The sequence below is a fragment of the Oratosquilla oratoria genome, chromosome 29 (assembly GCF_046742065.1).
Source record: "Oratosquilla oratoria isolate Oo_2021 chromosome 29, ASM4674206v1, whole genome shotgun sequence".
Classification (NCBI taxonomy): domain Eukaryota; kingdom Metazoa; phylum Arthropoda; class Malacostraca; order Stomatopoda; family Squillidae; genus Oratosquilla; species Oratosquilla oratoria.
In genome coordinates, this window is record NC_134805.1 from 39,025,285 (window position 1) to 39,092,364 (window position 67,080).

At 39.5% G+C, this 67,080-nt stretch overlaps 3 protein-coding genes across 7 annotated transcripts in view; 2 read left to right on the forward strand and 1 right to left on the reverse strand.

The window, feature by feature from the left end:
• The window catches only part of LOC143040726 (acyl-CoA-binding domain-containing protein 5-like), a 17,623-nt gene extending 16,581 nt beyond the window's left edge, over positions 1-1,042 (forward strand). The window contains exon 9 of the mRNA XM_076212094.1: positions 72-1,042. Within this exon, the coding sequence (XP_076068209.1) occupies positions 72-230 (159 nt within the window). The 3' untranslated portion in view covers positions 231-1,042. The remainder of the gene's footprint in view (positions 1-71) is intronic.
• Positions 1,043-15,038: 13,996 nt separating this feature from the next.
• LOC143040727 (uncharacterized) lies at positions 15,039-42,035 on the reverse strand. 4 transcript variants are annotated; one of them, XM_076212096.1, is made up of 14 exons: positions 41,954-42,035; positions 40,014-40,116; positions 38,445-38,633; positions 35,801-36,008; positions 35,425-35,596; positions 35,131-35,294; positions 34,857-35,020; positions 30,645-30,778; positions 25,840-25,952; positions 21,848-22,002; positions 21,005-21,197; positions 20,762-20,884; positions 19,462-19,605; positions 15,039-15,363 (listed from the first exon to the last, which is right to left on the reverse strand). In XM_076212096.1, exons 2-14 carry the CDS (start codon positions 40,100-40,102, stop codon positions 15,211-15,213), a joined length of 2,001 nt encoding a protein of 666 aa, XP_076068211.1. In that variant the 5' UTR covers positions 40,103-40,116; positions 41,954-42,035; the 3' UTR covers positions 15,039-15,210. The 4 variants fall into 4 exon arrangements, with proteins under 4 accessions (XP_076068211.1, XP_076068210.1, XP_076068213.1 ...); XM_076212095.1 differs by lacking the exon at positions 41,954-42,035 and adding an exon at positions 41,764-41,937; XM_076212098.1 differs by lacking the exon at positions 41,954-42,035 and adding an exon at positions 41,760-41,905.
• Positions 42,036-43,160: 1,125 nt separating this feature from the next.
• Positions 43,161-52,394, forward strand: LOC143040728 (protein FAM136A-like). 2 transcript variants are annotated; one of them, XM_076212099.1, is made up of 5 exons: positions 43,161-43,309; positions 47,443-47,583; positions 48,317-48,394; positions 50,731-50,814; positions 51,578-52,394. In XM_076212099.1, the coding sequence occupies exons 1-5, from the start codon at positions 43,223-43,225 to the stop codon at positions 51,698-51,700; spliced, it is 513 nt and encodes a 170-aa protein (XP_076068214.1). In that variant the 5' UTR covers positions 43,161-43,222; the 3' UTR covers positions 51,701-52,394. The 2 variants fall into 2 exon arrangements, with proteins under 2 accessions (XP_076068214.1, XP_076068215.1); XM_076212100.1 differs by lacking the exon at positions 50,731-50,814.
• Positions 52,395-67,080: the final 14,686 nt, after the last annotated feature.

Below are 67,080 nucleotides of genomic sequence, written 5' to 3' on the forward strand. Positions count from 1 at the left end.
GCCAGTGTGACATTTTTTAATGTACAATAATACCAGTTATCATCAGAGATTCAACCCAAGTTAATTTGCAGAGTCCAACTGTAGGCGGGACAAGTAGCGGAGGAAATTCATGGTGGCCGTTCCCAGAGTTATCGCCACGAACTACATTTATCCTGATGGTGTGGCCTCTCATCCTTCACGGAGGAATCAAACTTTTGCTACTGTTGAGGTCAAGGAGACGTAGACCTTAGGGGAGGTATTGGTTGTAGTGAATTGGAGGCCTGGGGCTTCTCGTTGGTGTGTAGTCTCAAACGTTTATCAAAGTTGCCCTATTTGGACTTCTGCTCTCGTGCTACTTCAGGTTACAAGTCTGTACATGGAAGAACTTGTTTTTTACGCTACTTTCATGTATAGGTGGAGTACCTTTAAGATGACAAGTCAGTAGGTGCAGGTAAATCTTCAGAACAGAATAAGCAACTCATGATGCTGCAGATCATGGTCTTTGGAGACCATATTTGCTAAGTTGTCATAATGTTAAATAGGTTGAGCTGAAGTTATGAATATATATATATATATATATATATATATATTGTCTCTTGTTTTTTTCAAGAGCAGAAGTTTTAGTAGTGCTACAGTTGTTTAGCATAATACTAAGTGCATTCTGATGTAGTGACTTGAGAACAGCAGATTCTTTATTCAATTTTTAAAGAACAAATACCATAATACAGTGCTAGACAAGGTTTGACAATGTTAAACCATCAAAATGATTTTTATCAATATTTCTGTATCACCTTGCAACAGTTTCTGAAAAGGGATGGATATGAAGTGTAAATATGATGTAATATGGTCCTACTCTTGAATCGGTGGAGTGGAGTTTGTTATTGTGTGCAGATTAAAAGTTTTCATCCAGCATTTGAGTTCGCATTCGCAGTGATTATAATGATTCCACAAAACTACAGTTGTTGAAAGATTTATCTTTGTAGTTAATGATAGGGTGATAAGATATCCGTGATTTAAATTTTAAAAAATACTGTTGCGCAACTAATGGAGATTATCTGCATTGTATGTACTGTGTCTTGCGACACTGCTTCTGACCCAGGGCGGTGGGCAGGGTGCAGGGATGACCCGTCATCCAGGAGGTGCTCAGATGAGAGGAAGGGTGGGAGGGGTGTGGAGTGTATTTAGGGATGAAATGGGTGGGAGTGTTTTTATGCCTTTCCCTTTTTGGCTACCTCCCTTGGAAGGGGGAAAAAGCCTTGGTATATGTATGTATGTATGTATGTAGATTGCTCAAGTGTTACAGAAAATATGTTTTATGTACATAGTAGCAGATATACTGACATTCGGGCATTATAAAGAAAGATTGATAATTGTCAGAAGTTATTTCATGTCATCATCATGATACTTTTTGTGTGAGTTCCACTGGCTGAAAATCTCGACCCCCACAGTGGCTGACAAAAGTCCTCAGGCCCTTGTATGGATCTCTCTGGTAAGGAACTTTGGACTGTTATCTTCTGTGTTAGTATTGGAGAAGGTGGTGAGGGACAGTTACCAGTTGTCAGCTCTCCTTGTGTGAAAAAGAGGAAATACAGTCAAAGTTGACTGAGAGAGTTCTTGGGTCTGGTCTGGGGACCAAGTGTCAGCTCCTTGGGGTTGCATCTCCAGGGGTTTTGGATATTGCTGGGTTTTGAAGATGGACATCAGGGAGATGGTTCTCATTGATGTCCGTCATGCAGGACCACCACAAGCAGGTATCCATCATTAGTTTCTTGTGCCATTATAGTCTTGGAGGCCACAGATCATTTGCAAGAGAGACCATGGGCAGTGGATTGATTAATTGATTATACTTCTGGTCATGTATAGGAAAGATGAATGATTTATTCCTTTCAAGTTTACTGCATGATACAGATTTTGTCAAGACAAATGCCAGAAGTATATTTATTTAGCTAAAGGACTGCATTGTATTGTGACCCTATTCAGGCTGTAGGCACCTTCAGCTCTTTAGCAGAATTAAATTGCTTGGTATCTGCTTGAACAAAATGTATACATTGTGCCACATTTGTGAAGGAGTGATGCAGAGTTTTTGGAAATATAATGATAAGGAAATGTAGGCGAGCACAAATGAAGTGGGGTACCAAATCATGTTTAGATTTCCAGTATTGTTGATAAGATTATGTCTCTGAAGTGTCTTAAAATTATTGAACAGTGGGAAATAGATTAAGAGAAATGAATAGGATTTAAGATTATCATTATTTTTTATGATTGCCATGTTCTTTATTTTACCATTGTTTGTCATATAACAGAATATTTCTTTCTCTCCTGATTTCTTATATGCAAGGGTTAGATGTAATGCACATGTATCATAGACATTTCAAGGTTGTCAGGAAGGAAAACTTCGAAGAGAGTTTGATAAGATTTGAATCTGACGTTTCGGGCTCAACTCTTCAGAGATGGGACAGAAGACTTGAACTAATATCTCTGAAGAAGGAATATGTCTGAAACAGTAGGTTACAAACTTGTCAAGCTCTTTCTTGTGTTCTTTCATTCTATTTCTACCTTCTGTGTTAAGGTGAGTAGAACCTAAGTCACCAATCATCAGGTCCCACAAAAGCACTTACTCTTAGTTCCTTGCAGGAGTGATAGGTTGTATTGGTATCCTTACAACCAGGTCATTCAGTGAACTGGTTTAAGTCATCCAGTCACAGGGCTGATCATTCTAGCAGTCGCCAGAATGTAATCACTGAAGTAGGGAGAAACTTGGACTCATGTGTATTGTGATTTAAGAAGCGGTTGTTTACAAGGGTTGCATACACTTGGAGAAGGCCTATGATAGAGCTGACAGGGAATCTTTCGTGAATCTTGCTACAAATATATGAAATAGAAATCTGTTGAAGATGGTCAAAAGTTTTTAGATGAGTAGTTGTGTTAAAAGTTTTACACGAGTAATAGTAGTAGTAGTAATAGTAGTGGAGGTCCAATAGCTCAGTTGATAAAGCAGTGGGGTTACTGAGCAGATCATCATTTCAAAGCCCACTTGGCTCAACTCTGTTTCCAAATGTCACTTGCATAGAATTACCCACATGTTGCTCATATACTGCAACTTAACTTTTGGCTGCATGCCAGTAGACATTAGTTAATCACTGAAGTAGACAGAAAGTCCAATTCACATATACTGTGGTTGAAAAGCCATCTATTTACAGGGTTTTCTTGGACTTTGAGAAGTTGTGTGATAGGATTGACAGAGAAGATTTGTGGAGTGTACTACAGTTATATGGAACGGGCATGTCAGTGGTCGTAAGTTTTTACGTGAGAAGTAGTAGTAGTAGTTGTAGTAGGGGAAGTGCAATAGCTCAGTTGGGAAAGCAGCAGGCTGCTTAACAGAAGATAGCTTGTTTGAAGCCTGCTTGGCTCAACTGAGTTTGAAGGTGCTGGTCACTTGGTTACCCACGTCTTGTTTGTACATCGTAATTTCCCTTGTAGCTGTGTGCCTGTAGAAGTGCAGTGGATTTCACAGTCCCTACAGGGTGTGAATGTAAACAAATGTACCTCACTCGACTTAAGTACCAGAATCCTACTCCATCAGTGATTCCAAGAGTGACTTGTCTTGCGAGTAGAATGAATGTGTAGGAATAGGATTATATAGTCCCACAAACTAATCCTACAACCACCATTATAACTATGATGTTCTTACAGACACCATCCCTATAAGGCTAACTATTCCCAAAGCCATTTGTTGTGTATAGTGTTAGCATTGATTGACTACATGCTTCCCCATACAATCTGATTATAGGACTTGTCTGACAGCCTTACTACCTGGTTAGAGGAGTAACTAAGTGCACATCCAAATGTAAATGAAGTAATTGAGTCATCTTCCCAGTATCCACCTGTACAAGCTGGGGACAAGGCATACAAATCCTGTGGCTACTCTTGATACGTGCTTCATGTAAGTGTCAGTTCTTCACCCATCTATCCTGGTGAGAGAACAACATCATTATGTATTCTGCCTCCCTGGTTATGAAGATTAAATATTTGTGTTTTTAGTCCATGAAGGTCTACTTGGGTGTTATGGAGCCACAGTATTTTAGTATTTGTCCTGAGAATGAAGTACTTTTTACGTGGAGATAACTAGTGGGATTCAAATTGATGTTAGTGTAATAACAGTTTCCTAAGGATCTTCCTTAGGGATAGTAAAGCAGTTCTACACATTTAGCCAAGGGCGCTTGGCCGTCAATCCAAAAATTTCATAAATCAAATCAATCATTTAGCCAAGGGCCAACTCCCAGCTGAATGAAATTACCCAGTATTAATGAAGACAAAATATTGAAAGCATCTTTGAGTCAAGATAATTGTAGGGAGTGTGTGGGGAGGGGGAGGATTTAAATGTCATGAGAAGCTCATATTACAATTACAAAACTCGTATGAGAGTGGAAAATGAGGGGAAATTAGTACCTAGTGCCACAGTTCATCATCCTGATCTAGTCATTATATACCTGTAATTAATTACGTCAAGAAACCCCCCCCCACCATCTTTTTCTTTGCTTTTCTTTCTTTTTGAAATTAAGTGTTGTGTGTACAATATGCTCTACATTTTCCCCCCTATTTGTGAAGTCTGCCAAAGAATGGTTATTTAGTCCCTTAAGCTCCCACCCTTTCTGTACTACAATGGAATTCCAAGTGTATCACATCTGTGGTTATCAAACACTTTGTGTCCAACTCTTCATTAATTTGACAGCACATCTATCTTGGTTTTCACTAACACATCCACTCTGTCTTCCATGGATGAAAGCACAGGTGCTGTATGTCCAGAATTAATCATCACTTCATAATCACACTTGGCTCATCTGTTGAAAGTACATCTGTTAGAACTTGTTCAAACTCTGTTACTCTCTCATCTTTTCCTCATAATGTTGCCTCATTTATGTATTTTGTCAAGCACTTCCCTATACCCTAGATCCAATTTTTTTTACACAACTCACATATTTACTGTGCTCCATACTCTTTTTGCAAACTGTAACCAAAATTCTGTAAGCCACATCTATCCTTTACAAATTCACCTTATAACTTTCATACATCTGGACACATCTCTACATATTCCATATTCATGGACATTTCATCTCTACAAGTTACTATCCCTCTCCTCAGCTGTTCTTATTGTCTATTACGAGTGTCTGAATCAGTGCTTTCAAACATCACCACTTTAGTGTAACCTTGTTATGCAATTTGAGATACCTACTTTAATTTTTTTTTTTTTTTTTTTTTTTTTTTTTTTTTTTTTTTTTTTTCCCAACACTTCTTCTGACCCAGGGCAGTGGGAGAGATGCAGGGATGAACCATCATCCAGGAGGAGCCAAGATAAGAGGGAGGTAGTGGGAGCGGAGTATGTGGGGATGGAATGGGTGGGTCTGGACTTTATGCTTTTGTTTTTTGTCTACCTCCTTTGTAAGGGGGAAAGCCTTTGGTGTAAATATGTATTATTTTTTTAATACCTTGTTTAGGTTCCTATGATTCTACATGCCTCTGCAGTTCGACTGCTGATTCTTTCCTGTTTTCTGTTATTTGTTGCTATATCTACCACTGAGGCACTCTGCCTATCCAATAGCTCCCCACATTTTTTCATAATTCTTTCTTTCTTAGAAAAAACAGCTGTTACCCAGAAAATAGAGAAATTAGGCATCCAACTTCATGTGAATAACAGCTGTTTTGTACTACATGACACCAGCACAACCAACTGAATAAAAAAAGAACATAATAATCAAACATCAACTACAGCCTGCCACATGCACCACACAACACGTACAAAAATATCTTCATGCTCGCATTACAAAACAAGCACTCCCAAGACCAACCACCTAACACCCTTCTCCATCAAATCCCTCCAGACATTAGCCCCCACAGAAAAAATATCGCACAAGAATTATACAGTACTAATGTAACTGCATTCAGGACATCATCCAGCACTAAGACAATAGAGGCACAGAATAGGACTAACAACAGAAGCAAACTGCTCCTTTTCCTCCTTGTAATGGGAGAGGGGATAATTCACCAAGTCAAAGCATACACCTACTCTACACCAAACCAAAACCCAGATACAGAACATCCACAGCAGGGCCCAACAGCTTGAGCTGGTTTATCCCATTGCTTCATTATATGGCAGCCACACCTTCCTTCTCATCACAAAAAAATATACAGGGCAGACAAGAACATCCCTTCAAGCCATGTCATTTCCTTATCCATTTACAACCACCCTCCATTCACTCCTATCTTTTGCACTCTCTCTGCCTTGCTCAACAGGCATTCCTCATGCCCTGCCTATCCACCCTATTCTTGATCTTCCCCTCAGGTTCTCTCCATTGCTGCTTTCTACATACTGTAAACCAACACCATGACTCTTAAGATACATCTTGGCAATGGTGTGATATTGTCTGTCAGAATAGAAGTTCTGCTAAATTCTCAGTGACAGTCTTATCTTTCCTCTTTCGTATCCAGTAAGTCTCTTCACTTAAAGTTTTTCATCAGTGGGTACTAAATATTTACTTTCATGCATACCTGTACAAGGTAAATAAAAAAAGCTTGTGTTTTTTTTTTTTTTTCTCCAAAAATTGTGTATTTAACTGAAGTGAGAAAACACAAAGCACTTATTTTTCAACATAGTTACCATCCTCCTTAATACATTTCTGAAGACAATGTTTCCTCCCATTTTTTAGCCTTCTCTGAAGAACTCGGCAGTCCTCTTTTTTAACCACATGTTTAAAGCATTTTTAGCTTCTTTCAAGCTTTCAAAGCAGGCTCTTTTAAATGATTCTTTGAGCTTTGGAAAGAGGAAAAACTAATGAGGTGATATCTGGACTGTAAGATGGGTGAGGTAACGCTTCCCATTGTAACTCTCAAATCACATCCTGCACAACTCTTGCAGAACGTGCTGGTGCATTATCATGGTGAAAGAGGGTTCAACCATGCAGCTTTCCTCACCACTTTTTGACCAGTGCCATCCTCAGTTTCTTTAAAACTCTTGGATAATAAGGTCCATTACTGTTCTTTTTTCGTTAAGGAAGTCTACAAGTATCTCTCCTTCTGAATCCCAGAAGATGGTGGCCATCACTTTCTGAACTAACCTTTCAGATTCTAACTTGATTGGTCCAGATGATCCATGTGGAAGCCATTGTTTGGACTGCAGTTTAGTTTTAGGATCATACTGGTAGATCCAGGTCTCATCACTCATAATAATTCAACTCGTAAACTGTTCTTCATCAGCCTCAATTTTGCACAGAATTGTCCAATGAAAGATCAGTTCGAAGAATTAGCTGGTTTGGGCACAACGCTTATGGGACTCATTGTGTAGAAACCTTGCTGAGTCTTAGATAGTTATGCAAAATTGAATTTGCTGAGCCATATGAAATATCCAGGGCCAAGGCTATTTCATTAACTGCTATTCTTCTGTCCTTTTCAATTAGATTTCTAGTATCAATCATTTCATAATTTTTCGATGTTCTTGGTCTCCCAGTTGGAGAATCATCTTCCAGGTATTCCCTGCCTTGTAGGAGAGGAGCCAAATGCAAAGTATGGGATCCAGTATAGATAACATTTCACCCAGAAGGGTTTTTTCGCATCCGCCTTTGAAATGAGGAGGTGAGGAGGAGAGCGGGGGTGGAAAGAGAGTTGGGAGATATGGTTAATGAAAGAGTATTGGGATGGTTTGGACACATGGAAAGAATGAGTGAAGAACAATTAGTAAAAGAGGTTTAGAAGGCAGATGTGGAGGGAGTGAACATGAGGGGGTGACAAAGGATGAGATGGGTGGATGGGGTAAAAGGGGCATTCGGAAAGAAGGGAATTTCTGTTGAGAAAGGAATGGAGAAGATAGGAGTGGAGAATGGCAGTGTATGGATGATGGTGTAATGCATGGAAGAGAGGGGATGGGGTGGGGGTGAGGGAGTATGTGTGAATGATATTTTGAGACAGCCCAAAGGGATTTCTCCCCATCTCTTTTCCTGCATGAGGGGATGGAGAGGGGGTCACCAATTAAATAAAGCAGCCTTGCTGTGGATGTACTGTGTCTTGCTGCATTGCTTCTGACCCAGGGCAGTGGGGGAGATGCAGGGATGACCCATCATCCAGGAGGAGCATGTGGGATGAAATGGGTGAAAGTGGATTTATGTCTTTGACTTTGGCTACCTCCCTTGTAAAGAGGAAAAAGCCATTGGTTACAAGGTAACAAGCAAGTTGCACAAATTTTGTTTACACTATTTTTATGTTCAATTCTCCCCTCAAAATCGGGTTGTATAAGGAGTAAAATATTTGTTCACTCTTATTTTTGAAGAAATCCTGATGGTCAAAACATTAAATATACTGGATCCCATACTCTGCTTTTGGCCTCTCTCCTATAATACTATTGCAGTTATTGCTGCTTTTTACTCTTCTCTGCCTTCTTGGAATCGCTAAATCAACTTTTTTTTTTTTTTAGCCTCATCACTATAAATTCTCTGCAAAACCTCAATAATCGGCATCCCCTTCCATTTGAATTTCCCCAAGATTTTAATGTTCTTATCTTAAAACTGCTCATTTCCATGGTTCAAGAAAGCAAGTTTAAGAGAATCGTCACTGTAGCAGTCACTGCATAACTGATTACAAGTAACTAACAGTGATCTAAGGCTTCAGTGACTTGTGTTAACATGTTTTGTACTGTCCTCACCTGTTCGCATTCAAGCAGTGGCAGTATTCTGCGAACTTTCTTATCACCCCTCGTACTTCTGCACCCACATCATCGTTATTAGCACCTACCATTTACTTCTCATTAACTTCATTCAAATATAATATCAAACAGCCATGAAGATGCTACACATTTTCGATACACCATGCCCTTCAGTAACCCCATAGCTGTACGGTGTTAATGTTGCTTGATTCCTTGTACACCAAATGCCTTCCCCTCTGGCTTTCTTGGACATTTTATACAATAGTTTTTGGTGTATATAAGATGTCATTTTGTGGTATCCTCAAGGATGCATACATTGGTGAGTTATTGGTGATGAAATATAAATCTTCTCGTATCTTGACACCATCTTGGCATAGCCTTACCCATCAGATTAATCTTTTATGCTGATCTTCCCTATACTACTGCTATAACTGATTGCCCATGTCATAAATTCCACAGAGTACATCTCTATGATTATCTTCATCCATTATGTTACACGTAGTTGTCATATTTCACATATACAACAGTTGATTCGGTAGCCAGTATTTTCAAATGTCTCACCTTTAATGTACCTTAGTATTTGTACCATTCCACAAATTTTCCAAGTTCTTACTCATTTTTAAGACCTTTTTAATTTTTCATTTATTTATTTTAAATTTTATTTTATTTTATTTATTTATTCTTTTTTTGTCATTAGCTGCATCATCCATTTTAGGTCACTACTAATAACACTCTTCTAGTCTTCTTTTTTATGGAATAATCTTCATATTTACTATTACCTGTTCTCTATTCCAGATAGCCTCTTCTTGTTTGTTTTATCAACTGCCTCTTCTCCATCCTTTTCTACATACAGTTAATTATCACTGTAAGCAACTACTAGTTGAGTTCCATTTCATAGGTGTTTCCTCTCTTTAATTGTAGATTTATTCCTTGTACTCTCACTGGTACTTCTTAACATCATTTAGATATAAAATAAAAATAATTTATGCTCACTGGCTGAGTGGGTTAGGGCGTTGCTACTTGCGATGGAGATCAAGGTCATGGTGGTTTGAATCCTCCCACTGGTGAGTTGGACCAAGAGCATGGTTCATTATATTCCACTCTACAAAGTCCTATGTAAGGGGCACCATCTCAGCTTCCTCATATGGGAAGTTTTGCAATGTTGAACCAAATCATAAAGGTATAACCCACTCCCATGATGCACTACTTTCTTTTCATTATACACTACTCATAACTAGTTTTGCAACACGGGTATACCTTTATGATTTGGTTTGACATTGCAAAACTTCCCATATGAGGAAGCTGAGATGGTGCCCCTTACATAGGACTTTGTAGAGTGGAATATAATGAACCATGCTCTTGGTCCAACTCACCAGTGGCAGGGTTCAAACCACCATAACCTTGATCTCCATCACAAGTGGCAATGCCCTAACCCACTCAGCCAGTGAGCATACATTATTTTCATTTTACATCTAAATGATGTTAAGTAGTACCAGTGTTGTGTTTTTGGAGTAATGCATATTTACAAGAGTGCCACAAGGCCATGAAGAAATAACTTGTGGTAAAATTTCAGACCTGTTAATCCTGCCAACAAGGTGCAGCATGTCATTGTCCATGACACACCTACCTCCACTTGTATCACCTTCCCATTCTCCACCCACTCCAGCCATGTACCCATTCAACTCTCATGCTACTGGTCTACATTGCATCTAGTTGGCATTTCAGTTATTTCTCTGACATTACTCTCCTTGCAAAGTTGCACAAATAAATTACGGTGTTGTGTGGACTTAAGTAAATTATTTACATATGTGATAAATAACTATTTTTATATGCAAGAGCATGCTCTTATATTCCCAGATATGTTCAATTAGGTATAGGAAATGGGGCAACATCATCTGAAAAAAAAATTGTGGCTTTAGAGACATTTTTCAGTTAGGTTACAAATTGTTGTGGTTTTTCCAAGTTGTCCTAATCTGTCCCCTAACTTGGAGAACTTGTGGAAGCAACGTACATAACAAAAGCCCATCCCCTAATAAAGGTGGATGGGATCAGGTCAAAGCACTTGCCCACATCATGAACACCTAAAACCCATTTAACCTTCTTCTGCCAACTCTGCTTGGTGCCTGTGTAAAAGAGTTCTTGCCCTGAGGGCTGACACAGACTGGGCGCAAGATTTCTATCGCCACTTCACATAGGGAGAACTGACAACAGTAAATGCTTCCCTAATCCTACTACAATAAGTATGCAACATAGAAACAGTCCCACACTAATACAATACAGACAACAATCTGACTTCATGGGAGGGCCTGAGGACTACTGTCACTTGTGGATCTATAGGTTTCCAATTGGTGAAACTTTATTATCTATCCATATATTGATATACTTGTTCACCCTTATAGGGGAGGTAGCAAGAAACTCAAGACAACAGTTATTAATTAGAGAACCAACTCCAGTACTCCTTTCCTTCAAAAGACTTAACATAATTTCCAAACTGAAGCACCCTTGTACCATATACACACAAGACCTCAACATTCCCATATTTACCCCAGACTTTACTAATCATAATCTACCACCTCCATAACTCCATTATGATCTTTGATATTAGAGTGATATTGTCCATGAAGATGGGATTACTGCTGAATTGTCAGTAACAAAATATTGTGTACACACGTACACAATCTATTTTTTCTTTCTTTTTCTTTCCTTTCTCTCACATAGGTTTTGCTTGTAATTATTGTTCAACTTCATTATGTTGAACTTGTGTAAGGCCATATTTTGAAATTCAAGACCAGAATTATAGAATGGTGTTACAGTCTATACAACACAAACATTTTCTCTACACATAGAGCTAGTATTTTTCATTTAGCTTGTGCATAGAATGTGTGATAAATTACTCAGTTATAAATAAGTGTAACAAAATGTGACCAAGCCATTTTTGTTGCCATTTCTCTTATGCAATGCTTGCCTCATGTTTTAATGTTCTTTCTTGGAGTGAATGTGAAAATTTGCTTGCATTGACAGTCGAGAGATAACCAATCACATCAGTCTTGAATGCTTCAGGAGGGAATCGGTCACATCCAAAAAGTTATGAAGTTTATGATCTAGTCATTAAAGAGAAGGTGTGGGAAAAGAAGATATGATGCACTGTATGAAGATTGTAGTTTCTTTATAACATTAGAAACCATAACTAATATTTCTGTATGTGGAATTTGGTTTGGTGTCAGATGTAAATACTGACAATGAGGTGCTCTTAGAAAAGGTTGAAAATACTTTGCACATTTGTTGGAATTGAGTAGATAAGACTGTAAAAGGGCAGTTTTGGATGCTCAAGGAAAATGTACAGGAAATGTACAAGAACTAAAAAAGTTAACTGATTGTGACACTTGGGGTATAGAATGATGATGCGTTTCATGTTTCATTTAACTAGATATGAAGCTTTGATGTTTTACATTAATGTGGAGATTTATATACTTAGTTGTTCCTCCTTGTAAATAATTTGTATTATGTTTAAGGTATTCCAGTATTATGTTCAATTTATTTTTATATTTGTAAACATTTTATCAGTAGTTTATGGTGAAGCCGTTAATAAAAAGGGACAGGAGCGTATTTGCTCATGAAATTCTCTCATGGCACCTAATTCAATTTCATATGATACACCTTTACCTACACAATATATTATGCATAAATGCATTACAGTACATTTACAAGACTTGTATAAACATACACAAGTAGTATAACACTTTTTTTATTTCAAGCAGGAATCTTTGCTTATTGTTGAAAGTTATATTTGCTTCAAGTATGTTGTGCTATACAAAAATATATAATAGTGAAGAGTGGAAGCATAAATGTGTGTGTATATAATGCACATACTAGTTATGTTTTATTAAATGAAATCATTGTTTGGATGGTTGTTGTGTATTGTACTCTTCAGAGAATTAGTGCATGAGCTAAACATTTAGACTGCCAACATTGATTACTTTCATATCAAAAAGAAGTAAAGTCATTGTTCTACAAACAAACTGTGCTTTGTATGGCGGTGCAAGACTTGTTAACAACTCAACAAATATCAACATGTGCTGGTTTAAAGGCCAGTTCTTCTGAACACAATATATTTAGGTTAGTGCATCAAAGATTGATCCATTAAAATATATTGAGCAGCTTTACTTTGTTTTACTAGATTTACTTTAGATATGCTACAGTTTCATGTATTTTGGGATTTAAACATTCAAATATTTATAAAAGTTGTTTTCTTTCCCTGTCTGTGGAGAATTACAAAAACATGCTAATCTATAGGGGAATGTTAGAGACCATCAGCTCCCAGGAAAACTACAACCACCAGTTCAATTCATTGGTCATTCATTGAGGAAATTCTATGAAACTGTTTGGAGTGAGCAAATGTAGGACAGTGTAGTATAAAGTTCTTGCTCCTCTGTCTGGTGGTTGTCTAGAAAGGTTACTGTCTATTGCCAGGACATTTCTATGGTGACATAAATGTGGACATAGTTGTCTTGGAAGTGATTTCTGGCAGAATAACCATGAAATGAAACTTGCATTCTCAGTGCAGAGTACCGAGAAAGATGATCAACTCTTGCCAGAGGAGCATGATGGGCTTCTTGGAGGAGGATAATCAACAGCCAGCTTAAGCTTATGCCAGTGCTCACTAAGGGAAGTGAAGGCAGCATAATATACCATTTCTCTTCATGCACTTGAGCTGCCATCACTAAGAAATCCTGTTAGGCTAATATTAGAAGGATTTTGTGGTCAGTCGTGACTGATTTTGTATGGTGTAGATGGTAAAATATTGCAGATGATTAGTATGTCACTGGTTTAGCTTTTTATTGCATTTAGTTGGTAATTGAATAAGATGAGTGAGTAGGGTTGAGGGCTCTTGCATGGAACTGTGTACCTATTTACTTTTTTTTTCATGTGATCTATATGGGGAGGATATATATCATGGCTGTATGCCAGGAGGTGTTGCCAAGACATGACAGATTCTCTGCACCCATGTTAGTGGATTTTGGCGAGCTGCAATGCCTTATACAGGGGTATTGAGTGTGGTAAAGATGAGATACCAGGGTATATTAGGATTGTTATTTGGTATAAGAAGGAAGAGTTGGAGGCACAGGTAAGAGGTAACCTCACAGATGGGAAAGTGCATATATTCCCAGTTGTGTTTATTATAGGCAGAAGCAGTTGGGCTCAAATTGTAGTTGATTGTCTTCCCAGTTTTCAATAAATGTTTAGGCTGGAGCTCTTAGCTCCACATGGAGCCAAGAGGGAAACAATGGGAGTGGGTGTATGCCTTTTACTTTGTGTTTAGGTTGGTGGAATATAATTGTGAGTATAAGTTGCATGTTCAGAGGGAGTAGGTCACTGTTGTCAGGAGTATTTCAGTGCACATAGATTGATGAGGAGAAAGGGTCATCTTTTTGTGTTGTGGGAATCTGCAAGAAGTACCCTGCTTTCGGCATCTTTCCCACTCTTGTATGGGAAGGGGACAAGAATGCCACTACTGTATTATCATATATCATAAAAGGCAAATAAGGCAGAGCAAAGGGATTGGGAATCTATTTACTTTTCTGTATTTTTGTCCTAAGTTGAAGTAAAGAATACAACAATGTAAAAATAATATTCAGTTTTACTTTTTATTTACAAATACTGCAAAATTTAATATTTTTAAAGCTTTATCCTAGAGCAATTTACCTGTATTCCCAAAGCCTATACATTTGTGTTTTTGTCCCCCATTTCAGTTACTTAGCACACCAAAACAAGAAAAAAGTATAGCACTGCAATTCATTTTAAATAATCATATTTTTTTTTTTACTAACAAGGTTATACCTGTACTAACAAGTCTAAGCTACTTGATGCAGTTACACAATTGTACAAACACAAATCATGTATACAAAATCCATATTAAAATTCTAAACCTAACTTTAACCCTGATTGCATTGTAGTTGCACATGAAGTCATAAACTGACTGATTAGATTCTTCTATTCGACTCTTTAAATCCAGTTTCCCTCTCAACAAGTTTGTATATATTTCATCTGATTATGTTGGAGAGGAACACATCAAAGAACATTACAACCACAGGCTTTTACCCCTTTACAAGGGAGGTAGCCAAAGTCAAAAGGCATAATTCCACTCCACCCAATTCATCCCCACCCAATTCTCTCTCTCTCTCTCTCTCTCTCTCTCTCCCTCCCTCTCTCTCTCTCCCTCCCCCTCTCTCTCTCCCTCCCCCTCTCTCTCTCCCTCCCCCTCTCTCTCTCCCTCCCTCTCTCTCTCTCCCTCTCTCTCTCTCTCTCTCTCTCTCTCTCTCTCTCTCTCTCTCTCTCTCTCTCTCTCCCCCTCTCTCTCTCTCTCCCTCTCCCTCCCTCTCTCTCTCTCCCTCCCTCTCTCTCTCTCTCTCTCTTTTTCTCATCTTGGCTCCTCCTGGATGACAGGTCTCACACATCGCCCTGGGTCAGAAGCAACCCAGCAAGACACAGCATACTGTATTTTTATCCACTGCCAAATAATGGAGTTCCTTTCATACACTATCTTACAATTCACCCTGGTTGTCCTTCTCATTGTATGATATCCAATCCAGGCTAATGGGTGCAGAGAGCATGGCATCAGAGATAGCGAAGGCATCACAAAGGGCCAGAGCATGTGGACCCAGAGAACGGCACAGCTGGGAGGATACTTCAGAAACCTGCAAAGAGAAGGTATGTGCCTGAACATACATACTTATATATACCAAAGACTTTTTTCCCCCTTATACAGGAGGTAGCCAAAAAAACAAAGGCATAGAAACTACTCCCTCCCATTCAATCCCCTACATACTCCACTCCCCTCTACCCTCTTCCCTCCCTCTTATCTTGGCACCTGCCTGAACATACATGGGCTAAGTATATGTACCCCTGTACAAACCAATCATATTCATAAAAAAATAAATAAATAAAGGCATAAGAGGGTCTGGCTGGAGTTTTCCAACCAGAACACTAAGGTTTGGGTCTTTTAATGTGTGTGGATGTGGTACAGATGTGAGTAAAAGGAAAGAGATAGGCAGTATGTTTGTGAGAAGAAAGATGGATGTGTTGGCATTGAGTGAAACTAAGATGAAAGAGAGGGGCAAGTTTGAGTTTGGGAGGGTGTTAAGAGTGAAGAGATCATGAAAAAAAGGGGTGGCTATACTAGTAAGTGAAGAGATAGGTAAATGTGTGGTGGAGTGGAAGCTTTCTTCAATGTTAATCTAGGATGAAAGTGAAACTGGGAAGGGAGACATGGGTCTTTGTAAGTGCATATGGGCCTGATAGTGAGAAGAGTGTAGAGGAAAGGGAGGCTTTTTGGATAGACTTATATGAGTGCATAGAGGGTTTAGAGAGGAATGTCAATGTAGTGGTACTGGGACATCTCAATACTAGGGTGTGAGATGAATCAATAAATGGAGTAGTTGGGAAATGTGGAGTGTCATGAAAAAATTGTAGTGGAGAGTTGATGGTGATGTGTCTAGAGCTGATGATAGCTAACCATGTTTAGGAAGAAAGTAAAGCATAAGTACACATGGGAGAGGGTGGTAAAGGTGGTATATGGGGCCATTTATGGACTATATAGTGGTACTCAAGAGAAGAGGTGGAGTTTGGGATGTACATGTTCATTTTTTGGTGGAGGGTAAGTTGAGAGTGGAGGACAGATGGAGAAAGGAAAAGGACAGAAAGTATGGAGGTGCTTAGAGTAAACTGCTCAAATGAGAAAGAAAAGGAGGAGCACAAGAAGCTGAGAGAACAGTAGGAGGAGGGAAAGGATAGAGTAGAACTAGTAGTGGAGGAATGGGGATGGTTCAAAGAGGGAGTCACAAAGTGTGCAAAGATGGTGTGTGGAACAAGGAGGATGGGAGGAAATAGAAGGAAGGGTAGTGAGTGGTGGAATGAGGATGCAAAGAAGGTTGTAGAAGAGAAGAATCGAGCATTCACAGATTGATTTCAAAAGAGGACGAGAATTGTATGAGAGGTAAGAAGAAAATAGAAGTAAAGCATAAGATAAAGGAGAGGAAATGTGAAATGGGGTAAAAGTATGACAAAGTTTTGAAAGTAATAAAAAGATGTTTTGGAAGGAAATTAAGAGAGGAAGGGGATGTGAATTAAGTAGAGAAGAAAAGGTACAAGGTTCAGATGGAAAGATAACAATGGAAGAAACAGCAGTAAGAAAATGGGCACAGTATTTTAGGGAGTTGTTAAATGTGAAGGAGGATAGGGAGAGAAAGGTAGTTGCAATGGGAAGTGCTAAGAAAATGATAGTGAGGAATGAGGAAAATAGAAGAGAAATAAGGAAAGATGAGGTGAAAGCAGTTATTAAAATGATGAGAGCAAGTAAGGCACCTGGGTTTGATGAGTGTTATAAGTAGCGTTTAAAAAAGGGAAGTACAGTGATGGTGGACTGGGTGGTGAAATTGTTTAATGTTTGTCTAGAAGAGGGTAGAGTACCAGAGGACTGGAGGATTGCCTGTATAGTTCCAATTTACAAGGGAAAAGGGGACAAGTGTGAGTGTAGTAGTTGCAGAGGAATCAGTTTGTTGAGTGTAGTTGGGAAGGCTTATGGTAGGGTTTTGACTGAGAGGATTAGGAGAGGAACAGAGGGAATTGGTGAGGAACAGTGTGGGTTTAGGACAGGTAGGGGTTATGTGGATCAGATTTTTTATATAACACAGATATGTGAGAAAGCTTTATGAAGAGGTAAGGACATTTTTTTGGGCCTTTATGGATCTGGAAAAGGCTTATGATAGGGTAGACGGGAAGGCACTGTGGGAGGTATTGCAGTTAGTTGGGAGGGTGTTAAGACTGGAAGAAAGGTTTAAGAGCAGTCAAGAGTTTTAATGAGATTAGTAGAGCCCTTGTTAGAATTAGAAATGGAGAGAGTGAGTGGTTTGAGGTAAAGGTAGGACTTTGCTAAGGATGTGTTATGTCAAATTGGCTGTTAAATTTATACATGGATGGGGTGGTGCAAGAGGTAAATGCAAGGGTAATGGGCTGGATATTGGAGATGGTTGAAGAAAATAGAAAAAAATGGAAGATAAGCCAGTTGTTGTTTGCTGACGACACTGCGCCTGTAGCAGGAGAGGAGGGACTAAGAAAGTTTGTGATTGAGCTTGGGAAGGTGTGCAAAAGAAGTTAGTTCAAGATAAATGTGGGTAAAAGTAAGGTGATGAGATGTACAAGGGGAGAGGATGGTAGCAAATTGGAAGAGTATTAATGGAGAGAGACTAGAGGAAGTGGATAGTTTTAGATACTTGCATGTGAATGTGGTGGGAAAGGAAGGAGTCAAGGTAGAATATAAGTTGAGAGAGGCAAGTAAATGCCTTGGAGGATTAAATAGTGTAATGAGAAATAGACATTTGGGAATGGATGCTTAGAGAAGATTGTATGAATGAGTGATTGTGCCAACAGCACTGTATGGGGCAGAAACACGGAATATAAGAGAGGAAGAGTTTAAATGTGTTCGAGATGAAATACCTGAGAAGTATGGTAGGGGTTACAAGGCTAAACAGTGAGAAATGAGGAAGTGAGGAGGAGAGTGGAGGTGGAAAGGGAGTTGGGAGATAGGTTTGATTGAAAGAGTTTTGGGATGGTTTGGGCACATGAAAAGAATGAGTGAAAATTATTAAAAGAAGTGTGGAAGGAAGAGGTGGAGGAAGTGAACATGAGGGGATGACTAAGGATAAGATGGATGGATGAGGTAAAAGGGCCATTGGGAAAGTGGGGAATGTCTGTTGAGGAAAGAAGGGAGAAGACAAAAGATAGGGGTGAGAGGAGAATGGTTGTGTATGGATGATACTGTGATGCATGGAAGGGAGTGGGTGGGGTGCAAGGGGATGGTATTTTGACACAGCCTGAAGGGATTTCTCCCCATCTTCTCTTTTTCTGCATAAAGGGACGGGGAGGGGGGTCACCTATTAGATGAAGTGGCCTTGCTGTGGTTGTGCTGTGTCTTGCTGCATTGCTTCTGACCCAGGGCAATAGGCAGGATGCAGGGATGACCTGTCATACAGGAGGAGCCAAGAAATGAGGGAGGGAGGGACAGGTGGTTAATGGGAGTGTAGTGGGTGGGGATGAAATGGGTGGGAGTGGAATTATGCCTTTTGACTTTGGCTACCTTGTAAGGGGGGAAAAGCCCTTGGTGTATGTATGTATGTGGAAGCATGCTAATCATAGGTTTAAATGTTCTTTAGACATTCTGTTCAAGTATGTTATTGTTACATGGTATACTTAAGTCATACAAGTTATTTAATTTTCCCTTAATTTTTTTTAATTAATATGTTTATTTATCTATGTACCCACACATGTATCTGTGTGTGTGACATGTGTTAACATATGTGTATGTGTGTACATAAGATACAGAGTACATGATATTACAATGTCCCTCACTCACTCCAGAGCTCCACAAAATCTCATCATTGACTCATGACTGACTGAAGCCAAAGAATCTTGTGGTCAGGATGTCAAACAAGTAAAAATGTGCATGAGCATGATAAAGTAGGTGATTAGAAGCCAGGACTTGTCCCACAAAAGGGAGATGCTTGGGAATAACCAGTAGTATTACTGGGGGGATCTTGAGGTGCTATCTTCACATGTTCTAATCTAAGAAAGAGTGAAAGGGAAACATGATGAGAATGAAAAGGGCGAGGTTTTTCCCGTCGCATACCTAGCCACTTTGCTTTGCGGGTAACAGATGATTGGATGGATAGATGGAGCAACTGCTTTTGTTTTTTTCCTTAAACATAAATCTCCATACATGACTCCTGACTAAGGCTTACCTGGGTTGCCGATTCCACAGAAAGTAGACCTTGTGTGATGAAGGAGGCTAGATTGTTTTCAAGAATGTCAATGAGATACAGATGGTAAAGCTGCATCAGCACAGGTTTCAAACTATCTTCACAAGTCTCCAAAGTGGCTCCAAACTGTTAGGGTAAAAATTTATGTATGAAAGGCAAGAAGAAAATTCATACATACATATACCAAAGGTTTTTTCCTCCTTACAAGGGAGGTAGCCAAAAAACAAAGGCATGAATTCCACTCCCATTCCATCCCCACATACTCCACTCCCATTCACCCTCTTCCCTCCCTCTTATCTTGGCTCCTCCTGAATGACGGGTCATCCCTGCATCTTGCCCACTGCCCTAAATATGAAGCAGTGTAGCAAGACACAGCACATCCACAACAATGCCACTTCATTTAATTGGCTACCCCTCTCTCTGTCCCTTCATGCAGAAAAAGTGAAGATGGGGAGAAATCTCTTCGGGCTGCATCAAATTATTATTCACACATACTCCCTCACCCCCCATTCCCCATCCACTTCCTTCCATGCATCACAGGATCATCCATACACAATCATTCTCCATTCACCCCTATCTTCTCACTGTCTTTCCTCAATAGTCATCCCCCTCTTTCCCAATGCCCCTTTTACCCCATTCATTCATCTCATCCTTGGTCACCCTCTTATGTTCACTCCCTCCACCTCTGCCTTCCACACCTCTTTTACTAATCTTTCTTCACTCATTTTTTCCATGTGTCCAAACCATCCCAATACTCTTTCATCAACCCCATCTCCCAACTCCCTTTCCCCACCGTTCTCCTCCTCACCTCCTTGTTTCTCACTCTATTCAGCCTAGTAACCCCTATCATACTTCTCAGGCACATCATCTCAACATACATACATATACAAGGGAGGTAGCCAAAAAGGAAAAGGCATAAAATCATTCCCACCCATTCCATCCCTGAATACACTCCACACCCCTCCACCCTCCCTCTTATCTTAGCACCTCCTGGATGACGGGTCATCCCTGCACCCTGCTCAAACACATTCAAATTCCTCCTCTCTTCCTTTCTTATGTTCCATGTTTCTGCCCCATACAAAATATTTATAAAAAAAAATCATCTTGTATCACATATGCTACTTCAAATGTTCTTGCCTAAACATCTTGCATTATACATATGATATAACAACTACAATTTTTTTCTTCAAATAACCTGATTTGTGTTATCACATGTATAATGGTTATACTAGTCATACACAAAGCATCCAAACTCCCTTCTCTGAAGTGAAATAACATTTACCTGGTCTGAGATGAGCCTTTCTCCAAAGGCCTTGGCAGCACTCTGGACAGTGTCAGACTCCTTAAGCATCCAAGTGTCAAAAAGATGTTTTTTCCCAGCTGCAATCATCTTCTTGCCCAAAGTCTGTTGAAATAATTATAAAGCTTTCAACTATATACATATATAAGAAAAAAAAATTCATATAATGTGTCAACTTTCACATGTACTTTCACCTAAGATCTTTGACTTGTAGACAGTAGCTACCTTGAATACAATGTTCTCTCTCTTAATCATAAGATTGTGTAGGAATTCAAGGTTGTTCAGATCTTCTTCCATTTCCTTTTCTGGCAGAGGCTTGAAAACAGTTAGACGTTCCTTTGCAACCTTCTGCATGAGCACGCAATTGTCTCCTTCAGCAGTCATGGCTGCATGGGCCAAGCCATGGAAGGTTCCAAACCTGTGAGAATTGGCAAGATATTATGATGCACACCCATTTGTCTGAAAAAATTACTCATTATTCTCTTTGGTTTGCTTTACTTCATACATACATACAAAACAAGTCTCAACCCATCCCCCGCCCCCATTTTTTTTCTCTCTCTCTCTCTCTCTCTTTCTTTCTCTATGGGGGAGATAGCCCAGTCAAAGCACATACTCACCCTACACCCATCCAAAACCAATTCATTGCTCCTCCCACCTTAGCACCTTGTTTACCTAATGATCCCCAACACATTCCTTGTATATTATATATATGTACTTGTATTGTATAGTTATTATATATTGATTTTATTATTGTCATTGTATATTCATTTGTGCCTTTTTGTAGGAAAACCAAGACGAATTGTGTATGCTTCCCCACGCTAAGAAGCTTAGCGTCAGTTAGTCTTGGTCTCTTCTCCAATGTGAGAGCACGTATTATCTCTGTAGTGCTGTACAATTACATGTACTAATTTATCCATACTCAGTGTTTCATTGGCCACTCCTATTACACAGTCCCTAAAGTACTTACTGCTTATGACTATACACCCAGTACCCCAGAACAGGTGTTAAATGGTAATAAATGAATAAACAAATCCTGAAAGAAAAAAAAAATAAAACTGTTAGATTCACCTGTTGCAAGATAAGTAACCTTGGCCTCCACAACGTTCCCTGCTTACTGAGACCACCTTTTCTAAATTCCAAGATGCTATAGGTTTGATGGCACAACACATGGTCACTACCTCAGGGTGTTCTGACCCATCTGCGGGTTGATTGGCCCAGCGTCTCTGTAACAAATAATAGGCTATGTACTGACAGTATTAATATTCTCCATTGTTGAGAAACATACATACATATTACAAAGGCTTTTTCCCCTCCTTATAAGGGAGGTAGCCAAAAAAACAAAGGCATAAAAACTACTCCCACCCATTCCATCCCTATCACACTCCACTCCCCTCCACCCTCTTCACTCTCTCTTATCTTGGCACCTCCTGGATGATGGGTCATCCCTGCATCTTGTCCACTGCCATGGGTCAGAAGCAGTGTTGCAGGAACAGCACATCCACAGCAAACATAATTATAATAATAAATGATGACAATAATAATAATACATATATCATTCTATATACAAAAAGGTTTTTTTCCCTTGTAAGAGAGGTAGCCAAGTCAAAGACACATATCTACTCCTATCCACCACCCTTTCCCCCCTTTCATCTTAGCTCCTCATGGATGACGGGTCATCCCTGTATCCTGCCCACTGCCCTGGGTCAAAAGCAATCCAGCAAGACACAGTACATCCACAGCAAGACCACTTAACTTAATCAGTAACCCCCCTCCATAAATATCATTATAATAATAATACATACATATACCAAAAGGCCCTTGCCTCCTTATAAAAGCATGACCAAGTCAAAGCATACATACATACATACATATACCAAAGGCTCTTTTTCTCCCTTATAAAGGGAGGTAGCCAAAGAACAAAGGCATAAAAATCACTCCCACCCATTCCATCCCTATCACACTCCATACAAACACAAAACCTATCCCACACCCATTTGTTGTCCTTCCTTTCTTAGCTCAGCAACACACAGCACCTCCACAGCAGGACCCAACAGATAAAGATGGTTTACTCCCACTACTTCATTTCATGGTAATCCCCTACACTCTGATCCACTCAAGACGAAAAAAATACAGAATAGACATGAAGAAATCCCATTGGGCCATGTCATTTCTTCATCCACTTACAACCACACTCCACTCACACCTACTGATTGTCCACTTACTCAACACACATCCAATATCCCTTTCATCCCATCCATCCATCCACCTCATTCTCAGTCTTTCCCTCAAGCTCCCTTCATCCACCTCCATATTCCTCACTCCTTCTCCTTGTCTTTCTTCACTTATTCTTTCCATATGCCAAACCCATCCTAGTATTCTTTGATCAATCCTATCTACTGACTCTCTGCCAATGCTCTCAGCTCTTACTCTATCCATCCTCATAACCCCCACCATTTTTCTTAACCTCTTGAATACAATGATGCATATGTATGCATCATGAGCCACGAGTGGAGTATATGAGGGTGCCGGCATCGGCTTCCTGATTATATTCATTTTGTAGTTGCAGCTGAGTGACCCCCATATTCTGTGAACAGGCTTGATCACGTTTTCTGTTGATATGGTTTAACGTCACAAACTCCCCCTATCTGGAGGCTAGGACGGTGCCCCTTACAGAGGCCTTTGTAGCGTGGAATTTAATGAACCATGCCCTTGGTTCAACTTTGCCAGTGGCAGGACTCGAACTGCCATTCCCTCGACCTTCACCACAAGTGATGACACCCTAATCCACTAGGCCTGCGAGCTTCCTGTTTTCTGTGACATTATATTTATTAAGGGTGAAAGAGAATGAGTATAACAGCAGTAACTTTATATTGTGATGCATCATTGTACATCAGGCAACCTGACATGCGCGCAAATATTTGACTCGTATTGAAGAGGTATCTCATGTTTAAGTTCTTCTTTTCTGCCTCTTTGATTCCAAATCTACTCCATATAGCATCACTGGCACAATCACTCCCTCATTCTGTCTTCTCTTTACATTCATCCCCAAAATGTGCAAACCACAGCAGATTTAATGGTTATTGTTTGTTAAGATATTTCTTTAGAGAAATATGGATGCTATGACTCAATGAAAAGTCATTTATATATCTATATACAAAGGGCTTTTTCCCCCTTATCAGGAAGGTAGCCAAGTCAAAAGGCATGCACCCACTCTCATCCACCATCCTTGCCTCCCTCTTATTTTAGCTCCTCATGGATGGAGGGTCATCCCTGTCTCCTGCCCACTACCTTGGGTGTGAAGCAATGCAGCAAAGCAATGAAAAATAATAATAATAATTGGCTCAAGAGTATTGCGTTTAGACACATGGAAAGAATGAGTGAAGAAAGATTAGTAAAAAAGGTGTGGAAGGCAGAGGTGGAAGGAGTGAACATGAGGGAATGACTGAGGATAAGATGGATGGATGGGGTGAAGGGGGCATTAAGGTAGTGGAGGGGAGTGGAATAGGTGGGAGTAGCTAAATGCCTTTGACTTGGCTACCTGCCTTGTAAGGGGGAAAAAACTCTTGGTATAATAAATAGATAGATGGGCTCAAGTTTTACTGACAACCAACAACCCCACATCAGCTGACAACGGTTCTTGTGCCCTCCAACTAATCTTAGAAAGAAACTTCTCCTACACTAAAGTTTTACAAACAGGTGATTTTTTAAGCCCTTTAGCAATACATTCATACATACATACATATACCAAAGGCTTTTTCCCCCTTACACAGGAGGTAGCCAAAAAGAAAAAGGCATAGAAACCACTCCCACCCATTCCATTCCCTACATACTCCACTAACCTCCACCCTCTTCCCTCCCTCACATCTTGGCACCTCCTGGATGACGGGTCATCCCTGCATCCTGTCCACTGCCCTGGGTCAGAAGCAGCGTTGCAAGACACAGCGCATCCACAGCAAGGCCACTTCATTAATTCGGCGACCCCCCCTCTCCGTCCTCTCATGCAGAAAAGGAGAAGACGGGGAGAAATCCCTTCGGGCTGCATCAATTTATTTCTCACACACTCCCTCATCCCCATCCTCCACCCCCTCATGCATCACAGCATCATCCATACCCAACCCTTCCCCACTCACCCCTATCTTCTGTTCTCTCCTGTCCTTCCTCAACAGACATTCCTCTCTTTCATAATGGCCCCCTTACCCCATCCATCCATCTCATCCTAGGATGCCCCCTCATATTCACTCCTTCCACCTCTGCCTTCCACCCTTCTTTCACTAATCTTTCTTCACTCATTCTTTCCATGTGTCCAAACCATCCCAATACTCTTTCATCAACCCTATCTCCCAACTCCCTTTCCACCCCTGTTCTCCTCACCTCCTCATTTCTCACTCTATCCAAAATCCCTTGGTATATGTATGTAAAAAAAAGTATATACATATATATATGTATAATATATATATATATATATATATATATATATATATATGAAGACATCCTGACAGGTTGTAAGAGGAGTAGAGGGAAACACACAAGTAGAACAGGAGTTTATTCCTTGACTAGTTTCGCACAGTGATGCTTCTTCAGAAAGAATGGTTTGCATTACAGAATAACTGGTATTAAATACAAAAAATATTAGGAGAAAGAGGGTATAAGGGAAGGTCACTTCCTATTCATGGTGGCACGAAATCGTGCGGGTTGGTCGGACTGGCGCTCCGTGTGGTGCACCAGTGGAAAACAACAGGACATCTGTTCACTCGTAGCACCACACGGAGCGCCAGTCCGACCAACCCGCACGATTTCGTGCCACCATGAATAGGAAGTGACCTTCCCTTATACCCTCTTTCTCCTAATATTTTTTGTATTTAATACCAGTTATTCTGTAATGCAAACCATTCTTTCTGAAGAAGCATCACTGTGCGAAACTAGTCAAGGAATAAACTCCTGTTCTACTTGTGTATATATATATATATAATATATATATATATACATATATATACCAAGGGATTTTTCCCCCTTATAAGGGAGGTAGAATGTATTAGTAACAAATGGGAAGAATATATTACCTTAACATAATCAAGGCCAAAGTTAATGGCATAAGTGCGGGCAAGGAGTGGTACAAGAGCTCTCTGCTGGAGTTGGTACTGCATGATGGCCATGTCAGACTTACCAGTTGGACCTGTATGTACAAAATTCTCCATTTAATTACATATATACATGCATATACCAATAGCTTTTTCCCCCTTACAAGGGAGGTAGCCAAAAAACAAAGGCATAAAATCCACTCCCACCCATTCCATCCCCTACATAATCCACTCCCATTCACACCCCTCCCTCTTCTCTCGGCTCCTCCTGGATGATGGGTCATCCCTGCCTCTCACCCACTGCCCTGAGTCTTAGGCAATGTAGCAAGACACAGCATATCCACAACAAGGCCACTTCATTTCATTGGCAAACCCCTCTCTCCATCCCCTCATGCAGAAAAAGAGAAGACGGGGAGAAATTCCTTTGGGCTGCATCAAAATATCATTCACACATACTCCCCCATCTCCCACCCACTCCCTTCCATGGATAACATCATCATCCATACACAATCATTCTCCACTCACCCCTACCTTTTGTCTTCTCCCTTCCTCCCTCAACAGACATTCCCCTCTTTCACAATGCCCCTTTTACCCCATCCATCCATCTCATCCTTGGTCACCCTCTCATGTTCACTCCCTCCACCTCTACCTTCCACAACTCTTTTACTAATCTTTCTTCACTTATTCTTTCCATGTCATCCCAATGCTCTTTCATCAACCCTATCTCCCAACTCCCTTTCCACCCCAACTCTTCTCCTTGCCTCCTTGTTTCTCACTCTATCCAGCCTAGTAACCCCTAACATACTTCTCATGCATTTCATCTCAAACACATTCAAACTCCTCTCTTATGTTCCATATTTCTGCCCCATACAGTACTGCTGGCACAATCATACAGTTTCCTCTTAGCATCCATTCCCAAATGTCTATTTCTCATTACACTTTTTAATCCCCCAAGGCATTTACTTGCTTCTCTCAATCTACATTCTAACTCCACCTCCACTCCTCCCTTTCCCACTACATTTGCACCCAAGTATCTAAAGCTATCCACTTCCTCCAGTCTCTCTCCCTTAATACTCACTTCCAATTTGCTGTCACACTTTCCCTTTGTACATCTCATCACCTTACTTTTACCCACATTTATCTTCAACTTCCTTCTTTCACACACCTTCCCAAACTCTGTCATTAACTTCCTTAATCCCTCCTCTGATCTAACTACAAGCAGTGTCATCAGCAAACAACAACTGGCTTATCTCCCATTTTTCTCCATTTTCTTTAACTATCTCCAATCCCTGACCCATTACCCTTGTATTTACCTCTCACACTATCCATGTACAATTGAACAGCCAAGGCGACATAACACATTCCTGGCGAAGTCCCACCTTCACTTCAAACCATTCACTCTCTCCATTTCTAATTCTAACATGGTCTCTACTACTTTTGTAAAAACTCTTGACTGCTCTTAACAGCTTTCCTCCTATCCCATATATCTGTAATATCTCCCACAGTGCTTTCTTGTCTACCATGTTATAAGCCTTTTCCAAATCATTAAAGGCCCAAAAAACATCCCTACCTTTCCCTAAATCTTTCTCATATATCTGCCTTACCACAAAAATGTTATCTATGCAACCCCTACCTGTCCTAAAACCACATTGTTCTTCACCAATTACTTCTATTCTTCTAATCCTCTCAATCAAAACCCTCCCATGAGCCTTCCCAACTACACTTAACAAACTGATCCCCCTCAAACTACTACACTCACACTTGTCTCCTTTCCCCTTGTAAAGTGGAACTATATAGGCACTCCTCAGTCCTCTGGCACACTACCCTCTTTTAGACAATCATTAAACCTCATCAGCCAGTCCATCATCACTGTATCTCCTTTTTCTTTTTTCTATACACTCTACATGACATCCATCCAGACCCAGGTGCCTTACCTGCTCTTATCATTTTGATAACTGCTTTCACCTCATCTTTCCTTATTTCTCCTCCATTTTCCTCATTCATCACTGTCATTTTCTTAGTACTTCCCACTGCAACTACCTTTCCCTCCCTATCCTCCTTCACATTTAGCAACTCCCTAAAATATTCTGCCCATCTTCCTCTTACTGCTGTCTCTTCCATTATCATCTGTCCATCTGCATCTTTTACCTTTTCTTTTCTACTTGATTTGTCTCCTTGTCCTCTCTTAATTTCTTTCCAAAACAGCTTTTTATTACTTTCAAAATTTTCTGTTATACTATTACCTTATTTCACATTTGCTCTCCTCTTTCCCTCCTTTATCTTATGCTTTACTTCTCTTTTCTTTGTACCCTTCATATAATTTTCTCATCCTATTTTGTAACCAATCTGTGAATCCTTGCTTTTTTCTTCTACAACCTTCTTTGCTTCATCATCCCACCACTTACTACCCTTTTTTCTATTTCCTGCCGTCCTCCACCACTTACTACCCTTCTTTCTATTTCCTCCCATCCTCCTTGTTCCACACACCATCTTTGCACACCTTGTGACTCCCTCCTTGAACCATCCCCATTCCTCCTCCACTACTAGTTCTACTCTATCCTTCACTCCCTCCTACTTCTCTCTCAGCTTTTTTTTGTACTTCTTTTCTTTCTCATTTAAGCAGTTGACTCCAAGCACCCCCATACCTTCTGTCCTTTTTCTCTTTCTCCATCTATCCTCCACTCTCAAATTACCTTCCACCAAAAAATGATCTGATATTCCCCACTTTCTTCCATTAAAACATACACATCCTTAACTTTTTCTACTCTTCTCCAGGTTACCACTATGTAGTCCATTAAAGCCCGATCTTCCACCCTTCTATCCACCACCCTCTCCTATGTGTATTTATGCTGGACTTTCTTCCTAAATACTGTATTTATTATCATGAACTCTCTTGACATCTCTACCATCAACTTTCCACTACAATTTTTTCCTGGAACTCCACACTTCCCAACCACTCTGTCTATTGATTCTTCTCCTCTCCTAGCATTAAGATCTAATATCACCACATTGACATTTCTCCCTAAACCCTCTATGCACTCATTTAAATTTATCTAAAAAGCCTCAGTTTCCTCTGTACTCTTCTCACTACCAAGCCCATATGCACTTACAAAGACCCACGTCTCCCTTCTCAGTTTCACCTTTATCCACATTAACCTTGAAGAAATCTTCCACTCCACCACATGTTTACCTATCTCTTCACTTACTAGTATAGCCACCCCTTCTCTCCCTCACCCGCTCTTCACTCCTGACACCTTCCCAACTACACTCCCAAACTCAAACTCACACCTCCCTTTCAACTTAGTTTCACTCAATGCCAACACATCCATTATTCTTCTCACAAACATACTGTCAATCTCTTCCCTTTTACTCTCATCTGTATCACACCCATTAAAAGACCCAAACCTTAGGGTTCTGGTTGGAAAACTCCTCCCAAACCCTCTTATGCCTTTGCTTTTTTTTAGGAATGTCCCCTTTGGGGCTACAGAGAGTAGGATGCCAAGTCCTATCCCCTCCCCATCCCATTTTTGTCACCTTTCACAACTCAAGTGGGACCACTTGGTGGTAGTATTCTTCTCCCCCACCACAGGGTTCAGCAAAAAAAGGAAACGAACATTAAGAGAAGTGGTACAGGACAGTATTAAGAGTGGGGGGCAGCATAACAGAGGGAATATCCCTCTGTTATTTAATTACACATAAAGAATATTTTTTTTTCCTTTTTCAAATCACAAGGACTATCTAGATTCTAGATTTTTTTCTTTCTCTTCCACCAACAGCACCTTTATCTCATGAGCAGTGGTCACTACCCTACCCACCAATGATGACATCAGACTCAGAATAATTATACCTTTAGTCTTGGTTCTCTCATGCAGGGGACCTGCAGCTCCAAAGAATCGGGCAAAGACCACAAATGTGGTCTCTCAAGAAGAAAATATCTACTAACATTTTGTGTACTAAGTAGTGTGAGAGGGCATGTTTTGAGTCATCTATGTGGTGATTGCATCTGGTGTCTTTTTTTTTTTTTAACTGTACTCTCAACATAGGCAGGCTAGCACGATTTTTGTGGCTTAGAAGTATTCATTCTTCTAGGTTTGTGTCTGAGGGTATAGCACTTAATTTACTATGAATGGAAATCAATGGTCATGAAGATAGTATATGCTTAATAATTCATTAACATGGGACGCTGGCTGGCTAAACAATTTAGATCAAGGCCCGGGTAGAGTGGGTGCATATTACATGTATACTACACTGAATTTACTGTTTCGAAATGTCCATTGTTAGGATGCTTTGTCCTAGTCCCTCCTGAGAGTGGGAGTTTGACATTAATTTGAATCAAACCTGTCTATCTATATACCAAGGGCTTTTTCTCCCTCATAAGAGAGGTAGCCAAGTCAAAAGGTGCGTACCCACTCCCACCCATTTCACCACCATTCCCCTCCCTCTCATCTTAGCTCCTCATGGATGATAGGTTATCCCTGTATCCTGCCCACAGCAGGAATCAAACTTACTGAAATAATACTTGTTAGGCCTTTTGTCCACCCCTACTAGTTATGCTGCACTTTAAGTGGTTAACACTGCTCATCAAATAAAAGAAGGGATGATGTCAAGTGTTCATTAGACATCATATTTTTTTGGATTTGTTTTTATAACAATATCATTGCCACAAATCTGGCTTTGAAGCAAATTATTTGCATTAAAGCAAAATTTTGAAGAGCAAATGCCCATATAGTGAAATTTACCTTTACCAAGTCTTATTCTTTAACCAATAAAGCAATAGGTTATCTTACCAACTGTTAATCTAGTAGATGCATAGCGCAGAGCAATGGTAAGAGAAGCTTTGGCACCTCCCATGGACATACTTGCAATGCAAATACGACCAGAGAGCAACTGATCAGCTACAGTCAGGAAACGTGCACGTGCCCTGCCAAACCATAAAAATATCATAAACAAATTTTCTAATCTATATCTGGTCCACAGTGAGGAAGGTGGGTGAAGAAGGCACATATCTGGGTTCAAGTTGATTACTGACAAGTTTTGCAATATGGGTTTTTCACTTCCTCTGAAAAAAACCTTGTGAAACTGTTCAGAAATTGACTGGAATCTAGATTTATGTCTTCTTCACCCACCTTCCCCAACTTGTCTGTCTCAACATTATACAATATGTTTATTCTAGGAAAAATGTATATTAGTTATATGAGGGATACATTTGCTTCTTGACTCAAAATCAACAAGACAACTATTCTAATTTCAATACCAATTTTCTCATAATCCCAAATCTGTGATATGGATACATACATACAAACAAACACATGCAATAAAGGTGGCTTTCAATTACTTGGATGAAGTGATGGTAAAAAAAAATATTAGTCACACTGATAAGACCAAGATTGGAGTACACTGCAGACTATGGGCATCCAGTACAAAAAAGAATATAAAGAAATTAGAAAGAATCCAAAGAGCAATGACAAAGATGGCCCCAACACTTTCAAAGTTGACATACAAAGATTGTCTAAACTGGTATTACCAACCCTGGAACAAAGAAGAGAAAGATGAGATCTATTGGTGATTTACAGAATCATGAAAGGCATGGAAGTCCTTGACAGAGAAGACTTATTAAAGTGGGATAAAAGAAAAACAAGACGACATGAAAAGAAACTCAAAAAGGATAGTTACAGAAAAGATCTGAAGAAAAAAAAAGTTGTTCACACAGAGTGGTACATATCTGGTACAAATTAGATGAAACAATAATGTGTGCAAACACCATACAATAATTTAAGAATAAACTAGATGCTGAGAGATACAAAGACGGGTCACTACCAGCATAGCTCCCCTTCCTGTATAATACAACTAGGTAAATACATATACTAGTACCAGTGTTGGTCATTAGAAATAAGGAGTAGAAACAAGGTGGAAGAGTCATGTTCTCGGATAAGAAAAACTTAAATGTGACAAAAGTTACATATGAATAGAACAGGGTAGAGATGATCTCAATAAGAGTTAAAGCTAGCGACATGAAAAGCATAAATTTTGCAGTGATTTATGTGCCCCCAAAAATGAGGTCTTGGAGAGAGATTATTCCAAAATGTTAGAGGATACAAGAAATTCATTAAACAAGATGCTGAAGGATGGAAATAAAGTGGTACTCATGGGAGACTTTAATAGCAAAGAAATATGTTGGGAAGAGATGACAGTGAGAGGTGGAGATGATCAATAGTGAAATGTATTACTCAATATGACTATAGATCATACAATGACACAATGGGTAAAAGAAAACACTAGATTTAGAAATAATAAAGAACCATCGAGACTCAATTTATTATTTATGTCAGAATCTGAAATGGTAGACAAAATTGAATACAAGACACCAATTCCAAAGAGCGACCACATACTACTTGAGTTAGAACTAAAGGAGGAAATATATACTGTATAACGAGAAATGAGAAACACAGAAAGGGAAGACTGATGTATAGTAAAATGGACTTTGAGAAACTTATGATTTTTTTTTTTTTTTAATGAACTGGGAAAAATTCTACAAGGAAGAAACACAAGTGGAAGAAAAATGGATTATTTTTATGAAAATCTACAAAGAAGGAGCGAATAAATATGTCCCATAACAAAAACAGGAAAAAGTGTATATAAAGTGCTGGTTTAATAAAAGGTGCAGCAAAGTGAAAGACAGAAGAAATAAAGCTTGGAAAAGATGGAGAAAAGACAAAAAACCTAGAAAGTGGCAAATATATATTAATTAAAGGAATGAATATGTAAAAATATGTAGAGAAGAAAAAGAAACTATGAAAAAGACATAACAGAAAAATGTAAGGATCAGCCAAAACTATTCTATAGATATGTAATGGTAAACTAAAAAAAATAAACAGGAAATACTGAAACTATGCCAAGGGAATATGGAATACACAGACGATACAGAAATGGCTGAAGTCATGAGCAAACACTTCAAGTCAGTTTTCTTTAGAGAAAAAATGCAATATCGGGATAAAGGGAGAGAAGTGAAATCCCCCCATTAGGGAAATAAGAGTAACACAGAAAGAAATAATGGATCAACTAATGAACCTTGATGTCAGGAAATCGCAACTACAAAGATGGCCCCAACACTATCAAAAATGTCATATGAAGAAAGATGGTCAAAATTAGAACTACTGACTCTGGAACAAAGAAGAGAAAGAGGTGACTTGTTGACCATCTACAGAATTATGAAAGGTATAGAAGTCCTTGATAGAGAAGACTTACTAAATCGGGATAAGAGAAACACAAGAGGACATGGAAAGAAACCCAAAAAAAGACAGTTATAGAAAAGACATGAAAAAAAAGCTTTCCCCATAGAGTGGTGGATGTATGGAACATACTAGATGAAACAATAGTGTGTGCAAAAACAATGCAAGAATTTCAGAGCAAATCAGATATGGTGAGATACAGATATGGTGAGCCAATGCATGCATACAAACATACATATACCAAAAGGCGTTCCCCTTTTAAGAGAGCAGCTGAGTCAAGACATACATTCATTCTTCACTCAACCCACACCCATTCAAAACTTTTGTCAGTCAGCAGACTTCCCTCTAAATAACATACATATACCAAAGGCTTTTTCCCCCTTAGAAGGGAGTTAGCCAAAAAACAAATATATAAAATCCACTCCCACCCATTCACCCCCCTCCCTCCCTCTTATCTTGGCACCTCCTGAATGACAGGATATCCCTGCATCTTGCCCACTGTCCTGGGTCAGAAGCAGTGTCACAGGACACAGCACATCCACAGCAAGTACACCTTATTAAATCTGCGACCCCCCGTCCCCTCAAGCAGAAAAAGAGAAGACAGGGAGCAATCTCTTCGGGCTGCATCAAATTATTTTTTTCACAAATACCCCCTCATCCATCCCCCACCCACTCCCTTCCATGTATCACAGCATCATCCATATACAACCATTCTCCATTCACCCCTATCTTCTGTCTTCTCTCATCCTTCCTCAACAGACATTCCCCTCTTTCCCAGTGCCTCTTTCACCCCATCCATCCATTTCATCCTTGGTTGCCCTCTCATGTTCACTCCTTCCACCTCTGCCTTCCACAACTCTTTTACTAATCTTTCTTCATTCATTCTTTCCATGTGTCCAAACCACCCCAATACTCTTTAATCAACCCTATCTCCCAACTCCCTTTCCACTGTTCTCCTCCTCACCTCCTCATTTCTCACTCAATCTAGCCTTGTAACCTCTATCATACTTCTCAGGCACCTCATCTCAAACACATTCAAACTCCTCTCTTATGTTCCATGTTTCTGCTCCATACAGTGCTGTTGGCACAATCACTCCTTCATACAATCTCCTCTTAGCATCCATTCCCAAATATTTATTTCTCATTACACTTTTTAATCCTCCAAGGCTTTACTTGCTTCTCTCAATCTATATTCTACCTCCATCTCTACTCCTCCCTTTCCCACCACATTCGCACCCAAGTATCTAAAACTATCCACTTCCTCCAGCCTCTCTTCCTTAATACTCACTTCTAGTTTGCAGTCATCCTCTCCCCTTGTACATCTCATCACCTTACTTTTATCTACACTTATCTTCAACTTCCTTCTTTCACACACCTTCCCAAACTCTGTCACTAACTTCCTCAATCCCTCCTCTGATCCTGCCACAAGTGCAGTGTCATCAGCAAACAACAATTGGTTTATCTCCCACTTTTCTCCATTTCCTTTAACCATCTCCAATCCCCAACCCATTACCCTTGCATTTACCTCCTGCACCACCCCATCCATGTACAGATTGAACAGCCAAGGCAACATAACACATCCCTGGCAAAGTCCAACCTTTACCTCAAACCATTCACTCTCTCCATTTCTGATTCTAACACAAGCTCTACTACTCTCATAAAAACTTGACTGCTCTTAACAACTTTCCACCTATCCCATATATCTGCAATACCTCCTACTGTGCCTTCCTACATAAAATATAACAAAATATATATATATACATATATTACCCCTTGATTTTAGACTGGAATTCTCCCTCCTCTGTAACGTCACTGTATTTATTCAGTAGATTTTCCCTTGGAACTCGGACATTATCGAAGAAGAGTTTAGCATTATCTACTCCATTGAGGCCCATCTTGTGGCCCATGTCCTCCACTCGTACCTTTGGCATTATCTGAAACAAGTTTTGGGCCTTTAATACCATCACTACACTCGCTCTTAATGATATGTAGAAAAGATTCTCAGAGGTCTTTTGAAACATTATAAGCACCAGCAAACACTTACCTCAAGGTTATTATCTCTAATCCTAACCAAGATCCCATGAATTCCATGGTTGACTCCATCCACAATGAGTTGTGCAAAAACAACAATATGCTTTGCGTGAACAGCTCCATTTGTAATCCAGTACTTTTGAGCCAGAGGGTGAGGAGTGTTCACAATAAACTCATCTGCAACATGTTCGTTTTAACACGGGTCATATGTATGGTTCTAAATACATCAACACTTCTCATAAGTATATGTAAGAGCCTCACATAAATTTTTTCATATGCCTGATTAAAAATGCAACCAGTCACTCACCTGTTTCCTTATCGTATATTGCAGTAGTTTCCATTTCTACTGCATTATTTCCATACCCCAATTCAGTCAAACCAAAGCAACCAATATCATCCAAGGTATCAATACCCTTCAGCAACTTTTCATGATGACGTTCAGTGCCCAACTTAAGGACAGTACCCCCAAAAAGGTTGAACTATTTGAGGAAAGAACAAAATCAAATAAAATTAAGTCACAAAAGTTATCTATGAACTACATATAAAAGTGCAGTGGATAAATTATAGAAAGTAAATACATAAATCTTGAATGGAACAAGACATGAACAACCAAATTAAAATCACAACTTTCAAAAAGTGGACAAGGTTGTCAAAAAGAAAATACATATGCAATGAAACTTCACCTGGACTGTCATTTTTGTTGTCATTGCTGGATCAATGATTGCAGCCAATTCATGGGCAGCAAAGATACGCAGAGGGTTGTTCCAAAAATCTAAGACTGAAATGAATCCAGCATCACAGATACGCTTCAGTCTTGCCAAGGCAATGGCTCGTTCTTCATCCAGAGGAATGTTGTACTTGGGAACCATAACTGGGTCACTGATAAACTCCCTGAAAGAATGTATACTTTAGGTTAATAGAGGGAGGGGGGATGGAGGACAAAAATAAAATAAATAAATAGATAAATAATAAAATTAATAAAACCTACAGGTATTGACTACATAGTTATATGCCATCAATACTTTAGGATCTTGGTACTCTATATGGACCAGTCATCTAGTATTTTTATATATTCAGAGACAAATCTCCACTCACAGAAGAATGCTGTGCCACTATTGAACTGTTACGTCTCCTGATTTACACAGTTCTTTTTAAATCTCTCCTTTACCTTCCTAGGACTCCACCTCTTTTCTCATGATCTTGTGGTCAGGTAATAAGTACTGCCATCAACATACCAAAGGAGAAGCTACTGTTATATGCAATACAAATAATACATACATACATATACCAAAGGCTTTTTCCCCCTTACATGGGGGGGTAGCCAAAAAGAAAAAGGCATAGAAACCACTCCCACCCATTCCATTTCCTATATATTCCACTCCCCTCCACCCTCCCTCTTATCTTGGCACCTCCTGGATGATGGGTCATCCCTGCATCCTGTCCACTGCCCTGGGTAAATATTGCATTTTTTAAATACTTTTTATGATTTAATTACTTTCACACATCAATTTATTGGACAACAGGGAGGGTCATTGGCATATACAATACAAATTTGACCCTATGGGTTTGTATCAGTAACATTTCTAGCATTGCAACAAAAGATTTAGGACTGACATTTGTTACACAAATATCTTGAAATGGATATGTGCATTGGGTGGCACCTGAGAATTTCTTTTACAAAGGATTACAAAGGCGGAGCATGCCGACAGGAGACCTTTTGATCCATATCTAGGTCGGATGCAAAAAAAAAAAAAAAAAAAAAAAAAAAAAATCATTAATAATAAATAAAAACTATAATAATGTAAATAACAAATAAAATACATAAATAAATGCATAGGTATAGTTAAAATAATAAACAAACAGGTAAATAGTAAATAATAATAAATTGACATATAACTAATAATAAATGAAAATCAGACAGACAAATTATAACAAAACAAAAACAAAAAATATAAGATAAATTATAATCATTACAGCATCTTACTTAGGTATTTATCTAAATGATTCTTAAAGCTTCGAAATGAACTACATTGCACTACCTGTGCAGGAAGTTTATTCCATTCATTAACTAAACGGTTGGCAAAGTTGTTTCTACCTACTTCCAAATTGAATCTATTTCCGGACAGTTTGAGACCATAGTTTCTTGTCTGATTCTCATTCAATGTGAAAATTTGGTCACTTTTGATGTTGTCAATTCCCTTTAAAATCTTAAAGACCTGTATCAAGTCACCTCTGAGTCTACGCTTTTTTAGGGAAAACAGATTCATGTGCTTTAGTCGATTTTCGTATAATTTATTTTTGATATTTGGAATCAGTTTTGTAGCTTGCCGTTGTACTTTTTCCAGTCTGTCAATGTCTTTAATGAGATTCGGTGACCATACGGAAACAGCATATTCCAAATGTGGACGAACTAACGATTTATATAGCTTGTTAATTAGTGATGGACTTTTGAAATCAAAAGATCGTGCAATCAGTCCCAGAATCTTATTTGCTTTCTCAGAGGCTGAAATACACTGCTTGGATGATTTGAGGTCGTTTCTGATAATTACGCCGAGATCCTTTTCACTATCCACTTTTGTTAGCGAACTTCCGAATAACTTGTAATCGTACTGTTATTTTTACCAATGTTCATAACCTTACATTTACTTGTGTTAAATTTCATTAGCCACTTTTCAGACTTCTGCTGTAGCTTATCTAAATCTTCTTGAATATCTAATTGGTTTGAGTGATCATTTGCCACTCCGCACAGTTTTGTATCATCAGCAAATTTGGAAACAGTAGATTTTAGTCCATGGTCTATATCATTTATATATACTATGAATAGAAGTGGCCCAAGAACGGAACCCTGAGGAACTCCACTTGCAACACTTTTCCATCCAGAAGTTTTTCCATTTAAAACAACTCTCTGTTTTCGACCATTCAACCAATTACTAGTCCAACCTAATAGGCTACCACTTATTCCATGCAAAGCTAATTTAGAAAGTAGTCTTTCGTGTGGGATGGTATCAAAAGCTTTTGCAAAGTCTAGATATATTAAATCTATATTGTTTCTTTTGTCATAATTCGAGATACCTGTGTTGTAGAATTCGAGTAAGTTAGTCACGCAAGAACGTTTCCGTCTGAAACCATGCTGGCTATCATTTATCAAACGGTTACTTTCTAAATGATGTTCAATAGCATCTCTGATGATAGTTTCCATTATTTTTCCTACGATTGAAGTCAAACTTATCATTTTTTTTTTTCCATATCAGTCATTTCCCACAATGCAAGGTATATAGGCATAGGATAGAGAAATCCATTTGCTTAAATTCTTGACTATCTACTCACCTGAACTTTGCCCTCATTTCCAGGTTATCATGATCCAAGAGTTTTGTCATTGCATCTAAATTGAAGGCAGTGTTGGTGAGAGCTGCTCGTAGCTGCTCTGGAGGATTTCGGTTGGTCAATGACACTCTATCACTCGTTTCTACAGCAGCTGATGCAGCAGCAGAAGACTGATATCTGACAAAGGTCTTCCTGTTTCATGAAGATAAAAAATAATATATTACAGATACAAATATTTTGGTGTGGATGCCTACAAAGAGTATGAATTACTCAATTCATTGCCTTAATTCTTTCCTGACCTACAGCCCACAAAGAACTGGCAACAACCATTTGGTTTGGCCCACATCATTCAAGGAAATGATGTTATGTTGCTGTTTGGATAGGATGAGAGCAGGGCAGTGTAGGATGAGGTGTTCAGTGTCTTCCATGTAGTGATTGCACCTAATGGAATACCTAAACACAAAAATCAGTCTCATACAACAGTTCTATGCAAGAACCCTTGAACCTGCCCATCCCTGAACCACACATAAGCACAGCCCACTGAATGTGAAATAAAAACAACCCCATATTCTACATAAACATCTGAAATAAACTAGACCTGTTGAGTCTCAAGCTGTGGGTTTTTCATTTAGTGAAACTTGTGAAGTGGATAGTTTTAGGTATTTGGGCTTGCATGTGGCAAGAAAGGGAAGAGTGGAGATAGAGGTAAATTGTAGATTGAGAGAAGCAAGTAAATACCTTGGGGAATTAAAAAGTGTCATAAGAAATATGTATCTGGGAATGGATGCAAAAGGGTGAGTATATGAAGGAATAATTGTGCCAATGACATTGTATAGGGCGGAGACTTGGAATTTAAGAGAGGTAGAAAGAAGTTTAAATGAGTTTGAAATGAGATGTCTGAGAAGTATAGTAGGGGTTACAATGTTGAATAGAGTGAGAAATGAGGAGAGCAGGGGTGGAAAAGATGTTAGACAGGGCCGATGAAAAAGTATTGGGATGGTTTGGATACATGGAAAGAATGAGTGAAGAAACATTAGTAAAAGAGGTGTGGAAAGCAAAGGTGGATGGAGTGAACTTGAGGGGACTACCAAGGATGAGATGGATGGATGGGGTGAAAGTGGCTTTGAGAAAGAGGGGTATGTCTGTTGAGCAAGGAAGGGAGAGAGCAGGGGATGGGGGGGGGTAGGGAGTGGTTATGTATGATATTTTGATGCAGTCTGAAAGGATTTCTTCCTGTCTTCTCTATATTATGCATGAGGGGACAGAGAAGGGGGTTCACTGATTAAATGAAGCAGCCTTGCTGCAGATGTACTGTGTCTTGCTGCATTGGTTCTGACCCAGGGCAGCAAGTGGAAGATGGGGATGACCCTTCATCCACAAGGAGGTAAGATGAGAGGGAGGCAAGGGTGGTGGATGGGAGTGGAATGGGTAGGAGTGGGTGCATGCCTTCTGGCTTGGCTACCTCCCTTAAAAGGGGGAAAAAGCCCTTGATACATAGATAACGATCAACAATATAATTAATTTCCTAGTGCATTTTCTTGTATTAATAACTCACACTCAAGTGTATCTTACCTCCCAGTAGTAATGAAGTGTCTTGTAAGACCCCAAGGTCTCATTCTTGAAACCCTGGAGACGGCAGCCTGAAGTGCAGTGGTACTCATTTTTCCTAACAATCCTGTAAAAATCACATTTTATAAAATTGTTACACATGTTCATACAAAAATACCAAAGTTTATTTTACATTCACTTTTCAATCTAGTCAATCATTTTTTTTATTTGCTTGATTAATTAGCTAATTGATTTTCAATCAAGGACAGTGGTAACTAGGAAATTTAACTCAATTTGCTCCTGGGGGCTTTTTAGTTATAATAAGTATGAATTGCAGTGATTTTTTTTCTTTCAATCTCAAAATCAATGTATTAAGTTCACTACATGATTTATGGAAATTTTCAAGAATTTTGTAGATGTCATTTGTGATTATCCAGTGATATCTCAAGTTAATCATGATTCTCCTATGTCATATTTCAAAGACAAAAACCATCACAATATTTTTTACTATCTCATAAGGAATAAACATTTTCATTCTTCATGACAACATTGCACTAAAGAGGTAGAGTCATAGAGATAATAAAGGAAAGCTTTACGGGAGGTAGTAGAAAGGAGGAATAGTATGAGTGTGTTGATTGTCACTCGAAACAACTGTGGATAAGTACGCCTACCCAGTAAGTAGGAAGCCCTTGGTTTGAGTCCCAGGCAATGTCAGTTTTCAATGACACCTTTTCATATCTTACATGACATAGTGAGGAGGATGTACAGAATGAATGGTAAAATTTCAGAATCACACAAACATGGATATTTAACATGAAGTTTACATTGCCTAATATATCCTAACCTACCATAACAATTCCATAGAAAAAATAAATCTTTGAAATATAAAAACTAAAGAAATGAAAAGTGTATTTGTGTGATACTAGAAGAATACCAAATGAACATATGTGTACACACCCAGACTGGCACTGAGAAGCAGGGGCCTTAAGGGGGAGATGTACAGGGTATCACTTAGGGTAACAGTGGCATAATCAGTAAGCACGTCTACCTGGCACGTATGAAGCTTCGAGTTAAAGTCCCAGGTAGTACCAGTTTTCAGCAACACCATTCTTACACCCTAAGACTAAGTCAAAAGTGACCAGTAATCCTTTCTGAGTGGAGATTAATCTCCCATAATTATAATAAGTGAATATGGTGTGGCTCTAAATCATGGGGACTATGATCACTATCGCTTAAGTTCCTAAAATATTTACTATACATGTTCTACGCAGTTAATACCCCAAATTGGAGGACCACCTTAAATCTTTAAAGTATCTTGAGAACCATCATATGCCCAGATGTAACAATTTACACCCATTTTTGCAACAAAATCCAATCAATCATTTTTTTAAAACTTTCCTTACCATATGATATGATCTTGAAGACTGAAGTCAACAGCCAAAAAATTAATGACCTAATTCTAATTGTCAAGAATATTTATAGCAGAAATTTTTTTGTTTTCAGACACAGAATAGCCAAGTGCATTAAAGAACCATAAAACTTCTCAGATATATAGTCACAACCTCAAGTTTTCATAACTACTGAATACTGTACTTGATACTTTTCTTATCAGACCATATATTCCTACTGCAATACTAAATATGTGAAGAAACTTCATCAGAAAAACTAATCACCTCATATCACTCAAATTAACATTATTTACGGAGAAAGTAGTTAAATATCTGAAAAATAAATACATAAAAAATACGAAGCAAAATGTAGTCCTACTACCTACTTGCCCCTTTATCTTTCTTCTACCTCACTCTTACGTTACGTATGAAGTTGATCTTACTAGTAACCAGTGCCAACTTTAATCACGTGATCACCGTGGAGGGATAGAAGCTATGAAATTACTGCATATTAATGCAGTGCATAAGGAATTCTTCCCTTGGCTGCCATATCATAAAGACCGATTGCATTATTACCTTGACTCTCCTACTTTCTACAGTTTTCCCAACAGTTGTTTACAACTGCACTACGCAACCAGGTGATAAACATAGAAAACCAAATTTGTAGGGGTGGCTATAAGTAACATCAATGAAAAAAGAGAACGTCAGATATACAGTATAAATACAAAATGTAGAATGTAAAGCATGCATATATAAAAAATATAGGTGAACATAGAGGGAACAGAGGACAAATATTAATCAATCGCTAGGAGCAGGATTAAGTATATGACATCTACTCAGTTTTCAATCGTGTCTGTGTGAATAATATTTTGACGCAGCCAGAAGGTATTTCTCCCGTCTTCTATTTTCCTGCGTGAGGAGACGGAAAGGGAGATGGCCGATTTAAGTGAAGCGGCCTTGTTGTGGACGTGCTGTGTCTTATTGCATTGTTTTTCACCCAGGGCAGTGGGGGGGATACAGAGGTAACCCGTCATCCATGAGGAGCTAATATGAGAGTTGGAAAGGGTGGTGGATGGGTATGGAATGAGTGGGAGTGGGTACTTTCGTTTTGACAAAGCTACCTCCCTTGTAAGGGGGAAAAGCCCTTGGTACATTGGTTAATAGATATTCCGTATTGCACATGTAACATCTAGTAGTAACATATATTTGCTGATGGCTGGTTCTTGTTTATATACGATTTAGTGTTCATATATTAGTATTACGTTTATTCTCATTTGGACCCCAAAAATGGCTAAAAAAAAATTCTTATTATCTTGGTGGCGCTGTTTGGAATCCTACGATGTGGGTGTCAGAGAGGGGTCTTCCACTACTTGGCTTATCTTCGGGCAGACTTCCTGATTTGATTATATCACTTTTATGTTTTCAACGGCACTCCACGTACACCGTTTGCATTAAATGATTAATGTAAATTTTACAAGTGATGTAGCATGCATTGTAAAGATGTATGATAATCCAAATGCTTTCAACCACCACATCTCGTAATTATTATAATTATTAAAGCTGAGAAAACATAAATTTTCATTCCAGATTCAGAATTTCTGGGGTAGATAGTATGCTATATATTTTCTATTTTTCACCAAGTATGCATGCATTGATTTTTATATTTTAATTTTTATCTTAATATATCTATTTTTATATTGATTATATTATCCATACTCAGTACACGACTCTTTTATATTCTTTTATATAATGAAAAATAATAGTGGAATCGCAAATTCTCCAGCTGATAGGTCACGTGATCACACGACAGCATCAGCAGCCGATTGCGGGCTAAGGAGAGCAAGCATGGTGGACGACGCTCAACACAAAATCCAAGGTGCCATGACGGCCCTTGTAGATGAACTTGATCGAACATTTTTACGAAATATGCAAGTAAGTATGGTTAAATGTTAAATTTTGTTTACGGTGGAACTGTAACTGTTTAACGTTAGAATTAGGAGGAATGACCACGGGTAACCTTCACTTGCCGGATTTTTTTTTTTTTTTTTTTACAGAAACCGGTACTTACTTAGGATACATTGGGTAAAGTGAAATGATTTGAAGTAATAGAATTTGTTAACAAAATTTGGTAATTAAAGCCGTATTTTGGAAGGTCGTAAATGTGATTAGCTTGATTTATTGGAAAAACATTAAATCCATAGATCCATACCTTCAATGACATCAACTCAAGCTAGAGATGTTTTACTTTGCTCATAATTATTAGAGTATTAGATGGCAAGCGGTCTATAGGTCGGTTTCTGCCCTCCGAGATGCAAGACATTTGGTACAAATATTACTGACCCTCTAAGAATTTGCAAAAATTCACCTTGCTTGTCTTGAAATAAAGAAAGGTTGATCTTAGACTTAGGAGATTATTACAGAACAGGTGTGCCTGTGAGATCTGGTTGTACAATCAATTAATAGTTATTGTTATGACCAATATGATAAAATATGCATCCAGTTTGAGTTTCTTTCCAGATTGCACCAACAATATTTTGTGGTAAGCAGTTCCTTGTATCCACAAATTATATTTGTGAAGGAGTATTTATCTGGCATACATTCTTGTTCCTTTTATATTTCTAAATGATGACCTGTGGAATGAGTTCTGTTCTTTTGATAAGTACTTAATTAATCCAGTACATCTTCATATGTTGTTAATGAAAAAATATATGAGGTGCGCTGTACCAGACAGGCAAAGATGCTAGTGCCAAAAGAAAAATTCTTGAAGTGGCTCATTAGGTCAAACTTTGGATAGCAATAACTCAAAACATGATTTTGGTGTCTTTGCCTATCTGGCATGGAACACCTCATGTGAAAATTTTCATGTTCTCTCTGCCATCCTTGTTGACATGGATGACCTTGGGGTGTGCATACATTAAATTACATAGGCTATTGTGTCTGTGTAGAAGTGCTGCTTCACAGCCATGGTGGTATGCCACTGCTGCCCAACTTTGTTTCTCTTTCTTGTAGAACCACTTGGACTGGTATCATTTCAGGTTTTACATTGGTACTGTCCTCAGGAGCCTATCTAATGCAGCTTTGAACCTCTCTACTATGAACCCAGACATGCCTCTAGTCTCCTTTGGGAGTGAGTTGAAGATTTTTGGACTTTCATAAGCGATGCTGACTGCCATCATGGTCCTGATCTTCTCTGGGGGTGTAGATGGCAGGCTGCATCTCCTGCACTGGCACCCCTTTCTCTCTGTCACATAAGTCTTGGGGTGTCGGGTCAGGCACCTGTCTCTCTAGGACTTTCCAGGTGTAGATGGTCCGATACCTATCTCTCCTGCACTGCTGGGAGTACAGGCCCAGTTTTCGCAATCTGTCCCAGTAACTGAGGTCTTTCGTGCCCTGTATTTTCCTGGTGAAAGACCTCGGTGCTGTCTCTAGCCGCTGTATGTCTCCTCTCCTCTGGGGTGACCCTCACTGGCTGCAGTAATCTAGCAGCGGCTGTACCAGAGCCTTCCACAGAGTCAGCAGTGTCTCTCAGTCCCTTCTGGTGAAGGTTCTCAGCATCCCGCCAGCCATCATCCTGGCTTTCTTGACTCTCTCCTATGTGGTGCTGGAATGAGCAGTCCTTGCTGAGGTGCACCCCAAGACATTTGACGTGGGTTGTGGCTGCAATTTCTTGCCCCTCCTTCTGCATACAGCATTGTGATCTCTTTTATGTCCATGCTTCAACATTTCAAATACACTGCATCCAGGTCTTGTTGGAGGCAGGACACTTCTGTATTTACCTAATTGTAGTATACAGAAAAGGAGCTTTGCTCTTTGGGTCCTGTCTCCTATCCTCTAATTTTCTAATATACCTAGTCTCACATTCATGTGCAGTTCCAACTTAATCTATATCTCTGATTTCCAGTTATCATATTTAGACTTGAACTCGTTTATTGTTTGACCTAAGGCTATATCGCCTAAGCTATTCCACGTATTTTTACATCTACAGTATATGGAAAACTATTTCTTCACATCTTTTCGATGCGTGGTCTTTCTTAATTTACTTCCATGGCCTCTTAAAGCCTTCCCATCTTTGATCAGGAGATCTCTTCTATCAGTGCATTCTATCCCCTTTAGTGACTTGAATATTATAATCATGTCGTCTCTTTCTCTTCAATCTTTCAGAGTTGATAGACTGTACTTTTATTCTTTCCTCATATGGTTTATCTGCCAGGCTGGGGGCCAGTTTAGTTGCTGCCCTTTGTATTCTCTCAGTCTTGCTCATATCCTTCACTATGTGTAGGGACCATACTACTGACACATATTCCAGTCTTGGATGTATCAGGGTTTTGAGGAGTTTTTTCATCATCTCTTTATCCATATAAAGGAACACCACTTTAATCTTTTGCAGTAGTCCTTATGTGGCAACTCATGGTAGTGTCGTTGGTGAATGTTGTGAGGAAGGAGTCACGTACTCCCTCACTTATGTCCATCATGTGCAACAGGAACAGCAGTGGTCCCAGAACAGATCCTTGGGGACTCTGCTAACCACCTCTGCCTCTTGTGACTTGCATCCATCCATCTCTACTGTTTGATGGTGACCCATAAGAAAATTCTTGGATCCATATGTCCAGTTTTCCTGATATACCAAGGGCTTTTGTTGTAGTTTGCCATGATCAACCTTGTCAAATACCTTGGCAAAGTTTAGAAACACGACATCTAGATTCTTGCCTTCTGCCAGGCTATGCAAGACCTGGTCCTGGTGTGCCAGGAGTTTAGACAGACAGGATCTTCCCATCCTGAAGCCATGTTAATTGTTGCTGTGAAGGTGATGATCTTCCATGTACTTGGTGGTCCTATTGCTTAACACATTTTTCAAATATTTTTATTAAATAGGAGGTGAGGGCAGCAGGCCTATAACCCTGTCTCCACTTTTGTTAAGGGGGTACACTGTTGCTTTCTTAAGTTCCTCCAGAACCATTCCCTTATACATCAAGCATCTCCACAAAAAGTGCCAGCAATTTCAGGAGAATTGCTGGCACTCCATCTGGTCCCACAGCAGCATTGGGTTTGATCTCCCTAGTGGCTCTTTCCATGCCTCTGAGATGGTGAGGTCTGTTAGCTGTGGCTGTCCCTGCAGCCTGGACTTAGTGAAGAAATCTTTGGGCATCTTTACAAGTTTTTCTTGCCTCAGCTCACTAAACACTTTGTTGTATTGGTGTGTTAGTAGCTGGCACATTGTCTTGGGGTCTCTTGTTGGGCTGCCATCAATGTCTTTCAGTGTTCCAATCCAAGACCTAAAAAAGATTATTCATGAAACCATACACTGGCAGATCTTGAAATAAGAAAAGTTGGTGTAATTAATGTGTTTTAATCAGGAATAGAAAAAAATTACAAGGTATTTGGTGGGTCTCAATAAAATAATACTGATAAAATTTATGAAAATTATCTTTAATACATAAAGTACAGGTGTTTTTTTATTTGCTCATTGATAATGTGATTTATATTTGAAGTTTTCATACAAGAATATACCCTCCCAAACAATAGCCTAACTGAGAAATCATTCCCCCAGCAAGTAAGAACTACACTGGCATGACTTGTTCAGGCAACCACCCAGTGCTGAACCAGTGACAAAAAATCACCCTAACCACAGACTTAAACTCTCCTAGATAAAATCATCACACAGAAGACAGAAGAATTTATAATACACTGCCCCACTGTCATCCTATCTAGGGAGCAGCACAATACATATTCATCAGGTGGTGTGGGTCAAACTAGTCTTTGTAAATCAAGGGTCACATTCATTTATTTATTTTTTATTGATTGATTGATTTATTTTTATTATTATTATTATTATTTTTTTTCTTTTTTTAATGACTGGTTTTTCAGAGGCTGTACATGATGTCTAGGTTTGGTATTCTGAATGTCGGTGCAAGTTTTCATTTTTTTTTTTTTTTTTTTTTTTTTTATTTTATTTATTTTCTTTTTTTTTCTTTTGTACTTGAACTTGTTACTTGAAGCATTTATTTTTAGGGCCTTACTCCACTGTACAAAGTGTATCATGTCTCAGCAGTGTTTTCCTTTTGCAGAAACGAATGCACCTTTGTGCAGCAGATTGTTGTAGCAGTGAGCAGTCTTCTGTTGACCAAGTTCATCGTTGCATAGAGTCCTGTTCAACTCCGTTAACTCAAGCCCAGTCATTTGTCCAACATGAACTCTCTCAATTCCAGGTTTGGTTTTATGATTTACATAGATAACAACAACAATAACCTGTAGACCTAAATTTACTTTTTAGTAGCATTGATCCAACTACTCGATTTACTTGCTTTCAAAGGATACATTTCGCCCATTAAATTTACAGAAGAGAAATTGTTTGAAAGGTTATTCATAGAGCATAAAATGATGATTACAAGGTGTGTAAAAAAGGAATGGGAAGAAAAATGCACAGAAGAGAAGGATCTTGGTTATGATGGTGGCTTGGTGACCGAGTAGGCTAGAGTGTCGTTTCTTATGGGTGGTGGTCAAGGTGAGCGATGGTTTGAACCCCACCAGTAGTGAGAACCACAATGGAAATTAGGACTTTCTTGTGTCCTCCTCAGACTTCTCAGTAAAACTAGAAACCAAAAGACCCAACCCAATCCACATTTAAGTGTACAGCAGGCTTCGTTAGTTTCCAGACAGAAGATTCATGAAACCTCAATAACAGTAAAGTCCAGGAAAAAGCTGAAGCTGGTCAAATTTGATGGTATAATCCCTCAAGTTTGGAGGATTTGTACTGACAGTACTGCAAGGGTATTCTGTTAAATTATAGTTAACAGTTATCTTCATATTACATATGCTCCTTAGCTATTTGTAGTTTTATTGTCATTTTGGTAATTGATCAATGATTTAGTGGTTGTATATTGTTTTTATTGACCAATATTGAATGTTAATACCTGCTTAACATGGGCCTTTTAATTGTAGGAACGACTGCAAAGATGCGTCATGGTCTGTCAGGATCGTGTGAAGGAAAAGGTGCATTCACACACCACAGAGGCACAGGTAAGAGTAGTGAAAGTTATATCAGACTGCCAAGTTTTTCAGCTTATTGCGTTATTTCTCCCCTTGCTTTTATGATATTTGTTTTGATAATATAGGCTTGACATTGGGGATTCCAGAATTTATGTATAGATTTTACACTTTCAGCTAGGCAGTAGGAACAAAGCATGGCCAATGGAGATTCATATTGTTTTGCTCTGCTTCTTGATGGAAAAGATGATGCTATTGATGGAGTTCTAATTTCTATTTCATTTAGTGTGGACCATCAGTAAGACTTAGTGAAATTTATTTTAAATTCCTAGCTCAGATCAAAGATTTAAGGGAGTAGTATGTAATGAGCATTGTTGTATGCTTCAGTTCTTCAGTCAGTATACTAAACACCCCTTCTGCTGAGTCAGAATACATACATATACTAAAAGGCCTTATCCTCATATAAAGGGATGGTCAAGTCATAGCAAACATCCATTCTTCACTCATCAAAAATTTGTTTTCCTTTCTGTCTTAGCTCCCTGTGGTTGAAAGATCTTACTTGTCCGATGACCACTACAGGTCAGAGGTAAGGCAGTAAGACATAGCACCACAGGGTGGTCCAACCATCAAATCTGGTCCTGTGGTTTCATTACGTGGTAAAGAAAAAAAAAACCCTGTCATCTACTTAAGAAGTTACAAGAGGAAATTTCTTCAGGCCATGTCAATATGTTAATCATTTAAAAACACACTCCACTCATCTGTTTCATGCCCTCTCCCTTCCTTGCAAAACAGACATTAATCTTGCATCCATTACCTCTTATGTCGTCCATGTACCTTATTGTTGGTCTTCACCTTCCATCCTCTTTTGCTAGTTTTTCTTCGGTTGTTATTTCCACATATCCAAACAACCCCAGTATTCTTTGAACTATCTGATCTACTAGTTCTTTCCATTCCGTCCATCTTTGTAACCCCCATTATTCTTCTTAAACACCTCATTGCAAATACCTCTAAGGATTTGCCTTTCTCCCTTCTTTAGATTCAAAGTCTATTGTATTCAAGATGGAGCCAACAATTGTTACATGTAAGTGATGGTCATGCAAAACAGACATCAGAAAATATTATCTCCTTGCCACCTGGTTTCAAACTGTGTTGACACAAGGCTGTCCTGAGGTGCTGACACTTAGTCTTCAGATTAGGCCCAAGATGTGTCTATCTACTTTAACTGTATTTCCTCCACTTTTTCATGCAAGATCAAAATCAGTGACTGTTCCCCTTTTGTGACTATAGGCTGGTGACAAAGACAGTTTCAAACTAATGGAACAGACATTAGTCCAACATTTCTTCCTAGAGGGATTTGTGGGAGGACCCGAGGATTTGCTAATCATTATGGGATTGCGGGTTTCCAGTTAAGGCAACAGTTGAAGCTTGCAACTGGCATGATGTATGCTTTCTTGCAACCTTTGGATACTATTCCTCTCTTATAACATACTTAATACACCACTTTCATGTCTTGTTCTTTCTATCAGACCATTGCTACAGGTCTCTCTTGCAGAGGACCTAAGGGTTTCAGGTAACAGGCAATAAACTCTTTTTCTCTCTTAACTACCACTACACTTGCTTCCTTTTGTCCCATTATTTCTCCATATTTGAAATGCAATTGCATCCACCACTCCCCAGCATTCATATTTAAGCTTTTCTATATTTATTGCTCTCATTTAGTGCTTCCTTGAATCTTTGAAAAGTGAATGTCATGTATTTGCTATAAGGTAGTTTTTGAAAGATTATGTATGCTGTAGAAGTGCATTGTAAATTGTTTGGTTTAGCCTTCCCATCCCAGCCACCCTTCAGCATAAGGTAGATGATGATGGAATAAGTGTGTGTGTAGATGGGGGTGTCAATTTAGGACATATCCCAATGTAATGTCTTGTCCTGTCCCCTACTGGTCAATACGGACTCCCTTCCAAAACTTTTGCATTGCCTGATTCTAAATGTGTATTTACTTTAGACTTGCCATGAAAGGTAAAACAACTGATTAAGACACTAGATTGACATTGCTGTCTTCTTAAAAATAGTTAATCCCAGTGACGACCGGGTTTTTCTTAGTCCAGAATTGAAGTGTGTATGTAGGATTGAAGTAGCAGATGCATCTCTTTGGATGCTACAGGTACTGACAGAGAGAGAGAGAGAGAGATTTTTTTTTTTCACAGCATTTGGAATGATGTGAGCTTTTAAAATGATGTGCATGCCTGAGAACTTGGGAAAAATGATAGTTGGAAGAAGGTAAAGATAGTACTGCAACCCACCATGCTCCCTTGGATAACTAGATACCCATACAACTACTAATTTGCTGGTCTGGGACTCTCCTACAGGAGGCCCCACCTGCACGGGGTACGAAGGTCTTGGCAAACAGTGCTGGCAGTGTTTTGCGTCAGGCTGCCCTAGGAGTTGGAGGGGTAGGAATCATTTCTCTGGGTTGTTGCCTTGCAGTGTAGAACTGGTTGCTGCTTTTCTGTTGGTGCAGTGAGGAATACATGCTTCAGTCAAGACAAACAGCTTTGAGCTGAAGTGTGAATTAATTATATGTTAGGATTTTCTCCCAAGCTTTAGGAAGTAATTCCCTTTCATAGTATCTGTGGCAAGAGCTTTGTAATATGTCGTTGGGCTGTCCATGCTTTAAGCAGCTGAAGAAGTATTTGGGACTTATTTTGTCATGAAAGCTTAGAATGAAGTTGCAGGAAATTTACTTTGTTATCTATGGCTTCAAATGCTACAGTTTTGTTGTATTTATTTTAAATAGTCCCAGCTAAAGTAGCAAAATCATCATTACTGTACAACCTTAAGTGTGTTATGTAACAATTGTAAGGTTTAATAATGTAATAAGGTTTCCCCAGTTAGTGTTTTTCCCAGCTTTTTGTTCAAATCACCAACAGTTTTTGAAGCTTAGTCAACTAATAACTAGGGTTATGCCTAACACCAACTTACACTGTAAATGTAGTTCTATGGTGGTCATGGAGTAAAGGCTCTGGCATACTAATCTTTGCGTTCGTGCTTTGGGTAAGTGCAAATAATACAGTTATGCTGCTTTGTAATTGAAATATATATGGGTTATGCCTTGTATTCATTGTAGTATGTATAGGCTGCTTTGTTTGAAGATTGTATGGATAAACAAGAAAGGAAACTGTATATTTCTTTTAATACTGGGTTTTTACTTTACAGGTGGCAGTGTATAAAGCAGAATTTGAAGGATGTGCCATGAATTGTGTAGATGAACACATAAATTTGATGCCATCAGTCAAGAGGCGAATTGCAGATGTGCTTTCAACTAGGGCGGGTAGTTAAGCAGACTTGTCATTGCTGTATTTGATGATTTTCATACCTGACTGCCATATTGCCAGGTTGGCACATAAGAAAACGTTTGGAAGACATTGATAGCAGGTAGATTCCAAAATGCAGTCCCTTCATAACCTCATTGTGTTGTGTTGATTATGTGAACTTGCACCATTTTATTCACTTTTCTAAGTTCATGGATGTGGATATGCATGTTTGGCAATAATTTCTACATTTATATAAACAGATTGTGTTTTTAAGTGCAATGGAACTTAGAGAAAAAGTTATTTTTTTATTGACATAGAATGCTTGTAACTAACTTTTTCCTCCATTTGTGAAAACATGAAAAAAAATACTACAGCTGTAAATAACAACCTCAGGTGCATAACAAGGTCTCTGCTGACTTACTTATTTTGCGGCAGCTTGGCTTCTCCATAACCACAGTGAGCAATCTTTGTTAGATTGATCTAACAAGACTATTAACATACAGGGAGTGTGCTTTAGTGTGGATGGATTGTATGTGTGTAAGATTGGTGCCAAGTAAAGCCTGTTTGTAGCTGAGGATAATGATGAGGATTTGCATAAATTTGTGAACCATAATTTACAAAGAGCTAGAATTCCTATATTGATATTTTGGAACCATTTGTTAGAGTTGTACAGTGAACTGTAAATAATTTAATATAATTTTGTGAATAAATTTGGACAACTGGTTTCATTTCACAACACCCACATTTTCTCAAGATTTGTCAGTCAAGTGCCTTGAATAACACTGCTAATAAACATTCAATCCACTGGCCCAGGTATCTCTTGCAGAAGGCCCATGGGTAACTGGTATTGGTTGCTGGATTGGGTCACATGTCAAGATGATATTTTGTATTTTTTGGGTAGAGCAAGATTGGTGTGATGTTGAATGAGGTGCTTTGTATCTTCTGTATGGTGATTGCATCTGGGGCAATTGTGTGCACTATTTGGCCTCTGCATATGGTTCCTCATTCTCAAACTGCTCAAATTGTGGACAAAACCATGTTGCATAATTTACTGTTTTGAGAATGAGATTCTCCACATCCAAGACTTGGAGTATGTCTGCTGAGAAGTCCAAAACAGAGGTAGATCCATAACGGCAACATGGAATCATGTATTCCGAGGCACTGTGATCCACTACCAAAGTGCAACCCCCCTTCCCATTCTGTTTAATAAGAATTTTAGTTGTAATCCCTCACTCGTGTGTTGCTTGGATCCCTAGTTCTAAATATAAATATTTCCAATTTTCTAACCTGTGCTTTCCTTAGTTTGCTATCCTGAACTAGTTGGGGAGCTGATGCAACCCTTTGGGATTTGTTGAACTCCTGTATAAATGTCAAGCCTACTCATACTTCACCCAGTGCTCTTCAAATGCTGGACCCCACCTTGGTACAGGTATATTCTGCTGTGCTACAAAAAAAAAAAAAAAATGTATGCAAAATGTGGGTACCTTCCTTTAAACTACCTTATTATTCTTATTGAGAGAAGCGAGTAAATGCCTTGGTGGATTAAAAAGTGTAATGAGAAATAGACATTTGGGAATGGATGCTAAGAGGAGATTGTATGAAGGAGTGATTGTGCCAACAGCACTGTATGGGGTAGAAACATGGAACATAAGAGTGAATGTGTTTGAGATGAGGTGTCTGAGAAGTATGATGGGGGATAGAGTGAGAAATGAGGTGAGGAGAACGGGTGGTAAGGGAGTTTGGAGATGGGGTGGATGAAAGAATATTGGGATGGTTTGGACACATGGAAAGAATGAGTGAAGAAAGACTAGTTAAAGAGGCATGGAAGGCAGATGTGGAGGGAGTGAACATGAGGGGACAACCTTGGATGAGATGGATGGATGGGGTGAAAGGGGCTTTGGGGAAGAGGGGAATGTCTGTTGAGGAAGGACAGAATATAGGTGAATAGAGAATGGTTGTATATGGATGATGTGATGCATGAGATTGGATGGGTGGTGAGGTAGTATGTGTGAGAAAATTTTGATGCAGCCCGAAGGGATTTCTCCCCGTCTTATTTTTTTGCATGAGGAGACATAGAGGTGGGGTTACCAATTTAATGAAGCGGCCTTGCTATGTCTTGCGGCACTGCTTCTGACCCAGGGCAGTGGACAAGATACAGGGATGACCCGTCATCCAGGGGGTGCCAAGATAAGAGGGAGAGTGGAGTGTATTGGGGATGGAATGGTTTTTATGCCTTTGTTTTTTGGCTACCTCCCTTGTAAAGGGGAAAAAGCCCTTGGTATATGTATTATTATTATTATTATTACTATTGTTATTCTTATTATTATTTTTACTCCTCTTATTCTTCTTCTTATTCTTCTTTTTTTTTTCTTCTTATTCTATCAAATATCTCCTACATCAAGACCTCCCCTCACCACCTCTATATTTTACATCCTTGTTATCCCATAACCTTCAGAGACTTGATAGATACCTGCAATATGCCTTTACATTTGGCATGAAAATGGCAGGCTCGCAATCCATACAAGAAACATTGAAGAAAGTCTTTACAAACATCTTCCTAGGTCTCCTGATTACTCCTTCCTGTACACCCCAGCTTCACCTTGGCCATACTGCAGAAAAAATAAATATAAAACACCATCTCGAATGAGTCTTGCACTTATCCTCTCATTCCTCGGTCATTAACATCTACTCAGGTAGCTCCTGCTATATGGGCTAGTTAGTGCAGCAATGTCCTACAGATGCAGAATCTGTAAAAAAAAAAAATTGATTCAATCTTCAACATTAGATGCTTTGCTATAGGGAGGTAGCAAAAAAAAAAAAAAAATCCACTCCCACCCATTCCAACCCCACATACTCCACTCCCATCCACTGTCCTTCTTCCCTCTTATCTTGGCTCCTAAATGACTTGTCATCCCTGCATCTCACCCACTGCTCTGGGTCAGAAGCAATGCAGTACATCTACAGCAAGGCCACTTCATTTAATCGGCAACCCCCCTCTCTGTCCCATCATGCAGAAAAATAGAAAACTGGGAGAAATCCCTTCAGGCTGCATCAAAATATTATTCACACATACTCCCTTACCGCCCCCCAACATCCACTCCCTTGCATGCATCACCACATCATCCACACACAACCATTGTTTTTTGGCTACCTTCCTTGTAAGGGGGGAAAAAAGCAATTGGTATGTGAATATATGTATGCTTTGCTATTCACAACTCAAGTTCCCCCAACCCCAACCTACATGCCCCAGAAGCTCTTTCCACTGTTAATTTGTGCCACCTATTAATCCACAAGATCTATTTGTGATTTGTATCCTTTTGCTGGTTGCTATTTCACACCTGCATCCCTGTCAACAAATGGGCTAAGACAGCTTGAGATGGAGTATTCCCTTCTATGCCTCCACTCCTCTGATAGATTTGCACTCCACCCTCTGGTCCAATGCAAAATTTGTGGCAATAATGCTTGGAGGAACATCTGACAAATCATTCGATCAGACCTTGTATCCACCCATGGCTCTCTTCCCACCAATGTAACTAATGCTTAAAGATACCATAGAACAGGGCAAGTGTGCCACAATTTTGTTTTGTTTTTTAACTGTAATACATACATACATACATATACCAAGGCTTTTTCCCCCTTCCAAGGGAGGTAGCCAAAAAGGGAAAGGCATAAAAACACTCCCACCCATTTCATCCCTAAATACACTCCACACCCCTCCCACCCTTCCTCTCATCTGAGCACCTCCTGGATGACGGGTCATCCCTGCACCCTGCCCACCGCCCTGGGTCAGAAGCAGTGTCGCAAGACACAGTACATCCACAGCAAGGCACTTCCCAACCACTATATGCATTTACATTGATTTTATTGTATCAAAACAGAGAAGAACATGTAGATATGACCATACTTTGAACTTATTCTTCTTAGTATACAATATGGCGCACTTACCCAAAGAGTAAAATCCTACTGAACAGTGATGTTTACAAAGCAGTGAGCAGGGAAGAATGTGAAATTCTTTGAAATTGAAGGTTGTGGTAGCCTCTTAAAGTACATTATCTACTAATATGACATATGTATCAGGTCCTTCAGGCTTAGCAAAGGCATATTTCGCATCTTGGTCACTGTCATAATGCTGACATACATACTCCACCACATATTCTTCACCCTCCTTTTCTTGTACCTTTCCTACACAGTGGATACTCTGTTTCTTGGTAGCAAGCTTCACCAAGATTCAATCACTAGCTTTAACTGCCTCTGCCTTCACTGAATCAGGATCAGACTGCAGAAATTCTGCTGATTTTGCTGTCAGATAGAGATGGTTCCCGAGCTCTTGTTTTCTTCTTTTGAGGTCCTGATGGCCCAGCTGTAGCAAGGTCATGAGCACTTATACTTTTCCCAGGTGATTGATACCTGCAGTCTCCTACCTCAAACAGCAGCCCCTGGCTTTCTGCATGCAGCTTCCCTCAAGACCTGGAGGTGTTCAACATCCATGGGACTTACCAAGTGTGATGCAGATGGAGGAATGTCAGATTGCTGCAGTTTATCAATCACTGTTCTTGTTCAGTGAGTAGATGTCTGTCGCTGCAAAAGGGGTTACAAGAAGCTGGTATTAGGGATTGCACTGAGCAGCTGTAAAAGCAGATATGGAAACCATTGCTCTGGCAGTGTTGTGAAGTGCTCTCCAAGACCAAGCTTCCATTCTGGTTCAACTTTTTTCCATGCCTTTTCATAGGTCCATAAATACAAACATCAAGTGGCTGAAGAAGATGAGTGCTATTAGGAGTAAGAAGGATAAATTTCATGTTGTGCTTCTCACACAGCTCAATGGTTTCTGCAGACTGGTGAGGTGCAAGATTATCTATCATTGCTCTAGGTAGATTATTGTCCAGCTTAGTAAAATAGGGTACCATAACCTTTAAAAACCATTCACCAAAGCAATGACTATCAAACCATCCTGACTTTGTTCTATCATATCTGGCATGTATTGGTTCACCTTGCACCCAACTATGCAATAAATGCTCTGCTTTGTAAACCAACATAAGGATCAAGTAACACCCCAGAAGCACTTCCTGAAAACGTGACTGAAACACTTGGTTTTTGACACATTAATTACTCTTTCTACGTGTTTAACACCCTTCCTATAGATAAGAACTGTACCCTTTGGGTCATCACAAAAATTTGTCTCATTGTAATTGATAACATTTTCTTGAGGTAAATCTTTCACATCACACTTATCTAGATTAACATAAAACTCAGTCACAGCTTCTACACTTACAACTGCCCTTTTCTACTGATGTTTTGGCACGCATTTACTTGGTAAGTATTTGTGATGCTTAACAAAGAGATTCAACCACTCTACACCTGGCATGTTGTCCTTCAGTTGAACCACTGTGTGAGCTGCCTTTTCCAGAAGGATTTAACAAAGGTATGCAACTCAAGATCATCATATACATATCCATAATCCCCTAAAACAGCAATATGCTGAGCAATACACCACTCCCCCTCTGGCAGCAAAGCAGTCCGTTGCTCTCCTATTGACCATGTTCCTCCTCTTGCACCGATCACATGATCCCAGAGGGTTCAACAGGGAATCTTCATCCCTAACCACTTTGTTCATCAACTCACCAGCCTTCACACAATCAACAGTTCTCTTCAAATCATCATTAATATATCTCTTGCCCTATGACCTGCCACCCAAAGGTTTGTAGTGGTGCACCATTGTGAACTTGGTCAAAGGAAAAAAAAAAAAATTTAGTAATGGGCATGGCACACTTGCCCCAGAGGACCTGTATCTCTCCCTAATTATTGTATAAGTTTAGTATTGTAACATATTCAACCTCATCATATTTGCAGTTCACAACCAAATTTTTATGTATATATGATATTTTCTTGCTCATCTAACCAGTTGTTTGTCTTATAATGGAAAAAATGCAAATATCAAAAAAGTTATAATTAAAAAACAAACATACCTTTTCAATTTAGAATGTTGAAATTGAAATTCAATTAAAAAACTGTCAATTCTACTGTCTAAATGGTGGACTTATCTAAAAGAAAAAGAAACAATTAACCAATTCCATTAGGTAATTTGGAAATGTGGCACACTTCCCCTATTATGGGCACACTTACCCCATTCTACAGTAACACTGATATATTCAAGATTAAGCTATATTATAAATAATTACTCTCATGGACTCCTGTTGATTAAAAACATACTTTGGATACCCCATCTAATCAACCCTTCATTACATCTCACTTTCTGATCTTCCCCTTCAAACAACAATCACACTCATTTAATGGGAAATAGATATCAGTGTCACTATCTGAAAAACTGACATTCTCTTCTGAGGAACCTATCACTTCAATTAGTTGAAGTGGGAGTTTATGTCTTGTATTTATTGTGATATTTTATCATCTGTGAGGACTGAAATAATTAATACATATGTATATATACTAAAGGCTTTTTCCCCTTTACAAGGGAGGTAGCCAAAAAACAAATGCATAAAATCCACTCCCACCCATTTCATTCCCACATACTCCACTCCCGTTCACTCTCCTCCCTCTCATCTTAGCTCCTCCTGGATGACAGGTCATCTCTGCAACTTACCCACTGCCCTGGGTCAGAAGTAGTGTCACAAGACACAGCATATCCACAGCAAGGCCGCTTCATTTAATCGGCGGTCCCCCCTCTCTGTCCCCTCATGCAGAAAAAGAGAAGACGGAGAGAAATATCTGGGCTGTGTCAAATTATTTTTCATACATACTCCCTTACCACCCCACCCCCACCTACTCCCTTCCATGCATCACAGCATTATCCATACACAACCATTCTCCATTCACCCCTATCTTCTGTCTTCTCCCGTCCTTCCTCAATAGACATTCCCCTCTTTCCCAATGCTCCCTTATAATAATTCTTGCCTTAGGTAAAGTGTTGGGAAGCCCCCTAAGGCCATGGTGAAATTGAAGATGGATGAATATATGAAAAGATAGATGAATATGAATACTTTTTTCTTTCAGTGACAAGGGATTTACAAAAGTTAAATGGATTATTTCCTGTGAAAAAACAATGTGTCGGTGGTAGTGGCACATGTCTTTCTATTTTTGTGGAAACTTCCTCTATCCAACTGAATATTCTACAGGGCTAAAGGAATACTGCGATCGATGTGCTTCACGAGGATGACTTGTGCATAAGACAGACTGACATATGATTGTTTCTTTAATGGCCGGTAAACATATCTTATGACAGAGGTTTTCAACTTCGGGTTCGCAGGAAGGTCTGCAAGGGTACTTTCATGACGATCGAAATATATTTAAACATTTAAATCTGCATGTGTAGTATCATTGACCCTTGTTTTTTACGTTAATGCTTAACTGATGGGAAAGTCCTTACTACTTGAGCAATCTGATATCCATTGTAGAACCGTTGTATATCTAATTAGTCTATATATTCTAAAATTGGTGTCTAGTTAATGGAGGTGTGGGTCGATAGTCTAGCTAAGGACTCACGGGGTGCATAACGGGAAAAAGGTTGAGAACCCCTATCTTATGATGACAATACAAATAGTTTAGGTTATTAATACATTCCATGCCTTATAGACGTGGAAAAATATTATGATAGCCATTTGTATATATTCTTTTATATAATTTAAAAACGACAAAATGACATCCGGGTCGCCTGAGATATGTTGTCAACAATACTAACCAATGGGCAATGGGCAACAGAATGCAAAAAAAAATAGGCTCCTTTTCAATTGTGTGCATGCAATATTGCTCCTTTAGCACGCAATCTTACCCAACGGTGAATAAAATTGTCTGCTCAGAAAAATATGTAAAAGGTCATATAGTGATTGGGGGTACTAGGGCACTGTAATTACAAAGTGAAGTGAGGGAAATCTGTAGATGGTGTCAATGTTACGCATTTTTGTCTTGGGACAATAAAGAAGGCGGCTTCAATACTTCCGTTTCAGTTACAGTAAAGATCCAGTTGCAAAAAAAAAAAAAAAAAAAAAAAAGCATGGTGCTCGTCCTTGATGATAAAGCAGTTAGATTAATCTAATCATTATTATATTATGCGGACAAGGATGAACATACTTTTCATATCATGGGAAGGCAGAATAAAAGCGAAAACGTTTTTTATTAGCTGTTAATGCCAACACATTATCATCGGAATGTTTTGTAAAGCAATGGCAGAATTTTTTGCGTTTTAGTAAGGGTTAGCATGCACAGCTGAGGAAACAAAATTCGCCTATACAATTTTCTCTGGTTATACAGGTGTAGAAAACTGTCGTACCACATCACCACAAATAAACTACAGTCGAATTTGTTTTTGTGTTATCAGTGGACGCACCTTTCAATCATCTGTAAAGTAAGTGTCTTTAGTAACAGTGGATAGTAGCAATGTGTTAAGGAACTTTTTTTTTAACTGTACGAGGTTTGAAACAAATAAGCGTGCGGAGAGAGGCTGTAAAAAGTATTGTAAAATAGTGGTCAGCGATTTGAATGTTTGTACCTGAATACAAACGCTAATATTTTTGTTCATTTGATTGTTCTTTTGTGTAACTTCCTTCAGGTGAACAATAGCATACTGGGCACAGGGAATCGGCTTTCCCATAGTTCTTATATAAATAATGTGGTAAGAGCAAATGACCATTGTTTGACGAACAAGACATGAAACAAGTACACTAGCATTTTTAATTAGTGATTGTCTTTGTTCATGTATTTAATGCTTGGTCCCTCTCCTGTAGGCTGTTTCATAATAAGTTAATTTTTACCAGCCAAATCAAAGTATATAAACTTTATCTTTAAGACGAAAGGGTTTAGGATAACCAGCCATTTATTGTCGAAGTGGATCTGCTACAGTAAACTAATTTGAAATGTTAACCGGTAGTCGACAGAGGTCGTTCTTGTATATTTTGTTGGTTGTCGTTAGATGAATTTAGTCAATGATAACCAGGTGATAATCCAGGGCCGGTTCTAAGCCTATTTGATCGGTTTAATCAAATCGGGCTTCGAGCGGAAGTCTGTAATTGTCTTAATTAACTTGTATTAAGAAATTACAAATTTCATTTAATCTTTCAATATTTAGTATATCAAACGTTTAACACTGCTTGGCTAAGATTGGCATACTACACGAAAATTAAACAAATTTCGAGAGTAGAGGCCTGATTGAATTTTCTTATTTCCCGCAAAAGCACCGGCCCCGTTCCTTGGGAACAGTAACGGATTGAACCGCGTGGAAACTGCAGCGGTACCGCATAGTCAAAGAAAAAGTGCGCGGTTGTGTATGAACGCCTCCAAGGACTTACATTTTAATTGAACCGCCACGGTTGAAACCGCTAGTGTGAACAGGACCTTAAGGATGGCAATAGGAAGGTTGACAGTTAAATCTAAAAGTGATCTTGGTGAATTTTTCAGTTATTAGGTAAAGTTGACGGCGAGGACATTTGTTATGCTTTGTCTCTGGCTTCCGCTAACTAATTTGATTCAAACCTATAATCACTCCAGTTCTCTAGAGACAGTTTTATTCGGCTGTGAGTCATACATTCCAACAGGAAAACTTTGGCGGGAAGACGACTGAAAGAACGAATTGGGAAACGGGGTTTTAAGCTCGCTCCTCTCCCTTCTCTCTCTCTCTTTCTCTTTCTCACTTCACTCTTTCGCTCTCTCTCTCTCATTCTCTCTTTCTAACTTTCTCGCTCTCTTTCTTTCCCTCCGTTCCCCCTTCCTCCCTTCCTTTCTCTCTTCCCCCTTTCCCTTCCTCCCTCTCTCTGCCCTCTTTCCCTAACTTTCCCTCCCCGTCTATCTCCCTCTTCCTCCTTCCCTTTCCCTACCCCTTTTCTCTCTCACCATCTCTCTCTCCCCTTCTCTCTTTCTCCCCCTCCCCGTCTCTCTCTCTCTCTCCATGTGTATATATATATATACATACATATATATATATATATATGAGAGACTGGGTGGAGGAAGAATAAGCGAAGATGGGCTGGAACTTTTTATTGCTTATACGTTTCGACCGACTCGGTCTTCTTCAGTAAGCTGTCTACAAACAGTTGGACCACATATTTATACACCCGAGGATGGGAACAAGGACAGGTCACCCCGCCGGCTGTCTGGGGATTCCCTTTCCCGTATCAAGCATACGTTTCCCAATTGTATTTATAATTAATCTACTTGTTGCCTCTGACAAACAAACAAAACCTTCCCTGTCATTGATGTTTTCATAATAATTAATGTAGGCAGCTTCAACAGTCTTCCTCATGCCTCTCCTTAATCCCGTGTGTAGAACCTCGACTCCATCCCAGTGGGGCAAATGTCCAGACCGGTCAGCATGTTGGACGAGTGAGTTAGAAGTCCTGTGTGACCTCAAGTCTCTTTTGTGCTCAGCTACGCGTTTCTCGACGCCTCGACCTGACTCACCGTAATATGAAGATGAGCAACTACCGCAAGGAATGCGATAGATGGTACTGAAGGTGTTTTGGGAAAGTCCTTTTATAATCATGGACTTGACCAATTATCCAAATTAGGAATTGGACGTCCATGCAATTTTTAACCCACACATCCCAAGAAATCTGTCAATGACATCAGTATTTCTAGAGTTAGGAATCGAAATATACTGTACCTTATTATCCTCGGACGACTGGACATTTGGTCTCATGAAAATGTTCCTAGCCACTCCTTTCAGCTTTTCAATCATTCCCCCTGGATATTTTAACTTCTTAAAGGCATTAGTTATGTAGGCTAATTCATCTTCTAAAAATTCCTCACTGCAAATCCTAAAAGCTCTGAGGAAGAAGCCTATGAGCACGCCGGTCTTCACTCGCTCGCTGTGTCCTGAGAAGTAGTGCACAAAGTCATCTCTGTTGGTAGGTTTTCGGTACACTGAGAATCTTACTCCTTCATCCCTCCTGTGCACCAACGTGTCAAGGAATGGTAACTTATGGTCGTCTTCCATCTCCACAGTGAATTGAATATCTTTATGGACTCTATTGAGTCTACCTAGCTTATGTCCAATGTCGATATTCTCCGGCACTATCACAATAACGTCGTCCACATACCTTAGCCACGTGGTGCCTCTACCCATGATCCTTCTATATTCGTCTTCCTCCAACGTTTCCATAAAAAGACAGGCTAGCACCGCAGAAAGAGGACTTCCCATGGCGAGACCTCTGTGTTGTTTATATTCCTTACCATTGAACGTAAATACACCGAATTTTACACATAGGGATATAAGTTTAACATAATCACTCCTGGGAACTGGTAATTCGTCATTACTAAGACTGTCTATGACTCTCTTGGCGGCAACTAACGCCTCCTCCACGTCGACATTTGTGAATAAGGCCTTCACATCATAACTAGCTAACTTCTTACCATGGAAATCTAAATCGTTCAGCCTGCGGAATAGCAAGGACGTCCAATTCCAAAATTGGAAAAATGGTCAAGACCAAGAATATAAAAGGACTGTCCCAAAACACCCTCAGTACCATCTATCGCATTCCTTGCGGTAGTTGCTCGTCTTCATATTACGGTGAGTCAGGTCGAGGCGTCGAGAAACGCGTAGCTGAGCACAAAAGAGACTTGAGGTCACACAGGACTTCTAACTCACTCGTCCAACATGCTGACCGGTCTGGACATTTGCCCCACTGGGATGGAGTCGAGGTTCTACACACGGGATTAAGGAGAGACATGAGGAAGACTGTTGAAGCTGCCTACATTAATTATTATGAAAACATCAATGACAGGGAAGGTTTTGTTTGTTTGTCAGAGGCAACAAGTAGATTAATTATAAATACAATTGGGAAACGTATGCTTGATACGGGAAAGGGAATCCCCAGACAGCCAGCGGGGTGACCTGTCCTTGTTCCCATCCTCGGGTGTATAAATATGTGGTCCAACTGTTTGTAGACAGCTTACTGAAGAAGACCGAGTCGGTCGAAACGTATAAGCAATAAAAAGTTCCAGCCCATCTTCGCTTATTCTTCCTCCACCCAGTCTCTCATCTGTCTAAACCATTCATCAAATATATATATATATATATATATATACATATATATATATATATATATATATTCATATATATATATAACCCCGTCTCTCTCACTTTCTCTTGCTCTCCCCTATATATCTCTATTTCTCTCTTGCTCTTTCTCCCGTTTCTCTCTCTCCCTTCTCCCCTACCCCTCTCTTCACGTCTCTCTCTCCATCTTTTTCCCAGCCCCGCCTCTCTCTCTCTCTCTCTCTCTCTCTCTCTCTCTCTCTCTCTCTCTCTCTCTCTCTCTCTCTCCTCCCCTCCCCCCGTCTCTCTCTCTCTCTCTCTATTGTACTAAGGTCTTAGATCATGCGTTGAGCTCGTGACCGACAAATGTTAAATTAGGTGAGAGCTAAGATCTCATATATGTACCCAATCTTCCGGTAATGATGTGGTATATAAGAAATATGTGGGTGTGCGTATGCATGTCTGCACGTGTGTACGTCTCCTCTCCCTCTATGGGCACTTCCGGGAAAGAAACCTGACACCGCCTTGAGGCGGTGACGTCAGTGTTCGCCGTTTTTCATCATTTAGCCTATCATTTTTTTACGTGACCTTTAGCAGCTGCAGGGTCAGGTCACGTGTTCTGAGAACTTACGTAAGCCCAGCTCACATGTCATCTGCTCTAAGGTTTTATGCAATGTTAGGTCACATGTCATGGAGTTTCAGACCTTCCTTAATGTCAGGTCACCTGTCCTCAGACCTTGGACAAGGTCTGGCCACATTTCACATATCATCAGTCCTTGCTCAAGGTCAGGTCACATGTCACCTGATCTGAGATATTACACAATGTCAGGTCACATGTCACCTGACCTGTGACCTTTCACAATGTCAAGTCATATATCTGACCTGAGACCTTACGCAAAGCTAGGTCACATGTCAACTGACCTGAGACCTTACGCAAGCTCAGGTCACATGGCACCTGAGCTGAGACCTTATGCAAGTTTAGGTCACGTCACTAGACCTCAGACCTTGCGCAAGGTCAGATCACATGTCACATACCTTCAGATCTTACGCAAGTTCAGGTCGTGTCACCTGAGCTGAGACCTTACGCAAGGTTATGTCACATGCCACCAGACCTGAGACCTTTCTCAAGGTCAGGTCACATGTCATATACCTTCAGACCTTACACAAGGTCAGGTCACCTGACCTCAGACTTAAAGCAAGGTCAGATCACATGTCACACCTTCAGACCTTGCGCAAGTGGAGGTCACCTGTCACCTGACCTGAGACATTACGCAAGGTCAGGTCACCTGATCTGAGATCTTATGCAGGGTCAGGTCACATGCCGCCTGACCTGATACTTAACGCAATGTCAGGTCACATGCTATAAGTCTTGTGCCTTTTTTATTGCCACGGATCCGCGCGTGAGTTTCAATACGAACCTTTTCTTTAGTGAAGGGTTTTCCATTGGCTGAATAAAATCGTCAGGCGGAAGCCAATTTTTTTTAGGATATTCGCGATTGGCTCATGTGACCTATCGTGTGGTCAGTCTGAGTGAATCGAGGCCAGGGTGAAAGATTTCTCATGCGGGTAGGTTGCATTTTTCAGCTCAAAACTGCTCTGAGGAAGGATTTTTGGGAGGTGTGGTGGTATGGTGGTAGGTCAAATATACCACATCAAGGCAGTATCTGGTATAGTGAATTAGTTTATCTAACCCCCTTCCCTTTCCTTCCTGTTGATACTTTTCTTTGTTACGGCTGCCGCCAGGTGATTTTATTCATCTCGGTTAGGGTTCATCTTGGTGGACCCTTACGTACCGGGTGGCACTTTTCCTTCTTAACCTGGCTGTTGTCAGGTGATTAAATTCACTCACGTGCACTCCTTCCCTGCCTTTCCCCTCCTCCCTCCCTCCCTCCCTCTCGTTCCTCCCCCTCATCCCTTCACCCTCCCTCCTTCCTTCCCCCTTCCTCCCTTCCCCCTTCTCCCTCCACTCCTCACTCCCCCCTCCTCCCTTCCCCTACTAGCCTCCTACTCCTTCCTCTCTTCCCTCCTCCCACCCAAGGTAGTGGGGGTGTGGGGGCGGGGAGGTGATGGCGGAAGTATAGAATATCTTTAATGCCCTCCAAAGATATTTTCTTTTTCTTTCCCGCTCGCCAATTTCCTCTCCGTCAGCCTTTTCCCTCGTCTTTCACGACACAATCCTGCGCCGGGCGATTTTATTCTACGAAAAGGAATTGAAATATAAACAGATTTATTGTTAATTATTATTGTTAATCTGTTCGTTTATTATTATTCACTATTTATCTGATTGTTTATTATTTATCATTATCTATTTAATTGTTCTATTTATTTGTTTATGTGTTTTATTATATATTTTTTCGCATCCGGCCTAGTTATGGACTAAAAGGTCTTCTGTCGGCAGGCTCCTCCTTTGTAATACTTTTGTACGTAACTGGAATTGGATCTTCTTGTAAATATCCGCTACCTGGGGGCTGTTTTTCTTTACAAGCAAATGTTCATAAGTGGCTGATCTTAACAGGCTTAACCTAACCTTACCTGACCAAACTTAACCAAAGCCAACCAATCCTAACCCAACCCAACCTCACCTTAACCTAACCAAACCTAACCTAATCTAACCTAACCAAACTTAGCCTTACCTACTTTACCTTACCTAAACTAACTTAACCTTACCTAATTTAACCCAACCAATCCTAACCCAACCCAACCTCACCTTACCTAACCAAACCTAACCTAACCTAACCTAACTTAACCCAACAAGACTTAGCCTTACCTACTTTACCTAACTTTACCTTACCTAAACAAACCTAACCCAACCAAACCCAACCTAACCTAACCTAACCTAACATTGATTAACTGATCATCACTGTTGGGGCTATTATATTTACAAATTCATATCTAGGGTTGCTACTCTTTATGTGGGGGATCTTGATAACGTTCATTTTCTTGTAAACAGAACAATATTTTTACATTTTTTCTTTCTGAATACTTTGGTTTATGTACTTTATCGAAACTCACAAAAAGTCGATTTTTAAAGGATTTACATTTCATTTCCCATGAAATTTAACAAAAAATAAATCAACCTAAGCTAACTTGCTGACTTATCTGATCAACTAAGAGAATTGTCCAACTTATATAAACCCACATCCAAATTCAAATTATAAGCGAAAAAATTGTTATATAACAGAATTAAACGGTCATTCTGTCTAAGATTTACAAGTTACACTTGATATGCACTAAAACACCACTAGATATGTTTTTTAGTAATATATATATATATATATATATATATATATATATATATATATATATATATATATATATATATATATATGTTGATGGCGCTATTAAGTCACTATCACTTGTCACGTGTTAGCGGAGGCTCGAGTCCTTGGCTGTACCACGTTTCAATTTCTACATGTATGCTT

What these genes read in the sequence shown, in the direction of transcription:
- LOC143040728 (XM_076212099.1), top strand. Translation starts at nt 43,223, where the DNA reads ATGGTGGACGACGCTCAACACAAAATCCAAGGTGCCATGACGGCCCTT. An exon ending in CATTTTTACGAAATATGCAA is followed by an intron (nt 43,310 to 47,442) that starts GTAAGTATGGTT and finishes TTCCTTTTGCAG; the next exon opens with AAACGAATGCACCTTTGTGC. An exon ending in CACACACCACAGAGGCACAG is followed by an intron (nt 48,395 to 50,730) that starts GTAAGAGTAGTG and finishes ACTCTCCTACAG; the next exon opens with GAGGCCCCACCTGCACGGGG.
- LOC143040727 (XM_076212096.1), bottom strand. Translation starts at nt 40,102, where the DNA reads ATGAGTACCACTGCACTTCAGGCTGCCGTCTCCAGGGTTTCAAGAATG. An exon ending in AATATACGATAAGGAAACAG is followed by an intron (nt 35,295 to 35,424) that starts GTGAGTGACTGG and finishes AACATGTTGCAG; the next exon opens with ATGAGTTTATTGTGAACACT. An exon ending in CTGTGGAATCGGCAACCCAG is followed by an intron (nt 15,364 to 19,461) that starts GTAAGCCTTAGT and finishes TTCTCTTTGCAG; the next exon opens with GTTTCTGAAGTATCCTCCCA.